We start from the raw sequence: 70,831 nt of genomic DNA, 5'->3' as shown, positions 1-70,831 counted from the left end.
AACATTCTATACGTAACAGTTGGCGAGAGTGATAACTAAATGACTGTTGACGTTTCTAATATCAAAGCTTCAATTTTAAAGTCTGAAGTTTGACTAGAATTTTACTTTGTGTGAAAAAAAAAAAAGAATTGATAATTTTTACATTGAGAGGTATCATTTGTATCCTTAGCATTTCCCTTAGGTAACCTAAAATAAAGAAAATGGATCTAACATAATAACAAACTTCAAAGTAGAGTCCCAAAGTGAATGAGTTCTTTAAGGTAAACTAAAATTATTTAATCAAATGAATTTAAAGAAAATTGATTATAATTGTATACCAGAGCTCATTACTATCGGCCCACTCATTAAAAAGTTAAGTTGGCAGAAGCCCTTAGTGATTTTTATCGGCAACAATTGGCAGCAAAAGCGTTTAACCTTGACGCAACTGTGGCATGCGTAGAAGCTAATCGTCTTTCACAGCATTGCCAAAACTTGTTAAATCTCTATTAAAATCATTCTTTTGCAACAAATTTTCAATTAGTTATTGATTAATACACTCAAATTTGACAACGTGATAACCTCAAAAATGGCTACATTTAATTTTCCCCTAATTTTCTCCCTAAGGAATTGAAAGCCTGATTTACACCTAAAAATTTTCGAAAATTTACACAGGAGAGTGGACTGATAGCAATGAGCTGGACTTTATAAGGTTTCTGCTCCGAATAATCACTTATAATACCTTGTAGTAACGCTCAAGCGTGGCCTAAATCCGCGCATATTTCTAAGGAAAAGAAAAACAGAAAAATAAAGCATTAAACCATATTTAGCTAAAATTCGGAAGAGAAACCTTATACAATTATAATCGAATTTTATTAAATTCATTTGATTAAATAATTGTATGGCGGTTTCTCGTCCTCTAATCACTTATAATAACTTGTAGATGTTTTAAGCTGCGTTGCGATTTTTTTGCTTAGACAATCATCAAAAAATAGAACTATTTAGAGATGTGTCGAAGAATACATAATAATAATCTACATTTAATCTATTTTCTCCTGAAATTAATGGAAACAACACATCGACCATTGAGTATAAAAATAACAGAGAAACCACCCAATGCTAATTTTTGTAACCAAACGAACGACTTGAACACCAGTGGGCGCCACAAAAAAAACGCTAGCGCCACCTATGTTTCAAGATGGTCGTCACACACCATCTAGTGGTCAAGATTTTATAACGAGAAGCTAATCTTATTTTGTGATGACGTCATTTCTTTGAAGGAGAATTGTTTATTGTTTTATACTTTTTTGTGGTTGTGTTCTACCAAAATTTAGCGTTATAACAACAAAACAGATTTTACAACACGGTTTTTAATTTTTTTTTAATTGTTGTGATGGACGATTTTTTAAAAAATGATTTGAATTTATAATTTTTTTTTGGTACAGATTTTTTTAAAATGAGATAAGACGTTTTCATTTATCAGTCACTGAATTTGGGCCCCACCTTTGCCAATTTTATACAATATAATTTAATAAATTAATTTAATAAATGAACTGGTGTAATAAATTAATAATGTGTAGAAAATTAGAAGCTAGAAATTAGAAAAAAATATTTTATTTTAACATTAAAAATTGAAATATGTAGAACATTTGAAAAACTTAAATACATTTAAAAATTAGTTGAGGAAGTAGCGTTCTGAAAAATTAAAAAGCGTTTAAAAGAATGATATAATATAATAAACATATTTACCATTCCGGGCCAGAACCAAAAAGCAAAAGCAATTTTAATTGCAACAACTGTTTCTTTTTTAAAGGAATTTTTACAATCAGCTTCAGGTTTTCTGTTATCAATAGACACCTTGGAGTCGGCGGCCGTTGTATTTCAAAATTGGCGCTTTCCATTTTTTTAAATAAGCGTTCACGTCGACCTGGACGATTTCGACGACGTCGAGACATTTTATCAAATACACGTGACGATTAGACGAAAATACAGAACAAAACAACCAGCTAGACATTAATCTCCTAATTTATTACTCACACTTTAAACTATATTTGTGAGAACTAGTGAAGTAGGCAGTTTTGTTTATAAAAAAATTAATAGAGCTGAATTTATTAGATGTAGGGGAGAAGTGACAAAATAAAGTTTATTGTTTTATGGTTTGATTTTACTGTTTGTTGCTGGCATCTGGTAGTTGGAACGTACAAGTTCCAAATTGTAAAAGGTTGGCTGAAAATAATTTCATATTGTTAAAGCTTAATGTACACCGCGTAAAATCTAATCAGCGAAGGTTAAATCCGCGAACGGCGAAGTCCGATTGTAGTGATTTACCTTCACTTTTTTTGTAGATCACTTAGTCGTTTCATATTGTCAGTGTTCTTTTCAAATGTTTTAATTAAATATGTAATATGTTAAATATCAAATAAACTTTTTCAATTTTATAGCTATCTTGATTAAGAATTCTTTTAGTGTATTACTTAATTAACTTACAATTAGTTGCCAAATTTCTAACGGTGATTACAAATAAAATTTTTACCTCGAATTTCTTATTTCGACGTCTAAGCGGCAACATCCGCAACCTCAGTTTAGAAAATATTTTGTTATTACTTTGTCTCAGATGAATTTTTCGCGGGAAACTTACTGGTGGAGATTATCTTGTGTATTACTGAATAGATCTAACCTTAAGCTAAAGTTTGATATCAAATATTCATTGAGAAAAATTGTTTACACTGTATTAGGAATTATGATTTATCAAATACTCAACACATGTTAATATGCCTACTTTAAAATAATAATATGGGGTAAAAATGAAAACCACAATTTCATCAAAAAAATTCTGCCCCCGGTCCTGTTGCGTAAAATTATATATAAACGGTCAATTCAGGAGCAATTTTAATTCAGTTCGAACTTGTAAGACTGAATTCTACTTTTATTGTCTCTCCGTATTTTCTATAGCTGGTGGAAAAACCGCTAGAATTTACGAGAAGGCGTGCGGAGTGGAAAAACTTCGCCCCTTTTTTTTAAAGTCATAATGTCCTACTCAAGGTGCAATTATATACGTTGCAACAATATTAAACGGCGAAGTGGGAAAAAGTTTTATCATTTTCCAATTAACGATCAAGATCGATGTGCGCAATGGATAAAAGCTTGTGGAAATCTCAAGTTATTAGGTAAATTTTGAACAAATCAACTAACATTTTTAGTAACGTTGACTTATTAATAGGAATTATTCTGGATCTACTTAAAGAAATGTCCATCTGCGAATGCCACTTTACGCAATCATCTTTTGTAAATGCAATCTATCATCGACTAATTAAATCAGCGATACCCGTACATCATTGCAAGAATGTAACCCAAGACCAAGACGGAACCTCAGAAGAACTTACAGCAAGAAAAAGAAATTTCGAGGAACTGAGCCCATCAAAAATTGGCTCCGTTTTTGGAAGTTTCTCGAAGAAAAGAAAATGTAGTCCCACAGAGAGTGAAGAATCGTTTTCGAAAACTGCATCAGTTGTCAGGAAATTAGCATTTTCTCCCGAAAAGACGAGCAAATCCAAGAATGAAGAAATGAACTCGAAAATACGCGTATACTCAGCACAGCAATCGGTAAACAAATCTTCACCCACTCTGCGTGATCATCCATCTAAGTTTATTGATATCGGTCAGAAGCAAGATTTTCCATGTACTCCCGTTTTTGAAATGCATTCTCCCATAAAGAAAATAGAAGATCTTACGCCAAGAAAAAGAAAACTAAAAAAACAGTTGTTTGCGTCACGTCAGTCTGTGAGGAGATTAAGGAAATCCACAAAAGATACAATTAGAATTCATGGAAGAAACCAGAATATTCAAACATTTTTACGAATGCAGTCAAAATATAAAAAGAGACAAGCGTGGTCCAAAGAAGAAAGACGTTTAGCCATAAGTATATTTTTTAAATCGCCCAGCTGTTACAAATTTTTGAGAAATAGTTTGAACTTTGTTTTGCCTGGGCTTTCAACAATTCGAAGATGGATAAATATTATCGGTTTAAAACCGGGGTTCGGCTCAAAATTTTTGACAACATTTAAATTAAAAATAAAATCAATGAGTGCAAAAGAGAGGCAATGTGTGTTGCTTTTTGATGAAGTTTCCATAAAAAAGCATTTAGACTATAATGAAAAGTTTGATATAATCGAGGGTTTTCATGATTTTGGTGATTTTGGTAGGTCCAAAGAATATGGTAATCATGTGCTAACTTTTATGGCTCGAGGATTGTATGACAATTGGAAAATGCCACTCGCCTATTTTGTTTCTAACGGTCCAATACATGCAACCAATTTAAAACAAATCTTACTTCAATGTTTGGATCAATTTAAAAATGTAGAGTTAAATGTTAAAGTCTGTGTATGTGATCAAGGAGGTAACAATAGGGGTTTGTATAACCTTTTAAACGTAACTTCAGAAAATCCATATTTTATTTACAATGAATGCAAAATTTTAGCAATTTTTGATATTCCGCATTTATTTAAAAAAAGAAATGTTTTATTGGCACGGGATATTATTTGTGACAAAAAAGTAATTTCATGGAAAGACATTGTGGCTACGTACAATATTTGCAAAAATAAAATATCAAATCCAATCACAAAAATAACAGAAAAACATATTGCTCCAAACAATTTTTAAAAAATGAATGTTTCTTTGGCAACACAAATTTTCAGTCAAAAATTTTACGCTGCAATGTCCACATGCATTGAAACAAAAGAAATTAATTCTTCGACATGTAATAACACAGCAGAGTTTTTATTAAAAATTAACAATCTATTTGACAACCTTAATTCTAAATTAAAATATCACAAAAATCCCAATAAATGTGCCATCTCCGATGATAATCCTCAAATCGAAAAGAATTTATTAGACTCCGTGGAATGGATAAAATCTTGGGCAGTCCAAAAATATAAACCCTTTTGTTTCAATGGTCTTGTGCAAACAATTAATGCCATTTTAAATTTGTGGAGAGATAATAAAGAAAATTTTCCGTATTTGTTAACGAATCGATTAAATCAAGATCCGATAGAAAATCTTTTTTCCCAAATTCGTCAAAGAAGAGGTTACGATCCTAATCCGTCTGTTAGACATTTTAAATAAGCATTGCAAGGCATTATATCTGCTGCGTTAGAAAAATCGACCGAGTTATCAAATTGCGAAATAGATGAAGATCACTACATTTCTACCTCAATTGATAATGATTTATTAAAAATGGAAAATCAAAATTTAAGTACTCCTACTAAAGAGACTTTCTCCGAGATGTCATCCACATCTCCTTTAATGCCTCCTGTTGAAGTAACCGTCAGTGAAACAATTTTGACCAATCCTACATTAGAAACTAACTCGGTAAATTATTTTACAGGTTACGTTTGTTGCAAGACAATCAAAAAATTCAAATGTACCAATTGTAAAAGTTCGTTACTACGAGATGATGGTGAAGACATTGTTCCAATTGAAATTTTAACATTAAAACGCGATTATTCTGAGAGACCTCACATTGAATATTTGAAAAGACCAAAAGATGAAACTTTTGAAATAGTCTTTACTTGCTTAAAAATATTTCAAGGGACTTTCTTTGAAAGACCTCACCTTTCTTCCATCAAAAATACCATATTATCTGTTATTTATGATCATCAAAAAGTAGCGCAATGGTTATTGCTATACGAAGGTTGTTCAACGCATAGACAATATTTAATCGACAATTTAATTAGAACTAAATTATTTAATGTTAATAAACTGCTGAACGTAAATGTAAAAAATGTCAAACAGAGCAAACGAAAACTGAAAACTCTTTCGCATACATAACAGCAATTTTTTAAAAAGACTTTTATGTGCTATATCTTAACTAATAGCTAATAATATGTTTATTATTATATGTTATGTTTATTATTATATGTTTGAATAGAATATATTCTTTTTTTTGACATTTTCACTTTTATGGGAACTTCTCAATTGTCAATTGTCAATTTATTAATTAGGTAAATTATATTATGTCTGTATAGCGCAATTTGTATTTTCTTGTAGGTACTTCATAGTTTGAAAAATAAAAACCTACGTATTCCGAAATTGTTTTACTTCTTGCGAATATTCGTTTGTTGAAACGATATATTCTACGAAATTCAATCCAAACTGTTTATCTGACCTGAACCTATCTCAACCCAACATGATATCATATTACCACTATCACCAACCTGTAAAGAAACTTCGTTCGTAGCAAGGAACTGTAATTTTGATGGTAGTGTGGAACTCTTAAAGAAAGGTGGCACCACTTCCTTACCACATCATCGCCGACTTCATCTTATACCAAGCCTGTTCAATTTTGATTTCTCCCCTTTGCAAAAAGTTCCCTCAAGGTCATCGCCGTACATACGCCAGCGACCCCAACGACGAAAAAACGTATCAAATTCTGGTGATAATTCTTTCATTTTGGTGACATTTCCGTCACTTTGAAAGTTGAAGTGATGATAGGTTAGGTATGTCGGGTAAATTCATCAAAAATTACGGCATCTGGAATGCAAGGAAAGCGATTTCTCCGAACTTCCATAAAGAAAACAGATCATTCTCTTCGCGGAAACGGCTACTAATCAGAAATATATAATTAAAAATCAAAAAATGCCAGAACTGTGTTTCAAGAAATTGTCGAGAGTGGCGCTAGCGTACGCACGCTTCACGTACTCATGGCCTACTTCGCGGGAATAGATCTCGGAAGCTATTGAACAGGCTTGGTATAAGATGGAGTCGGCGATGACCACATACTGGCGGTTACAAAATTCCCATAAGCGTGGTTCCTCTGTTATTTTAATACTCAAGGCATCGACATAATGTCAAATTATTTTGGTAAACCAAAAAATTAATGTTTTTTCATTTAGAAAGTGCACAAATGTGAACAAAGTTCTAAAATTGTTTTTTGACAATCCTACTGACAGATCATAAAACAGGTTGCTACACAAACAACAAAAAATATCAACGTCATTCGTGTTTAAAATGTTAAAGAGACAGAAGATATTGTTGTCTGTCTCTTTGTAACCAATAGCGCTACCTTACAAAAGACAAATTTTCTATCTAGTGACCTTAAAATTTTTTTTAGGTTAACAGAATCAGGGACGGCTATATGAAGCGCAGCGGAGTTGGTTGTGCTCCAAGTATATCCTGTATAGATGATACAGAGGCTGCCTTTGATTTCAAGCCAAGTTGCAAAAAGTTTCATTATTTTAGTAAAAAGACTCGTGGAGCTGAGATAAGCCCAAAAAACAGCCAGCAAAATTCATAAACGATATCCAGAAACCAAAATCATAATGATACTACTACTACGAACGGAACCAACAAAATAGGTCAATTTTGGCATAAAATTATTCCGTTTTATGGACTTAATTCTGTACGATAGTCCTCCATTTTGAAATAAATAGAATCAACAATGTTACTTAGTTCTCCAGGGTTCAGTATAAACCGATTGCTGCCGCCGGGCTTTTCTACTTGGAACTAGTAGTTTGGGGTGAAATTTCATAATCACATTGCCCTCTTGCGAATTAAATCGTCAAGGGTTTTGCAAACTACTATGTGTTTTGTTGGAGAGGCTGGTGATTGAAAAGTTAGATTGTTATGGAGTTTTGAGAAAGGGAATTTTTAACTCTTAGTCCATTGGAGAATGACCTTGGTAATTTGTTTCCATTTATGGAGAGTGCTGTAGGGCACCTGCAACGAATATACTTAGGGTATATTTCCGCCTTGAGCACAGCTCTTTGTATCGCGACTCTCTCATTTGATACGACGAGTCTCTCCAGTTTAGGAATGCGGATGGCTGTTTCCTTAGTTTCGCTTATTTCCCCCCCCCCCCCCCCCCCCTTTTCTTTGAACAAACCTAGTTGGAAACCTTGGTTGAGAGACATTTTGAACGTTTGGCGTGCTAACTTCATAGCCTTGGCCACTTTGATAAGTTCTCCAAGACCTGAACCAAAAACTTGGTTTGATGGTGAGGACTGCTACAACCCGTCCTATAGATTTTGAAGAATCAATAAGTAATTTTGACAGAGGTCAGTTAGTAAACGACATGAGTCTACATGGTTCATGGTACTCATGGTTTCCCTGAAAAACGATTACCTTTTACAACTGGTTATGGAAACCTGCAAAGACCAAATTCTGGCGTATTTTGTTGACGGATGACAGCAATAAGTTGTTCGCAGATGACAACAGGAAGTTCTGAACCAACTTCTGGGGCTTTGACGACTGATCAATTTGCTTAAGTGGTTATTTTGGACATAAATGTCTTCCTAGGACCATAGGACCAGCGTTTTACTGAAGATTGATGTAGTTGGGATTCTTAAAGCTGGTCCTCTCCAAGAATGTTCAGGATTTCCGGCCCCAGCGACTCGACAGTTTTATTTCCAATCGAGAAACTGAGGTTTAGAGGTTCACCACGTGGATAGTGTGCGGTTTTTGGGGTTTGTACTCTGCAACCTTTGCAAGAGCTTTACCCGTATGTGACTGGGACAAGCCACGCGAACCCCTTAAATTCCACGATGTAGACGTTCTGGATAGCTCCGTTCTTCCTACCTCAATTCCCGGTTTTCGAGCAGTTTGCAAAATTCCTACGGGCAACATGCTCGTCCTCTGAATCTGAGAAAACTCTGTACTGTTTATGTTTGCCTATTTGTGCTTCTAAAGCTACAAAAAAAACCGAATTAATACCTGAAAACGGTGTCAAACACACTTGCCGTTTGGACGCGCAAAACGTAATGAAGTATGGCTGTCGCCTAGAGATATAATTGAGCTAGGGTTGGCAACAGAATGTGGCGGTATATTTGATTTTTTTTCCTTAGAAATATGCGCGGATTTGGGCCACGCTAGAGCGTTACTACAAGTTATTATAAGTGATTAGAGGACTAAAAACCGCCATACAATTAAACAAAATGAACTGACATTGACAACAAACTTCAAAGTACAGTTCTATGAATTGATAATTGAAAAGTACACTCTGATTTTACAGAAACCAAATGTAACTTGATTTTTATGTTTTAAGAATGGATTATAACAAACTTTTAGCATACCAACTTGAAATTCCCCATTTCAATTAGAACGAAATTGCACATTTACCTGATTGCCTGATGATTTGTCGGTCGATTTCATAGCATGCAACTGTTGTTTTAGTTCTTGCATTTCTTTCTTTAATTGAATCTCCTGGAAAGAAACCAGTGATTACTTTCGTTAATACGATAAAATAAATAGAAATAAATAGAAAATCTATTAACTATGATTATTGGAAAACTCACTTTTAAAGTCGGAGATTTCTTTTTCCGTTTGAGCTGGAGTTTTGGATTCTCTGTAGTCATTTTGGAAGATGTGAGTGGCTCATTCTTATTCTCTTTCCTTTGATGTTTGAATGGCCGGGGAGTCGTTGGTTGTGCAGTTCTATTTCCATCCTATTATAACATATTGTTATTAAAGTGATACTGAGAGAATAACTAACTATGAAATAAAAACAATGAAAACTTACTTTTGTTTGACCTTCTAATTGATTAATTTGTTCTTTCGGCTGTATAATTTCTTCTTTGTCGACTTCCATATTAGTCAACTTGGGACTCCTACAACATTGTTTGATTTAGTGTAGCAACAATACTGGAAACAATGTTATCTAAATTAATCAGTTAAGCAGGTTTTTGATAGCAACAGTTGATATCATAAACTTTTTTAACGGACTGCATTCTTTACACAGTTTCGTAAAACAAAGATTATGACACAAAGCAAACTAAACATTAAAAATAGTTTGATAAAAATATTAGTACTTTTATTATAGAGAACAGTTTTGTCGAAATATTACAAAAATCAGAAATAACCTTGTAATGACTACCTAAACTTTTAATCGCGTATACTTTGGTGACGTACAGTAAAAATTAAGACAGTTTTGAATTCAGCGTTTGCTTTACAAATAAACAAGACACTGATTAAAAACTGTTCAAGAGATCATTTTGAGAAAATTTTTAATAAACTTTTTTGAGACAAAATCAAAATTTTTTATCGTTTGAGTTGGAGTTTTTTTTTTACAAAATTTTTTCTCTAAACCGGATTCTTAAGTAAAAAACCACGAAAAAATTAATAGTGAAAAATCACATCTTTTACTCTATCTTACAAGAGAAAGGCCTGACATTGAAAACTTAAAATCGTGTGATATTTTTCATGCAATCTGCTTTGAATTTTATTAGACACGTGTCACGACTTTTTTGTAGTAGGGCTTTTATTTTTGAAAGAAAAATTTTGAAAATTGGAAATTTTACACTGTACAGGTTAATACGATTTGTGCTGTTTGCAATTTTTCAATTGTCAACCCACAGCGGCCCGATGGAAATCGTTCTGCCTTTCGATCCCAGTTTTTTGTTGTTTCTTACATTTTAAGTTTTCGCGAATCGAAGTAAATATGTATGAATGCATTACGTAAGTAGTTAATTAAGATGCAAGTATAGAAAATCATTTTTTATAACATTCAAATTTGCGAATGTTTTAAAAACCAAAAACGCCATTCTGAGGATTTTTAAATGTGACTTTACGACATTTTATCTACGATTATTCTCAATTTCCAATTTTAAAAAAGATGAGAAATCATATCAAATCAAATGTTTAAAATTTGTGCTTTAAGCATAGCATTATTTGCATAATTATTGATCATAGATAATAGCTATTTGTGCGAAATGGTAGTTTGCATAACTCGTCTATTTTTCTATTTTTCTACAATTGCAAAATTAAAAGACAATTTAAAATGACAGTTCTGACAATTATTTTAAATTTAACACCTCACTGGACAGAATTTCCGCACTGTTTTGAGTTTCTACGCAGATTCAACGGTTATAACTTGAAAAATCTGCATGAATATAAGTAAAAATTAATAAAAGTCGATATATTATTTATAAATGGAGATACAAAACGATTGTTTTGAGACATACTTTTACGCACTCTTTTGATCACTTGGTTCCAAAAGAATGTCATTTCGAAATTAAAATGACAATGAAAATGTAAACGTTATATGTATAACAAAATAACACTTATAACTCACACTTGTTGTACAAGGTGTTTATAAATGTTTCTAGCATCAAGGGTGGCTATGAAATGTCAAAGAAATTTGCCGCTCATTAAAAGTGTGAGTTTAGATTTTTCAACTGACATTTGTAGTTAACCTCAATTTTGATGAATTATGCTCTATGAGCAAAGTAAGTTTTGAGAAGAAAACTATTCTACAGGGTGTTAGGTAACGTTACGGCCATAGACTAATGGGTAATTAAGGAAGGCAAACCGTCTCGGAATCCGCAATTAATTTTATTTTTTTCGTTTTAGTTAAAAAGCTACAAGGTTTTAAAGTTGACCAATAGAATGGCTTCAAATAATTTTTCAATTTTTCAGAAATCCAAGCAGCTTTCGGACCAAACGAATAATTTGTCACTTTCCCGTCACATTTGAAGTTTTAAATCAGTAGCGTCAATAAAAGAAAAAAACAATAACCCAATTTTATTCAAAAAACTGACAATAAAGCAACACAACAATAGATGTTCAAAATGGCTACCCTCTTGTTGAACACATAATTGTAAACGACGCAACAATGTTTCCTTTATTGTACCCAACACATTTTTGTTTTGACAAACTTGATTTGTGATGTCCACAAAAATAAAACAAGTACGCCACTGATAAAAAATAAGAACTGTCAATTTGACATCAAACAAAAAATTTTCTTCAGGAACTCTGATTCAAATTTAAGGTTACATATGCAAATTGTTCCCTGATTGGTCACATTCAAAGCCTTCCAGCTCTTAAACGGTTCAAGAAAACCCGAAAAAAACTTCAAAACATTACTTTTTACGGCTGCCTCCATCACCCCTTTTTCTATGGCGGTAACGTTACCTAACACCCTGTAGTTCTAATTTGAAACCTAAAAATCAAAAATTTTGACACAAAACCATGACTGAAAGGCCGTTGACATAAGTAACACTATACAGTATGTATTGAGTTCACAAAAGGGAAAAAAAGTTTATTTTCCATTTTACAAAAAAATGACAAAGAAATAACATTTTTTGCTTATTTCAAAACAGATAACATTATTAGTTTGTACTCTTAAAATTAATGTTTTCATTATTTTTCTTTATAAAATTTTGTAATTAAATAACAATATTTAAATAACAGCAGGCTGTGGATTCACAATCTCAAATAGTGCGTTAATGTGTAAGTATTAAAAAACTGGATAAGAAATGCAGTTGCGTCCTTAACAGTAATTGAGAAAATTCGAAACAGTCTTAAAGAATCACGGGTTAGAATTGAACTATGTGCTAAAACAGGTTAATGGGTCAATCAAATAGTGGAAATTGGTTTGAGTTAAGGAACAAATTTCATTCCTTTGACATTTTTTGCAAAATTAAAAATAAAAAAGTTCTTCGTTATGTTCTGTTTTTTTCGATTTTAAGAACACAACTTGATAATATTAAAGTTTTAATTAAAGATAATAACGTTTTTTTTCCTCTTGTGAACTCAATCCGGGGACATACTGTACATAATTTTCAAGATATTTATATTCACTATGACAACAAAGCGGCAAAGTAGTGCACGACAGGAATTCCAGAGCCACCCTTGATGCTAAAAACATTTATAAACACCTTGTATTTAACTTGCAACTATGCCAATTACGTTATAAAATCTTTTTTCGGATTTGTTACCATTGTTTTTAGGTGAAGATTTTTTTTACAAAAAAATCGACAATCAAATTTGAGATTTTTCAGACCAATTTCTAAAGTGAAAAAAGCCCGAGAAAAAGAAGGTAAAAACCGTATCTTTTCCTCTATCTTAGTTTCGGAAATATTGATCTTAAACATTTCGAAATTAAAAAGTCCGAAATTTTAACCGGGCACGAGTTATTTGTCGTAGTACATAGATTTTTAGCACAAATTTGGAATCTGCGAAAAATTCTGCGTAAAATGAGTCCCAATAACTGTACATAAGCAAGATATTAAGCAAATTAAGTTTTCAGAGGGTTTTTTTCTAGTATTTTTTTTTAACAAATTTTATCAGTGTAAAAGTGACATTTAATACCCATGAGTTCTACATTAATTAAAAGAGCAGCTAAAAATCTATTAACTGTTTAAATCTCAGATTTGGTCAAATAATTTACGAGTGGCGGTCAAAAAACGAAAATAGTATATTTTGTTACCACATTTTGAACGATTTGTCTCACAAACTGTAGTCGCGTCGTGCAACCTTCATTAAATTTATCTGTTTCATAGTAAAAATGAAAACAAGAAACATTACCATAACCCTTGTCTTATCTAAATTCTTTGAGATAAACAAAGATAAAGAAGACAATAGCGGTAATAAAACTAATTTAACGATTACATAAAAATTCACATGATTTTGATCAAAGTCAAAACGAAATGGTAAGTAGAAATTGCCTCCTCAAGAAATCTGTTAATCTTTGAACTTTGTCCACAATATTGTTTCTTCAGGAAGACAAGATCTTCTCCGCCATTCGATTCGGGAAACTATCAGATGTCTTCTTCTGTCTCCGCAATGGTATCGACCCGAACACGTATATCAGAAGAAATCTCGACTATAAAGAAGTTTCAATGACACTCCTAGGGTGGGCGACAGAGTACAATCGCCCTCAGATCGTCACGACGTTGCTTCAACACAAAGCTGACGTCCACCAGAAGTACTGTACGATGACCCCATTAGAACACGCCACTCATAAAATGATGGAAGAGTACCAACTTAGAGACGAAGGGTATGTCTCTGGAAGCTACTACCATGAAGACCGCTCCAGAGATAAAGATAAAAATCTCGAAATAATAAAAACACTAGTCGATCGAGGTGCTGAAGTGAACGACGAAAGAGTTGCTTCAAACCTCATTGAAGCCAACAATGTCAAAGCTCTAGAGTTTCTTCTACAGAACGGAATGAATATTAATAAGACGTACGACGGAAAGACTGCTCTTATCTTCGCTGTGGAAAAACGCGACTTTGAAATGGTGAAGTGGCTGCTAGCCCACGGGGCGAAGTTTTCCATTCCGAGTGCTCTATGCAGCGCCATCGAAGTTGGGAGCTTCAAAATCGTGCAACTCTTCCTGAAGAGCACAGTTGACGTGAACTTTGAGTTCAAGAATGGGAGTTTGTTGACGAGGGCCATCTCCTCTGGTAACCTCGACATCGTCAAAGAACTGATCAAGCACGGAGCTCACATTAACTTCTCTCTGGTACAAAGTGTGACCATGGGAGATCTAGATATTGTTGGTTGTCTTCTAGAGAACGGAGCTGATCCTAACCGAGAAGACGATGATGGTAACCTTCCGGTAACCACAGCAATTCAAGAGAGTCATCTGGAGATCCTAAAGAAACTGGTGGAGCACGGTGCCGCTACCAATCTCAACGACTTAACTCTAGCGGTCCGACTCAAAGAAAAAGAAATCTCAAAGTTTTTGATGTCTACTTCGATAACTTCCGATGACTACTCTTCCTTTCTTTTCGACTGCATTAACCACAAGAATGTTGACGGTGTTGACTTTGTTTTGGGTTTGGAGACCAATTTGGAAATTTGTGATTCTGATGGGTTTACTCCATTGACTAAAAGCGTGCAATTGGATCATTTTGTCATGGTAAAAAAATTGGTCGAAAAAGGGGCAAAAATTGACCAGGTTGATAGAAATGGAAATTGCGCGTTGGTTCTTGCAGCGACAAAATTGAACTTTCAGATTGTTGATCTTCTAGTTTCTTGTGGGTGTTGTATAAACGGAAAGTTGGAAGAAGTGGCAGATAAAAGTGAAGATTTTGCTTATTATTTGAAAAGCTTGAAGGCAAAAAGCAAAAGGGATTGTGAGTGCGTAATATGTTTAAACTGATATTTGCCACCACTTTTTTCCACCCCATTTTACCTACCCCAGGTGGATTTTTATCAGATAAATCAAATATTAGAAGTAAATTTTAGTTAAGGCGTTGTCAATTTTGTACATCCTCAAGACAATAAAAAAAATACATTTAATCTATTTCCAACTTTTTGAAGGTACCGTCGGTTCCAAACCCCGCATCGTTTCTCCCCGTTTTTGCTCTCTTTGTTTCGTCCACATTCTGAGCGTCTTCCCAATCAAAAAATTCACTATTGCTAAGTAGCCGCTTCTTTACTTCCTCTAAAACCGCAAAAATATAATTATTCCTTAAATTTCTTCCTTAAATTACCATGTAAAATGGAAACCTTCGGCACATAACCACCATAATCTTCCGGCAGACACTCTAAGGGCACAAATTTTTCCACCTCGCCAAAACCGTTGTGTAAATGTAACTACAAAAAAAAAAGCAAAATTGGCATTAAGTGGCATCAAGAAATAGTACCATATCTAGAAGCTCCATTTTCATGAACGGTCTTATCAACGCCAAGAGTTTATCCATGAACGGTACCATGTTGAGCAAATGGATTCCTTTCAGTCTGATGGGCATCGCTTCTTCTAAATAAAAGATAAAATTTTTCAGCACGGTAGGTCCTGCCATTGTTATTTTCGCAAAGTGTCCAAAAAGACTCTCTTTTAAGTCAGCTACGATAAGGTGCCCTGGAGAAGTACCATTTTGATGGAGTTCCAACATGCAGATCATGTCCAAGTATTTAAGGTGACCCACAAAATCAAAATTCTCGGGGTTGTTATCCATTAGTTTGATAAAAATAATCGTGTAGCCCTCAGGGGTCTTTTTTGGAAGAATTGTAGCTAAACTGGTGCAAAAATGAAGATACAATCTTAGATTATGGTACGCTACCTTGTATCAATGGTCCTCTTCATGGATAACGAAGGATTTCGTTCTTTGAACAAGTCAGGATGTAAACTCTTCATTGTGAAGAAAGTGTCGATTGCGTTCTTCGCAGCTTCGTTGCGGTAGTAGCAACTTTGAAGAAAGATGATTGCTTGGAGCTCTAAGAGTGTTGAAAGACATTAGATTTTCTTGAATTGAGGTGATTCTTACCGTTGATTTCAGGTAAATGTGGTTGTTTTTTTGCCCAAACTAAGAGAGCTTCAACGTCTTCTTTTTTTAAGTTTTTGTCTTTGTTGTATTCATGAACAGACGTCATTTTTAGGTAGGAAAAGACTGTTGCCAAGTTTAGGTGTAATGAGACGGCAGGGTACGAGATAAACTAAGATAAGATTGCAAGCTTAAGACGGTCTAAGTGCATTTTTTTAATCAATAGTAATACAATGTTTGAATCTTAGAAAAATTTAAGTACTTACATACTTCCGTTAAAATCAGTGGATAGAAAAACGAAGCACAGATGATTGGATTGTACTTTTGAAAGTAATTTAAATTTTAGATCATCCGTTATGTTCCATCACACAAAAAAAATTTTTTTTTTCTATTGTTTGTTGAAACGCTTTATGAATTACGTTCCAATGATATAATAGAAAATTTTATTTCGACTTTTGCGCTGTTCGTTCTGACCAGAAAGCCGTTCGGACTATCTAAGCCCTTCCAATCGACCAGTACAAGTTTGCACAGAGAGACGCGACGTCAATTGCAAGATTCAGTAGAATTCAATTTATTCTTACTAGCTTTTAACAGTGGCACACCAATATTTCAAAATTGTAAAATTTTTTACTCTGAGTTTGAAAAACTTGTTCGCGATACGCAATCTTTTACATGACCTGCTATTCTGCTAATTTCATTTTCTATTGTTTTTATGTCAACTTTATCATTTTTATTATTACAAAATATCGATGCAGCTGAGATGGCGCGGTTAAGTACGAGTACGATGCGATAAGATAAGATTGCATTCTTATTAAGTGTGTCTAGAACAAGTTTTTTAATTTATTTATGTTTTGAAACGTTTAAAAAAAATTGAAAAAAGTATTAAAGCCAAAAATCCTAAGACGAGCTTCAAATAAAAAAATTGAAAAATTTAAAGAAAACCCGATACTCCAAAACATGTACCTATAAACTACAAATAATTCAAAAATGCAAAAAAATAGACTTCTCTAATATTAACTTTTACAGAAAATAGAGTTCTTTATAGACTTTTGCGTATTCTGTTTTACCCCAGAAAGTGTTTGAACTGCCCATGCCCCGCCTTCCAATCTACCAAATACGTAAGTTTGCACAGAAAGACGCGACGTCAAGTGCAAGATTCAGTATGCCTCAGTTTACTCTTCTTTATTCATTTGCATCATGTATAAAAAGTTGTTTTAACTCGTTATTAATGAACCATGAATAATTAAACAGGCATTTATGCTATTATATTAAAAGACTTGCTATCATTAAGTCAGAAGATCAAAAGAAAATTTTTGGTAATTCTGAAGTTAACAATTCCCTCAAACACAACACGAACTGCAAGAAAATTTAACAAAAAAGGTATCCTAGTACGAATTCTACTTTGATTAAAACAATTTTTGTCTATAATCGCTTTATGAAGTTTTTTATACACAATCGCAATCGTTTTGTACGACATTTGTTAGATCTCACACATATTCGCGCCGATTTTCCAAATTTCAACGGTTAAATCAGCGTAAAAACTCCAAAACAGTGCGGAAGTTCTGTGAAACGAAGTATTTATCGACAAATTTTGCATTTTGCTGCGATTTGCTAGTTTGTAATTAACAATTTTTTTTTCAGATGATCCTCTTTGGGTTCTGTGTCTGCTTTATTTCGATTTTTTCCAAAACACCGCCATGAAAATGTTAATAGGAATCATGTCCTTATTCATAGCGTTGTTGTCCCTTTTTGAAAGCGTTCTCTTCTTGCAAAAGTTTGATTTTTAGTACTTTTCTTTGTTTTCTTTATGTAAAAATCAACAGAAATTATTTTTTTTTTCATATCTATTAGACTCATGGAACAATTTCGACAATCCCAATGTTTCTAACAGTGTTACCATGACGCAATTAATAAACTTGGCTCTGTTTTATATGACTTGCTATATGACGGGACGTTTACGAGTAGAATTTTATTTATTACTTGATTTTACAAGAGGGATTGATGATGGATTTAACGATGACGAAACGTTGTTTTATCAGAAAGCTGTTAGCTGAAAACTACGAACTGCCGTTCAGAGACACATCTATCTATATTCGTATGTGTTGTAATTTTATAGTTTGTTTTAATGTTTTTTTAGCCCTGCCATAGAGGTCTTCGGGAAACTGAACCCCATGATTGTCAGCATGGCTGACGTTATTTTTGGCATCAGTATCATAATTTTTTTGCTACACTGTCCGTTCTAAAAGCGTTTGTATTACCTAGCTTCGACTTCCAATTTACTAGTACATGATTGCACAGAAAAACGCGACGTCAAGTGCAGTAGTCAGTTTATTTTTTTTACTTATAGACTTTTCAAGACGCGCTTCAATATTTTGAAATTGCAAAACTTTCTAATTTGACTGTGAAGAACCAAAGCCTTCAGAATGTCTCTAAAGTGGCACAGAAAATAAAAAAACTAGAAACTTGTTTCCACTAGTTAATATTTGACTATAATTGAACCCAATTTGATCCTTAAAGCATTGTAGGAACAAATAGACGACCTATTGAACAGATAATTATGCTATTTTATTCATAACCTTGTTATTATGTTCGAAGAACAAATGAAACTTTCTAGTAATACTGAAGGCAACAGTTTTTATCGTTCCCCAGAATGAAACGCCTCAAACACATCGCAACACAAACTGCAGAAACATTTAACAAAAAAGGTATCGTTTTACGAATTCTGCTTTGATCAAAACATTTTTTTCTACACTCGCTTTACAAAGTTGTTATTTCAATTGTCATTTTAACTTGAAAATGACGTTTTTTAGACACAATCGCATTGTTTCGTTAGATTTCAGGCCTATTCGTGCCGAGTTCTCAAATTCCAATCGTTGAATCTACATGAAAACTCCTAAACAGTGGGGAAATTCTGTTAAGTAAATTATTTTTCTTCAAATTTTGCATTTTGCTGCGAGTTTAGAAAAAATCTTGTTTCCTACTCTTGCTAAATGGATGTCACGTCGAGTTCGTAATTAGCAAAGTTTTTTCCAGATGATCCGCTTTGGGTTCTTCGTTTTCTTTATCTCGATTTTTTCCAAAACACTGCTATGAAGATGTTAATAGTAGTCACGTCGTTGACTATAGCATTATTGTCGCTTTTTCAAAGTGTCCTCTTTTTGCAAAAGTTTGATCTTTGGTACTTTATCAAGTATTTTCCATCTTTCGGCGGTTTTCTATTTGTAAGTACCAACAGAGTTTAATTCTGTACATATATTTTCTTAGATGCTTAGTACCATTTCGACTGTTTCTAAAAGTATACAAAGACGCCGTTAATAAGCTTGAATTTTGGGATATGAGCATGGCCAGTGTAGCCACGAAAAGAAAAATTCGTCTTGAAGCCCTTCATTTGAATATTTTTGCTGTAGTAAATACAGCTTTGGCTTTATTTGGGGCAATTATGTTCATGAATCCTATGGACGGTGACAGCGGTATATTTTATCCTTTAGCCATCATGGAGACGTTTTTTCCAAAAGGAAAGAAAATTTTGTTTTTGATTTTTAGATTAGGCTGTATTCCGATTGCTGTAATGGCACCGAGTCTATTTTACATGACCTGCTACGTGGCGGGACGTTTTCGATTTGAATTTTATTTACTACATGATTTTTTGAGAAGGATTGATGATGGGCTTAAAGGTGACAAAACGTTGTTTTATCAGAAAGAGTACCAAGAAGCTGTGGATCGAAAACTGCGAACTGCCATTCAGAGACACATCTATCTTCATTGGTATGTGTTGTAACTTCATAGTTCTTTTTCTTTTTTAATGACTTTTTAGTACGGTTTTAAAAGTCTTGCGAAAATTGAACCCCATGATTGTTCTATTCAGCATCACCGCAGTCATTTTTGGGATCTGTATCTTAATATTTTGCTACACTGTAAGTACTTTTTTTGTATCTAACTTTTTAATATTTTCCAAAAGTATCCAGATTCGTTGTCAAAAGAATACGTAAGAATCTTCTGTATAGTCCTAACAGCAATATTGAATTTTATTCACATTATATTGTCAGGGCAGATGATGGAAAATGTCGTAAGATTTTGATCTCTTTAGCTTCTTTATTTTGGTGGTTTCTACAGTCGAACGAGTTGTGTTCACTGCTGACAACGACAAATTGGTACGACTGGAGTGCAGAAAATAAAAAGAATTATTACATGTTTGTGATGAATGCCCAGAATACTCTTCAACTGAAATTTTCTGGTTCTATGACAATCAATTATAATCTGGGCGTTGCGGTGGGTATTTAAATTAACAAATCGTACTTACGAAGGGGGTTTTTAGATTCTGAATTGGATATATTCGATGATTTCTGTGTTGAGTCAAGTGCCAAAAACCAGAAACTAGTTCCAGATTAGCTATAGTCTTATCTTTTACATTATTACTTTTTAGCTTCTTTGCACTTATTGCACTATCGTTTTGAACATTATAGTCAAAATAATTTTATATTTTAAAAAACAATTAGGTGTCTTCAAAAATCTACAAAATGTATTAAATGAGAAATTTAATCTAATTCCAGTTTCTTTAAAGAATACCTTACACTCCAAATCCGCCAGCATTTCTTTCCGATTTGACCCTCTTTGCTTCGACCACGTTCTAAGCGTCTTCTTAATAAGAAAGCTCACTTTCGTTAAGTAACCGCGTCTTAGTCTTGGAATTAGCGTAAAGTTCTGCTTAAAATAAGCCAACATCTTTCTCACGCATTTTTCGCTCTGTTTTCGAAACTGTAACGTCTCTATCTGCAACTTTAATTGGACACAACTCGGTTATTTGTTACCGTACGTGGATTTTCGGCACGAATTTAGAATCTGCGTGAAATTCTGCGTAAATTAAGCACCAATGATTTCAATTTGCTCCAAACATACGCGAGATATCATCTGAATGACGTTTTTAGAGGGTCTTCTCGAAATCATTTTTTAACAAACGTGGTTGGTACGAAAATAACGTTTAATACTTTTGAGTTATACATCAATCGAAAGAGAAGCTTAAAATCTATCAACTGGATAAATCTTAGAATGGTAGTTAAAGTAGTATACGAGGGGAAATCGAAAAATCAAAAATCAACATTTTTTATCGTTTGAATCAGAATTTTTTTTTCGAAAAAACGACTTCTAATTTTTGAAAATTTTGAACTGGATTCTAAGCTAAAAAAATGCGAGAAAAACATGGTAGAAACCGCATCGTTCGCTCTGTCTTAATTTCGAAGATATTGAGCATTAAACATTTAAATTGAAAAGTCTCTATTCGAATCTTTAATTGGACACAACTCGATTATTTGTTAATAAAAAGAAATTTTATATGTTTATGATGAATTCCCAGAATACTCTTCAACTCACATTTTCTAATTCAATGACAATCAATTATGATTTAGGCATTGCGGTAGGTATTTAAATTAAGAAAATCGTTCTTACAAAACCGATTTTAGGTTCTAAAATGGATATATTCGACAATTTCTGTATTGAGCCAAGTGCCGCACACCAGGAATTAGTTCCGCAAAAGCTATATGTATACATTTCTGTGTAAAATTCTACTCCTACATGTTAATTCTCTTTTCTACTTTGCGTTAACAATACTTTCATTGTGAAACGCAAACGCGTTTCAACAATTGTTTTTATTATAGCACGCAAAACAGTAATTTTTTTTGAATCATAATCTCAATGATGATCATCATCATGATCACGAAAATGTGAATTTAGGAATAATGAATCAAAAGAAAAACAAACGTTGTAATACCTAATTTTGCAAAATTAAACAGAAAACGTCAGTAACTATTTGATTTGAAATTTTGTTAGATAAATGTCATTACCTCTTTTGTCACCAACCTAACTTGTCAAAAATCCCTAATCAAAAATAATTTCTTTCAAATGCAATTTTTAAAATTATTTACAATGCAAAGTAGAAAAAATAGTATATTACACTTATTTCATAAAACGACTTGTAGCACTCATTCTATTTGACCAATACAATACTCGCCTTATGAAATACGTGTAATAATGTACTATTTTATATCATAAAAATCATTTTTTCTTGTTTTTAGCCAGTTGCTTTGGCTTGCTGCAGCTCGTTTGCCTGTTCGTGAAGATTTGTACCACACCATCATTCTATTTTTTCTTTGGTCTTCCACTAGTTTCCGCTTTTTCTGCTCTTGTTTCCCAAACCCTCTTAACTTGTGTTTTGTCCATGCGCACCAAGCCAGCTGTTTTTTTTTCGATGTTCTTCTTTAACCCATGAACGCCCGCTACCAGATTTTTTTTTTTATAAATTTTATATGTGAGGTTTAATTTAGATACCTGAGTGATCCTACATAATAATTAAAAAAAATGTTTGTCTTCTATTTTTTCTAAATTGTCCTATATAAACCTTCTATGCTGGGTTGTATATTATATTTATAACAAAAAGGATTTTTTTTTCATAAATTTTCCCCTCACCCCTTATGTTAGATGCAACCCCTAGAGTCTGAACTTCATAGTTTCGCAACAATTCTTCGAAAATCAAAAGCGACGAAAATTATCTGGGACAGATTATATAAAATTCGTGTATAGATGATTGTTATCATTATTGTGATAACCACCCTGGACTACTTTTCATTTTCTAATTTGAATGGAATATTTATCTGGTAACCAGTCGTATTGTTCAATCCCTATCATAAATGGTAAGAATTTTTTTAATACATGATTGAGAGTGATTGGGAGCCTTAAAGGCTTATTTGGAAAAAATTGAGATTGAAAACCTGCTCATTTCATCAAATCGGTGATCATAAGTACTTCTTTTCAACACATTATGGTTTAATAAAAATTTAAGTTTAATAAATTTTAAACTTTCGAGTTACATTAGACATTTGGAATTTTTTTGATCGACCAGAGTTAATTTTTGCTTTATTTTTATCTCCAAATCTTAACCATGTATGTCAATTTCTAGGTTTCCAAGTATATTATATCGTCATCCCCCCTCCCCTATGAAGACTATCATCCCCTTTATAGTTTAGAATAAAATTGTTTGCATTGGTAAAGCAATATGCAAAAATTCGACAAGAAAAATATGCGCAGACATACTTCTCTAAACTTAACGAATCCGCCCAGTGTCCTATATATAGGACAGCATAATTTACGACCTATTATTACAATATAAAAAGCAGAAAATATGTACAAAATAAGGGACTTTGTTAAGAATGAACCTTACATATAATGAAGTATAAAGTTCCAATGTCTTTATGGTTAGTAGAAAATAATCATTTATTCGGTTATGTGACCGAGAAGTAGGTAGTAAATTATGTAACAATCCATAAGTCAAATTATATATTCAGTTTAATATTTTACAGCAAAAAAATTAAAGACGGTGAAGTGACAAATGCACTGAAAACCGAGATTTTTCAATTTTTTTTGCTAAAAACTGAAACAACCATTTGCTTGAAAAAAAATGTTAATAGAAAGTCAAAAAGCAGTAGTTTATGGTAAAATTAAAACTTACAAAAAAAACAATTCTAAAGTACTTAAAAAAAATGGTAAACTGGCTGTCCTATATATAGAACACTAGGCGGTAATGGGTTAATTGTTGCATCTCTTGTTCTTCTTAGACTGTTTCATTTCTGATTTTGTCTCTTTTCGTTATACCCTTTATTGCTCGTTGGTATTTTATTTCAGCTGTTTGCAACTTGCTACTCAATTGCAAATTTAAGATCCAACGTCATTTTTGTTTTCGTGCTGACTTCTTGTGGATGAACGTGTTCTTTGTCGTATGGTACACTTTTAGGGCAGTCTCAATTCTGTCGTTTATTTCTTTTTCATTAGTTTCTCTTTCTTGTATATTTTCTCCCAAGTATTTTATAGACTCTGTTTGTTCTATTCTGTTACCATTAATTTTGATACAAATGGTTTTTGGATCTTTTCCATTTGTCATCATTTTGTCTTTTTGTTTGTTAATCTTTAAGTTTCTCTTTTCTAGTACTGTCTTCCAAACGTCTAGATTATTTAGGAGTTTGCTCTAATTTATGCAAAAATAACAATATCATTGGCAAATGCGCTGTCAGAGATCTAACCTTTTAGATATTTTGGTATTCCACATTTAGCGTTTATATTCTTCCTTTTATTTCTTTTAGTTACGTTGTGTATTACCAGAGTTAAACGCATAAGACTTAAAACTTTTTCTTGCCGCAACCCAACTCTTGTTATAAATTCTTCAGACAGGGAATTTTCCTATCTTCTGTAATTTCTGGTGTTAACGTATAAGATTTCGATAGCTCTACATAATTTCTCATGTATTCCTCGTTTTTTCATGATAAACCAAACCAATTTCTTTGGCACGCTATCGAATGCATTCTCCAAATCGTGTATTGGGTTTTCCGCGAATTGCTGAACATTGGTAAATAACAGGAATTTGAATTTTATTTTTTCTTCGATTAAATGTGGATAATACTTTAAAAGGTTCTTAGTTCAAATACCATTCTTAAGATTCAATATTATTGAGGCATTACATAAAAAATCGAATAAAATTGTGACATTTCAAATTTCCTACTCGAAATTTCGGAGTTCGACATTTTGCTTATTTTTGTAACAAACTTGCGCTATTAGGGCTCATTTGACGCAGAATTTTGCGCAAATTCCAAATCCGAGCTCAAAATCTACGTGCGGCAACACGTATCCGAGTTAAGGCTTTTAATGTTTGATATCGTCGAAACTACATACAACAGATAAAAAGGAACGATTTGCGCTATTGTTTTTCTTGCGCTTCGACTCAATCGATGAAAATTTGTTAATTTTTTGTTTTTTGGTTGCCACTCGTAAACTGTTTGACCTACCGTTTTGAGATTTCGTCACTTAATAGATTTTAAGCTGCTGTTTCGATTAATGTACAATTCGAAGATATTAATCGATGTTTTCGCTTCGAAAAAAAAACATTGAAAATTACCCCAATAAGACCTCTTGAAAAAAGATTTTGATCATTGTCTCATTTATTCGTGAAGCAAACTCAAGTTATTTGCGCTCATTTAACGCAAAACTTCACGCTAAATCGAAAACTAATCATTTTTTCGCGTACGTCAACAAATAATAGAGTTATAGCGGTTTGAATTTTTGGGTCACCAGAGAGGTCCGAAAGTATCGGTGTTCAATCTCTGGGAAACTAGAACAGATGGAAAAAAACTGTTTATGCCATAATTTTTTCTGAATTTGTTAGCTAAGAATTCAATCTTAGATGGTCCAAAAGTGGAAAATTTGATTTCGTTGCAAAAATTTTCGCTTATTTTTGGAGCATGATTTTGCGCAGATTATAAATTCAAACGTACAGCAACAAATAATTAAGTCAAGGCCGTTTAAAATTTCGGAAGATGGTAATTTCTCAGGATTACACGGACCATAAAATTATTTTAGACAGGTATATTTGCAGTATAAAGAATATGTTATTTAGCACCGATCTGAGGTAATTTATTGGCAACTTTTAAGAATTTCATGCACATCTCGGTCGATATCTCTATAAAGAAACCGTTGTTCTTAAAAACCCACAATACAGGTTTCAAAACCGTTTGTTAAGGCTATGTCCTACCTCGGCCGAAGTGCATAGGAAATAGCGCAAAACGCCATTACTTTTTACGGCCGCAAATTAAGAGTTGGAGTTTTGATTTTTTTTGTACGTGTAGACAATATCGAAATGTACACGGGAAACTCTGTGATTTTCAAAAATTCTTTATAGATTTATTTAAAAAAAATAAAAACTGAAAAAACGCCATGTCGTTTTACGGGCACAGTTTTAGGAATTTTAGCTTGAACTACGACTTGATAGATAGAGAATTGTATTCTACACCCGGGAAACTCCTTGATTTTTTTCAATTATGAATAGTTATTTTAGAAAAAAATAAAATGTAATGTAAAAATGGTCCCCAATTTTCTAAAAGTCGGCAACCAACACTTCAAAATACAAATGATTTACAACCCCTCACAGCAGGGGTCTCTAATCCTAATGACGGTTCGAGGACTACGGCTCGACCGAGTCGGGATTGACCATTGGAACCCCAACCAGATACCTACTCACTACCGAGAGCTGAAGATCATGAATCCCATAACATTTTAATTTCATTCTTATCAAGATTATTATTACTAAATTTTCTTGCCAGGCTAAAGCTCGCCCAATTACCAACGAACGAAAATTCTAATTATCAAATAAAATACACTCAATTAAAAAAATAATAAATTTGCAACTCTATTCACTGACTGCATAAACGTTTTGTACAAAATGGAGTTTTGAAATGATAAAATTTGAATTTCATTTAATTGGCCACTTTTCTTACAAAAGTACTCCGCACAATTTTCGTGATTGCTAAAAATGTGTTGTGGGCCATTCAAAATATCTTTCTTCAAATTAGCTATCTTCTCTTGCAGTGGACAATCTTCATTTTTTCTAAATTTAAGGTTGAACTGCTAAAATCCTAACGGTAAATTTCAGTTTCGAAGCAACTATGCATCGGTCTCACTCGTCTCACTTCTGAGTAGGTAAAGTTTGGGGTATGGTCAAATCGAGGGTCAGATCATAAAATAGTAAATAAACCATAAATCTAACCGAGAAGAAATGCAGAATTAGCTTGAAAGTTCTTTGCACAAATATTTCACAAACAAAAAAGGAACACATTTTTTAAAACAAATGTTGTTTTTTTATAAATAAGTTTTGCTTACATAATAAGCAAAATTAGTTTCAGGTGTATGATCAAAAGGAATTTGAAATAGTAATAAAACTTATATAAACAAATAATATAATAAAAAAAAACAAAAAACACAAAAAAAACTACAAAACCAAAAAAAATCTACTAAAACAAAACAAAATACAAAGAAAAAAATAAAAATATACAGAAAAAAACATGAAATGTTTACTCAAACATAAAAACAAAAAGAAAAAACAAAAAATATGTGAAAAGCCCACTAAAGGCATTTCTTTACCATTTCGGGTAACATACATGACAGTCTTTTAGTTTGATTAACATTACATCACAAAATTCTTCATCCTATAAACACCCCTTTGGAGTCCAAACTATGAAAAAACAGTATCTTCTTCTCGTAACTAGCAATTGTCTTTGGACTTGATAAAAATACTGACGGTTTTTGTTTAGTGAAATCGTGTTTGCTCCAGTGATCAAACAAAATTTTATTTTTTTGCAACAATTGTTTCCTGCGGTGTCAAATTTTCGAGCCTATTGTCGCCTATCAGCCCATCTGGTGAGGCTGTCAAAAATGAATTGTTCTGACATATGAAGAGTCCACCCGGGAGAAATTTTGGTTAAGGTGGGGGTGAATCTTCACAGTGAATGTCCAGGTTCAGATTTTTTAGTTGTTCTGGACAACATCCTTTCTTCTTTTCTCCTAATAACTTATACGCGCAAGCCAAAGCTTTGGGTTCGTTTTCAATGCCACAAAACGTGTATTTGTTACGCGAAAATTTGATTTCTATTATTCCTGCTGCCACTTTCGCTCTACTTGTACTTGGTCGCAGTTTACAAATTCTACCAAAATTACTAGCCGTCAGTCTTTGTTCTCGCTTAGTTGTGGTCAATGAAATATTTAAAACTTTTTCCGGTGTTTTCCGCAAGTCATTTAAAAATTTGATCTTCTTTTCCTCAAAATTAAATCCTTTTAATACCCAAAAAGGTAGAATTATAGTTTTGACCACTTTTGTTACCAAATTTGGCATCAAGAATGGATCAAGAGTGGCGATGATTTTCTTGATTTTTAATTTGATAATGCACCCGCCTTCGCCCGGAAATCGAACTGCATTCATTGATAAAGTTAGTTGACCATAATTATGCTGTAAATCAACAAATCGCCACACAAAAGAAAATAATTACGTAGCAATAACCTTTATTGAGGGTTTTACACTGAGGGTCGTCTTTGTCTGAGGCGAAAGAAAAGGACAGACACCATTCCAAAATCGTTAAAATTTCAAAAGTTTAGCCAAAACTACAGCCGTCCTAATTAATAAATTGACTTTTTTCTTGCGCCAATCGGTTTGTTTTGAAAATGTGTAGCGTTGTTACTAAGTCAAATTTTAATAAAGAAAAATATAATTTTCTAAAATCAAAAAAAAATATTTAAAAAACCAAGATCTAAATCTCATAGGGTAGCGTCACTACAATTTTTTGTGCTCTTTCAAACACAAAAAACCGCACCTCAATAGCTCTTTTCGTTTTCGTGTAATTTTGTACGAACTTTTACATTGAAACGCCCTATCTTCAAATATGGATAGTTCAACCTTAATTGCGCAAACCACAGAGGTTCGAAACTTCAAAAAATTTCGTAAATTTGTGACCGTCCGCGGTGTTTTGGCAATTTCCCTAATCTTATTGCAATAATTACGCAAAATATGATTCCGACATTCAATTTTTTCTATAAAATATGCCGGACCATACAGCTTCCGTATTCTATTTTTTTTTTAAAACACTGCTGTCGCTATCGCCAATTATTCTTTTACATATATCTTAAATTGTGCTGCTTTAACGACTTTTCAAACCCTTCTAAAATTATGGCAGCTTCCATTATTCGACTTCTTACCCTTCTTATAAAGATAAACAAAGCTCCCCTCTTTTTTTTTTAAATTACCTAGTTAACTCCTTCGGATTGGCACATTTCTAAGAAGTAAAATTCTGGTTTGCTAATGTTATTTGCAATCAGTGTTTACAAATATTTAATACTTTTAAAATAAAAATTTCTGAAAGAAAATATTTTATCTTTCGTATAATTGAGATGCACTCTTGTTTTGAGACGTCAAATTTTGAGTTATCTATTGGATCTCAAAATCTATCCTTTGGATTTCAAAAATATGTACCTAAATAGTAATTCAGTAATCGCTATGCTTTTTCCAAATGTTAGCTTTGATCTTTATTGATTTATCAACTATAAATTCCAACTCAAATACAGGTGTCCCTGAACTCGCGCCCCTGAGAGAAAGGGCTTATGGAGGCAACAATTCTGATCCAAAATTTTGAAACCATATTTTTTTAACTCAAAAAATAACCGAGATAAGACAAAAAATCTGTAGCCAATCCATTGGTCAGTTAAACATTAGACTCTCGTTGCCTAGGAAATTGGGATGGCCATTTACTCCACTTCTCGAATAAGCTTTCGGGATTGGTTGTTAACTTTTTATCAGTTCTCGAATACTATTAAACTTAGTCAATTTTTGTTTTTAAATTTACCATCTGTATTGTTGTCGGCACCCTCCCTTGCTCTCTGGGGCGCGAGTTCTGGGACACTCTGTATAAGATACATTTCAATTTTCGAGATGCAAAAATAGTAAGGTAGTAAGGCTAAGTATTTTTTTTGATCCAAGATTTTTATTGTTTGTTAGTTTGTTGCAAATTAATCTCATATTTTCCAAAGCGATGAAAATAAAAAATAAGTAAATAAATTAATAAATAAATAAATAAATAAATAAATAAATAAATAACAACACATATATGTACTTACAAGTGGCACACTAATCTTGAAAGGAGGTAATTGGGTGGTCCCCCAGAATACAAAAAAAAATGTTGAAAAAATTGCAGATTCTCTATTTTTGCAGGAGGACCAAAAGAAAATTAGGAAAATGGCAACATTGCTGCACTGTTCCTCCAATAATTTAAATTTCTAGTATTCAAAGCCATAGTAACCTCGGTGTTGTATTGTTGGCGTTAGTCGGTCAGGTCGGTTCATGGACGAGTAATATAACTATGGTTTCATGTGAACGATGTCACACTGATAGAGATTGTTGATTACAAAATTTTATAAACAGTTTTCTGCCATTTCTAACAAGATTTTTTCGATTTTTTTTTGCACCATGCCTTTGCGTAAAATGTCCTTTAAGTAAAAATTTTTTCTGAACCTAAAATTACTGCCCAGAAATCGTTAATTTTGGCATTAAACTTTTCCTCTTTAATCCATAAAAAAGACATGATTTTTTTTAACATTTTTCTGGTGATCTATGGCATTGTTCGATGATACAGTATCACAGTGGTGCGCGACTTTCCGGACACCTGTATGTATCGAGAGATCAAATAAAAACTCACCCTCAGTTGGGTTTGTTTCTTTTGATTCTGTCATGTGAAGTGTCGGTTAATCACATTTTAAAGGCAATTTAATATAATACTTAGAATTCTTCTAGAACGATGGATTAGCTTTCTTGCTTTTAGGACTCTACCTGAAAACTGGTAATGACTATGGTTTCTTCGCAAACCTCACTCTAATTTCTCTACCTATCAAAGCACATTTACACATATTTGAAAACTAATTTTGTTTTCGAAAATAGTTTACATGAAATATTTTATTTTATTTGGAAGTGCTGAAAACACACATGCGCCAGATTTTTAAATTTGTTGCAATGGATTTTATTAATAACAGCGTAAACATTCAAGCAAAAGAAATAACAAGATGGGAAAACATCTTTATTTTATTCATTTCAATTTATTATCATTAATGATAATTTTCCAATACATTCAATTTTCGAGGGACATCGTATTTAGAAATAAGAAAAATCTATGAAACAAACTCCGAACCTAGGCAAACTTATCTGCCTGGTTTATTGCTGTACTGCCGTAGAAAATATGCTAATTTTACAGACGATTTTCACCCTTATGGATGATTGGCATGTGTCAAATGGTTTGTATGTTGGGTTGCATATTTTTCAAAACACGAATTTTAGTTGAGGGGTAGAACAGCCTTAATAGCAGAAATTGTCAATAAACCCTGCGATAAAATGCGGTCGATATTATTAAGTGACGTCACTTTTCAATTGTCAGTTCAGCAATGGAAACGACCAAATCACCAAGCTGAGCTCTGGTTTAGATTCGATCGTACATTTTAGTCAAAATATTTATTTTTGAAACAACAGTTAAGTAGGTATGTAAAAACTCCTAAAATAAAAAAATTAATCTAATTCCAGTTTCTTGAAAGTACCTTCCACTCCAAATCCGCCAGCATTTCTTCCCGATTTTGCCCTCTTCGTTTCGTCCACGTTCTGAGCATCTTCCCAATCAAAAAACTCACTATTGTTAAGTAGCCGCGTTTTCAGTTCATCTGAAACCAAAACCAATCATTTTACCTCCTAATTCTCTTTTAGATTACCATGCAAAGTAGAAATCGCCGGTTCAGAACCACCATAATCTTCAGGAAGACACTCCAAAGGTACAGACTTCCCCATGTCGTCAAGACAGTTATGTAAACATAACTACAAATAAAATAATTAAACAGTGTTTGATAGTATAGAAGCAGTACCATATCTAGAAGCTCCATTTTCAAAAATGGTCGTACCAACGCCAGAAGTTTATCTATGAATGGTACGATATTGAACAAATGGATTCCTTTGAGTCTAATCGGCATCCCTTCTTGTAAATAAACGAGAAAATTCTTCATAACGACAGGTCCTGCCATTGCTACTTTTGTAAAGTGCCCGAAAACAGCTCCTTTCAAATCGGCAACGATCACATGACCTGGAGAAGTACCGTTTTGGTGGAGTTCTAACATGCAGATCATATCTAAATATTTGAGGTGAGACACGAAATCGAAATTCTCAGGATTGTTGTCCACCAATTTGAGAAAGATGATCGTGTAGCCCTCAGGAGTCTTCTTGGAAAGAATTGTGCCTAAACTGGCTCAAAAATGAAGAGACAACACTTAGATTATGGTACGCTACCTGTTATCAATGGTCTTCTTCATGGATAGCGAAGGATTCCGTTCTTTGAATATGTTGGGATGTAAAGTCTTCATTGTGAAGAAAGTTTCGATTGCGTTCTTCGCCGCTTCGTTGCGGTAGTAGCAACTTTGAAGAAAGATGATTGCTTGGAGTTCTAAAAGATTGTTGAGGTATTAGATTTTCTTGAATTTGAGCTGATTCTTACCATTGATTTCTGGTAAATGAACTTGCTTTTTTGTCCAAGCGAGGAGTGCCTCCACGTCTTCTTTTTTTAAGTTTTTGTCTTTACTGTACTCATTTGCCGGGTTTTGGAACTTTATCATTTTTGTAACTAGAAATGAGTGATATAAAGTTAGACAATAAAACGGCAGTGTACTAGAGAAAATACGATAAGATTGCGTTCTTAAGATTGATTGTTGTTATCTACGGCAATCGAATAAGTAAAATTAGAAGCAGGAAGTTAAGAAAAACGGCCAAAAAATTTTTAGAGTGCAAACACAATAAAAAGAATCCGACTTGATATTCGGAATCAGAAGAAAAAATTACTACTTTCCACTTCTTCAAAACAATTATTTGCTAAAACATTTTTATACATTTGCATACATTTCTTCTTTAGATTTTCAGATATTCAGAGTAAGGCAGAGTTAAGAATTTTGCAATTTTTAAATATTGCTACACCAATAGAAAAGTCCATGAGTAAAGAAGAGTAAACTGAGTTATACTAAATCTTGCACTTGACGTCGCGTCTTTCTGTACAAAATTGTACTGGTCGATTAAAAGGCGGGATTTGGATACTTCGAACCGCTTTCTGGTCAGAACGGACAGCGCAAAAGTCGACGACATGCCGCTTTTTCTGTGTGCCGCTCGAAAGATACTGAATACGCCTAAAATGTTTGACAGGTTCTTTTCTACGTGACAACATCTCTAGCTCGCGATTTAGAAAAACAATTATTTAAGATTTTTAAATCTTATTTGATTTGAATTGAATAAGGTGCTCATCAATAAATTAAATAAATAGTTAATTATCTAAGTTTTCAATTTCGTTAATAGCAATCAAAGTAGAAAGTTTCGATGACATTAGAAGTAAGTATTATTTTATTGATGGCTTATTTTGAAATTAATTATTCAGTACTTTGTTATTACAAGACAATTAAAAAATCTCACTAATTTATTAACATAAATAAACACATTTTGAGGAAGAAGAAACACTAATTGGGCAGATGTTAATAATTTCCAAATCCGGCGTCTAAACATGTACAAGTAGCCCATTAATTAAAAGTTACGAAATTCCATCCAACAACTTTTAACCATTAAGTGACTTGTAATTTCAACGTTTACGTGAAACACTTGTCTTAAAAATACTCTCTCATTCATAACCTTGGCATAAATTTTCATTTTTTTATTGATTACTTAATAATTACTCAGAGAAAACCTGTTACTCCACGTTACACGCTTTTTATCACATTTCCGGTGTAATAAAAACCATCCAAAGTGTCAACCTACTAATTGATCGATTTACTGTACCTACCATTTTTTTTCTTAGTATCCAAAATAATATGCGTGGATTACGCGGCATTTTTATAAATAATGCATGAATGGATTCTGCGTTAAAAACAGTATTTATTGCCTTTGGGTTCATAATTAGTTGAAATTTCGGGTTTAATATAATGGGAGCGTGTTTTGTTTTTTTCAGTTTGTTTCGACACGCACAGTGAACAGGTCAGTTTGGTCGAAATATTTTATAAAGTGTGGTCAAAACTGAATTTATTGTCTAGTTGGCTCAACATCTGTCATCGAAAGAAATCTATCCATGTTTTATCTCAAGTTATGACACACGATTACAAAATGTCTGCCAACTAGATAACAAATTCTAATGTTTTATTATTATTATTGCTAATTTTTTATCTGTAAGTTCCACACACTTTTACTTTTAATAATCAATTTTGTGATATTAAAATTAGAAAAGATAAATCAAATAACTACATACTTGAATGTTTTAATTTTTTTATGACAGATAAAATTGTTGATTAGCCACTCAAAAATTGTATCTTTGAAGTGGACAAGTTGCAAGTTTACAATGTACTAAAATCTATAAAAAACTATAAGTGCAATTATAAATTGCAAGTTGCAAGTTTACAATGTACTAAAATCTATAAAAAACTATAAGTGCAATTATAAATTGATATGTTATCTTTGAACTTTCAAATAGGCAGTGCGTTTTCAATTTATTATTTTTTGACTGATAACTCAGAATTTTCAAACTTTGTAATACATCATTCTAAAAGCAAGTAAAAAAAAATCTATCCAAAGTACTATAAAAGTTGTCAGTAGAGTCAGTTTTAGCTAAAATTCAAAAACGTACGTTTTTTATGCAATTTTTTTATTTTCTATACAGGGGGCACCCAAATAAAGATTTTAAGCTCAATATCAGACATCACTTTAGATAAAAATTTTACAAAAAAATCGAAATTTAAATGGAGCAAAACCCCCTCGTATTAACTGTTATTCGAAACTTATGGCATTGAATTTAAGAAACATTGTTTCCTAAAAAAACTGCAGAAACTGTTTGAACAAAAAACGTTTACGCTCGCTCTGATCCTGATCGATCATACTTGTTTTAAAAACATTTTCAAAAATTGCCTTTTAAAAAATTATTACTCAATAACCTTATCTATAAAAAATATGCGTAATAAATAGGAGATTTCTTTTCAGACCATTGTTATTTGTCCAAGGGTCTAATTTTGGATTTGTTGGCTGGAAAAACGAATCATTTTATGCAGAACGCAATTCATTAAAAAAATCTCAAAAAATATTGTCCAGTACCTGACAATTTTCACAAAAATAAATAAAATTTAATAAAGTATTATCAGTCGTTTTACATTTGTTGTTTGACTGCCAACAGGCTATCGAGAGCATTTATTAACAAATTGTAAACGACATTTGTACTAAAGAAATCGAAAGTCATTTCTAAAGTATACTTTTCCAAGTTGAGACTCGTTATTATGGCCCTGCAATAACGATTACCGCAAACATTAGCAGTGGTTTCGAGGTTGTAAAGAACCCTGTCATAAATTAGTTCTTAGGTAGTCCGAGAGGTCTCAAACCAGGACCGGGCCGCAATTTTTTTTTCTTTTCTCCTTTCATTTTAAAATTTAGTAAATAAAATAAATCCCTGATTGGTATAATTTGTATATGAAAAAAAAAAACAAAACAAACAATTAATCGGAATCATAATAATGATTTCTTTAGCATCTGATGAAAGATTCTTTGAAATCTGTTAAAACAAAATGATTGAGTAACGAATATATATTAGAACATAATTACTTACTCAACCAAACTTGAAAGGGTGTTAAAGGAGTCTTGAAAAAGACTGTTTTAGTAAAATCACAACCAGAAAAACAAACAAACAAACAGAACGCAACCGAACACCTTACTGCTTAAGACTACCTGATTAACCCTTAAAACCTGCCCTTATTAGGATTTACCAACGGGTTGAGGGTATTATGGAATTATCTCTAAATTTTCCAACAAGACGAGAGGAGACAGTTTTTCTAAAACTATTTGAATAGAGTTTAAGCAAACTTTTGTACCTGGCAGACGTCATTCAATTATCATTTGTACAAGATCTTTTTTTCCAAATTTTTCACCAAATGTTGCTCTTGTGCTTGGCTACAGCAATTGAGATAAACTAACTCTTGTAATAGTACAGTTTCAGATACAGAAAATTGTTGGATCAAATCTTGGTGTTGACAAAAATTGTTTTATCAAAAATACAATTTACATATTTCCAAACACCAAATTTCGCAAAAAATGTTGACGCCTGTTTTGATAGCAATCCTACCATTATCAGAGCGATGATTAAACAGTTTAATCTAATTTAAAATTAATTTTATCCTTATCCAATGTACAGCATCATTACGCTAATTAGCAAACTTTTGTCAAATTATCATTGGACACATCAACAGCATTTAAATCATGACAAAAAAAGTTTTGATCGAATTGGCTTATGATAGGTATATATGGTTTACTATTACGAACAGAGTTGGCACCAAAAGTACTGTTGTGTCCGGTGCGGTCCTGGTCGAACCCTAGTGATGAGTTGCAACCACAATTTATGGTCTGCATTGTAGAGCCATTTAACTTTTACACAAAAACGTACCCTCATAAAAACGAGTCTCAACTTGGAAAAGTATACAATTGCTTTCCGATTCTAAATCTGTTTGCTCCATCAGGCTAAGAAGTTTTTTTTGAGCACCCCGCGTTTACTTTTGTTTTGTTTTTTATTTAGTTTTGCTTAAAAACAATCAAAATTATGAAACACTACAAAATATCATTAGAAAGGTAATTAAAAAAGTTTTACAACGAACTGTAAAAGTTGCCGGAAAAGTTAATTGTTGCAATGTATTTGAAAAATACTAATGAAAATTTCGAAAAACAAACAATTTTTAAAAACTTTTTGCATAGGTATAACTCTTAAATTGATAAAAAAATTAATGTAGCTGTTTTGAGTTACAGTCGACGCAGCTTAATAGGGACACATCGGAAAAACCGAAGATCAGCAAAAACTTAAAAATGTTGTTTATTTTTTAATTCACATTTTCACTAATAATTATATTCACCCGGCAACAGTACTTTTTTGCCTTAGATGTAAAAGAGGTTCAGTAATCGATTTTTTAGGATCAGCTTTAGTTTTTACAAAATACTTACTTTAATATCAAATTTCAGTCTAAACCAGCTATAAAAAGTTACTGTATTTCAAAAGTTGCGATTTACTATATTGTATTTCTCAAAAATTAAAAATTACAGAACATTCTGTCCCGATTATCCGATGTTTTGTTCCAATAAAGAGAAATTTTTTACAAATATTTGATTTTTTAGAAAATGTCCCAATAAAGCGGTTGTCCCAATTATTCGGATATCCAATTAAGCGGAGTCAGCTGTATATGCAAAATTGCATATAAAAATCACTAAAAAAATATTTTTCATACCTGATGGAGCAAAACTGTGACTTCATTTTTTTTCCGAAATTTGTTGACTACTGAAGCGCTTACAAACTTTTATGCAATTTTTTTCTGATTTTACAGCTTGAAGTTGTAGTGAAAAATTTTCCTTATAGACAACTAATTGTGTTTATTCTACGCGTTTACATTTTTCACTGCGTAAAACCTAAAATATCAAAATCAAACTAAAACTACAAAATATCAAAAATTTTGATCACACAGGAGAACTTTGAAGATTTTTAGAATTCAAAAATCTCGGAATTTTAAATAATTAAGTATTTTAACAGTACTATTTATAAATCTAGTTGGTTAACAAGACTAATAATAAAAAAACTTACAAAATAGAAAAGAACACATCGAAATGCAAGTTACACCTGGATTACCTTTATTTTGTTCTTCATTACCATTTGTTAGTTACTTTTAGACGAGCTTAGGTAATTATAAAACTGCAACGCTTACCTGGACTTTATACAGAGTGTTTTAAAATAGGTGCAAAACTAGGGCAAAAAACTAGGGTGAAATTAACTTTAAAAGAGTCATTAAGGAACTTCTAAAAAGTCTAACTTCTTTGGTTTTGGGACACTCTGTACAACCAAAAAATCTGACACACAAGTACTCGCACAATAACTAATAGTAAATACAATAATTTCTTAATCAATTTCCGGTTGAGCCACGTGCACAGTGAATCGTTTTACACCTTGATACTCGATATGTAATATAGTTTATAATTCTTTAAAAAATAATCAACCTTAATTAAGAAAAAAAAATAAGAAAAAACCAGAATGACATTTCGCTGCATTTAAACGACATTTTATAATCAAACAAGTTTAACTGATTGACGTTGAATGTAACAAACATAACACTAAAATCATACCTGTCGTTTAACAAACCTCAGAACTTTCACTAACATTTGGAGCAATTCTAATCACAATCATTTATAGAGAAAAATTCTTACTTTAGTCGCTTGGTTTTACCATACTACCATTTTAAAAACAAGTAGGTCATCAAAACGAATTTCAATTAAAATAATCAAAAAATAACTTACGGAAATCCGAAAAGAACACTTTACAACGTGTGTCAAACCCGTTTACCTTTTAATTCACCTTCATTACCATATCTTAGAGTCTAACACATAAGTTAGTTGTGCCAATTATAAAAACAAACACGTGCATTTCTAATTATAACGTTTCACAGCCAGGCCACAGCATAGAGAGATATTCAGTAGGGAAAGCATGCGTCGGCAACTTTCATGTTGAGCCACCAAATTAAGCGAAGTATTGGTGGTCCTTCGACTATTTGCTCCCAGATGGCAACCCTATATTTCAAAAATTGCGCCAATTGTACCAAGAATAGGTGGTCTTTTGATAATTCGCACATAGAGGCGCTCTCAGATTTAAAAACTGCGCTAATAACTTAAAAGAATTCAGGTCTCAAACAGCATTAAAAAACTAATAAACATTGTAATTCAAAATAATTCCTATTTTAAAAATACAACAATGTTAAACAACTAGTTGTGCAAAAAAAAACCTCAAAAAATCCGGTGAAAAATAGCTGAAAACTGTTAATAAAATTTTTAAATCAACAATGTCGATCATCAGTGTGAAGTTGTTCACATGAAACTATATTCACATTACACTTTGAATACTTGAAATTTAAATTATTATTATTGGAGGAACAGTTCAGCAATGTTGCCATTTTCCTAATATTATTTTGGTTCCACTGCAAAAACAGATTGTGATTTTTTTTATTTTTTTTGTGTGTCATTTTCCGGACACCTGTATTTAAATAATAACACTGGTCAACAGTGATTTTGTTGCCCTTGATGTAAAAATGATTTCGAATACTTCTATGCCAACAATTCACGAAACTATCGGGTCGATTTCAAGTCACTGCGTTAACGCAAATTTACAACCGTTGCCAAGGTATGAGCAATGTGATTGGCGTTGCTATGTTGCAAATGGGATTTGCAGTAACGCAGGTGACACTTGAAATCGACCCCTATGAATGGTTTTGGAAAATTGGCTTTAATTTTTTTCAATCTTGATTTTCATATTTTACTTAAAATCTGTAAAATTGAGAAAGAAATAGCAAGTATTACAAATTATTACAAATTGTTTCGTTTGAATGGTTAATTAATGTACATAGAAGTTGAAAAAGAAAAAAAAATATAAAACTTATGTTAAACTTTAATGAAACGCATTTTAATAAGCGCGTCTTTTATAGTTTTTATGCCTTTATTTACTAAAAATCTTGAAGCATTCCAACTTTTGTTGGTCACGTGGCGTGCACAAAGCGAATTTTAACATGATAATGAACAGTTTATTATAATTCGTGTTCTGAAGAGCCGACTCAAAGTCTAAATTATTAAAAATATAAAATACGCCAAAATCATAAGAACCAGAGCCAATTCAGTACTTTCAAGAATATATTCAAAAACTATGGTTTTGAAAACATAGAAATCCGCAGAGATATTCAGGGCAACAAAAAAAAAATTTTTTGTTGAGTTGTGTAATTCCTATAACATGTAATGATTTAGGAATACAAATAAAATATGTTGGAAATTTTTGTCACACCGTATGAAGACAGCGAATAAAATTAGTAAAAATAAAAAGAATAAGAGATGATAATACATTAGGGTATTATTGATAACTTTAAGTAAACATTTTATTTAAAAACGGCGCCATTGCGCCGCGTTATCTCGCGGCGAGAAGCTGAAGGACCTCCCATGCTACTCATGAAAACGGCTGTTTCCCCACAATATAACCAGTAATGTCACGGATTTTTAACTTCCATAAGAAAGCATTAGACGGCCTTGAGTACCAGATTCTGACCAATAGCGTTGAGTGAGGCGGGCTAGTCCTTGACAAACGCTTGGAACTGCTTGGCACAATCTAGTGGAAAAGTTAGTGATATTTGTCGCGATGACCGAGCCAAGCTGTCAATACAAAATTTCGAGACATTTGGAGGTTATATTGTGGTAGTGGTAAATCGAAAACGATGTTCGCGCTAATCAGCTGTTAATTCAAAATTTAAAGGTTTTAAAAAAGTAAACAAATTTGTTAAGTTATATACAGCAGTGTTTACAGAAAAGCTTTTTATTCATAAAGGATCTTTTATAAATTGATTATAAAGGGAAAATATAGTTTCAATTGAATCAATAATAACTTACAGGCAATTGGAGTATAGAGAGTATGTAATAAAATACTAAAATATAATAGCACACATGTGTATTTCTGATAATAATAAGGAAACTGCATATCTAATTCAAAATTTAAAAAAAAAGGTATAAAATGTAGACGCCTGATAACATTGTATGGTTCGGGGACTGAAATACCGTGTTTATGACTTAATTGGGGTACTCACTGCACAAAGAGGCGAAACCACAAGATAAAGGAATCTTCAACGGTGGTGGTTTCGTCTCTTTGTGCAGTGAGTACCCCAGTTAAGTCATAAACACGGTATTTCAGTCCCCAAACTATATTAATGCTTCCGTCGATGAGAAATGTTATTGCAGGCCATTTTAAACTACACGTCATATAAGCGCTGAGATAAAACGGTTGAGGCGAGCCGTCAGGCCGGCAGCCCTGTGACGCTAGCTGAGAGGTGGGCCATTTTAAATTTAGCGCCGAGAAAAAACCGTTGAGGCGGGCCCTCGCGCATAAGGACTGGTATCGCAAATTATGGGCCCGTGACATTACTGGTTATATTGTGGTTTCCCTATTGATTGTATTCCTATGATGTGGCCAGGCCAAGTATTGAACTCGTTCTTTTTATAGAGTTACATAAGAAGGAAATAAGAAATTATTATTGATATTAGTGTTTGATTTTGACTAACAAATTCTACTGGATCAACATGCAATATTTCAGTTGCACTCAAAATCGACGGTGTATTTTGGATTGTCTAAACTATTCACATACTCGAACCCGACTGTTGCCCCTAAATTTAGTTATCCACAACGCAAAATTATACAGGGTCACCTCGAATAAAATACAAATTTGAAAAAAGGTAATATTTTACAATCTGTTAAAAATATGCGGCCAAGTTTTGAGGTCCAAAACTTTACGGTTTCCGAGCAAAAATTTTATATTTTCTTCTGGAAAACAAAGTGCGCCACTGCATTGTTGTGATGTTTCAATGCCAATGTCAATCCAAATTATCGAAAGGTTGGGAATATAAACGCACGTTAACAAATGGCAATAAATTTCTTATCGAAGTTCTCGTTAGTTTAACAATAGTCGTGGAGAAAGGTATTTCTGTGTTCAAACTTAAATTAATTTTAATTGTAAATTTAAAGTGTTGTAATAAACCTAAAGTTATAAAAAGTGTTTTGTTTACGGGTGAAACTGAAGTTTACGCGTGATAACATTGTGGAGCAACATTTGATCATTTTTCGTAATAGTTTTAGGTAATTTTTTTCATTATGTCGTTGGTATTTCTCACCAAACCAATTTGGCCCTTTAAAAGTTTTCTTTCAAACTGCACCTAGAAAAAGAGAGATTTTCATCGACTTTTGCACTGTCTGTTTTGACCAGAAAGCGGTTAAACTATTTACCTTCTTCCAAATAACCAGTACAAGTTTTGCATAGAAAGACGCGACGTCAAGTGCAAAATTTAGTATGATTTAGTTTACCTTTCTTTACTCATGGACTTTTCCAGTATTTTAAAATTGCAAAACTTTTTACTCTGAGGCAAGTCTTATAGCACTGAATTTGACACCTCGTCTTCTAAAGACTGGAAAAGCAGTTTGAACAAAAAACGTTTACGTTTGCTCTTATCCTACTTGTTTAACTTTCACTTATTACTGGATTTAAAGTCAAAGCACATTTCAAAAATTGAGTATTGCAAAAAAAATAAATTTTTTGAAATAAATGAGTGCCTTATAGAGAACTGTATCAACTTGCTAGATTTAAAAAAAAAACATGCGGTTAAAATTAATTCGAATAATGTAAAAGAAAATTAAGAATCTTTGCGCATATTGAGAAATCTTGATAATCTTTAAGAACCGCGAAAAAATCACTCTAAAGTTGTAATTTACAGGTTTAAATAAGTACTTTAAACTAACCATTAAAGTACTAGGCCGCTTTTTTGTATTCTCTCTAATTAAAAATACCAAACAACCAATTGACCAGTTTTTATTAGTTTAAATTAATTCAAGAAAATCACTTAGCGCGTTGAAATGATAATAATAATAATAAATAAATTAATTAATTAGATTGACAGTGCCTTAGTTTGCAAAATGGCAGCACACTTCCTCGACGTTAAAGCCGAATATTCCAAAGACAAAGAGCTCAAAGAAAACGATGTGAAGATGCTCATGGACTGGGCCGAAAAACAACCTCATCTCCCGGCCATTAATGGTAACTTTCTTTTTTCTTCTTTTCGGTGTTAAATAAGAAGTTTTTAGAATTACAGGCGATCCTCTTTTTACAAAGTTGCTACTATCGCAACGAAGCGGCGAAAACGGCCCTGGACACGTACTTCACGGTGAAGACTCTGTGTCCCGAAACATTTGGGATGAGAAATCCTCTGGAATTACCAATGAAAGAAGCCGTAGACGTCACGTGAGCACCAAAATCAAACTCTTTTCCTCAACAGCAACTGTCTTGATTTGTAGTTTTATTACCACGCTCCCGAAATTGACTCCTGAAGGATACACCATCATCTTCCTGAGACTCCACGATTTGAGTCCCGATAAATACAACTTCCCGGATCAGATCCGGAATTTTGATGTGGTTTCCATGTTGCATTTGTACCAGAAAGGGACGTCTAAAGGGCACGTGATCGTTTTTGACATGCAAGGGACGGCTTTCGGGCATTTGGCCAAGGTGGGATTGCTCACGATGAAGAAGTTGATGTTTTATCTTCAGGATGCGATGCCGGTGCGGCTGAAGGGGTTGCATTTTTTTAATATTGTGTCGTTTATGGACAAGATTTTGGCGATTATGAGGCCGTTTATGAAGAAGGATCTTCTGGATGTGGTACGAGGAAAACAGGAGTGTATTGTGGAGTTTTGAGAGTTTTTTTGCAGATGTTTCTTCATAACACCGTGGAGGACTTGGTGAAGTATGTTCCAAGGGAGTGCCTGCCGCAGGATTATGGCGGAGCTGTGGAGCCCATTGCGATTTTGCACGGTAAAAAGTCACTTAAAGGGTAAAATTTTTTAACTGTTTAGAAAAATGTACAGTCCTGATAAATTAAATGATATGGCAACGAAAATCTGTAAATTTTGACTTGCACATTAACCGTTTTAATGTCTCAAACAAAATTTGCCAAATTTTCAATTTTAAAACAAACCAAAAATTCTTTATTTTTTGAAAACATTTCAACTTTATTAATTCTGCATTTCCTGGCAATGTTATCTTCGAGAACTATTATTAATTAAGTGTTTGAAGTTTCCAAATGATGGATCGAAATATTTTTTTTACAATACCAGAACAAATATCGTTTTCTCGCGCATTTTTACATATCGATTCGAATTTTTTTTTCTCTAAATCTAATTCAGTCGATATCTCGGTTAGCTTCAATTTTTGGTGCTTGTTTAACGCAGAATTTTACGTGGAATCCAAAACATACTCATTATTTAGGTCTACAAATAACCAAGTTAGAAGCGTTTAAAATTTTGCACCTCCGAAACCATGACAGACGAAAAGAAGTAATTTTTGCCGTCGTTTTTTTTTGCACTGTTTTACCAAAGAATCACGTTTTATTTATCCAAAATTCAAAAATGTAAAAAAATGACTTGAAAAATTTAATCTTTCGGTTTAGCAGTTTTTTTTCTAGTTTGGTCGATATCTTGCTTATTAGCGAAGGTAACTTAAAGTATTGGTGCTTATTTTACTCAAAAATTTACGTAAAAATACGGCATTCTTTATCATAGGTCCACAAATATCAAAGTTAGACGTGTTTAAAGATTGGTACAGAAAATTTTTGTTTCGAAACATAAAGTTCTTCATTTTTTCGTAACTATAACACATAAAAGTATACAGTTTTACCACGTTTTTTTGACCATTTTATAGATAAGAAATTGATCTTGTATACCCTAAAATTAAAATTCCAATTTTTTCGAAAAAAATTTTGTTTTTTTTCAGTGGAGAATTTAATTCAGTGGAGATCTCGGTTATCTGCGGTTCTTAAATTTTTAATGCTTATTTAACGCAGAATTTGACGTAGAATCAAAATCATACTCATTTTTTAGCATACATAGGTCTACAAATAACCGAGTTAGAAGCGAAATTTTTGCTTTGAAGCATATGAAGCTCCATATCTTTGAAACTATGACTGATCGAATGATACGACTTTTGCCAACATTTTTTCGCACTGTTGCACTTAAAAATAAGGTTTTATTTATCCAAAATTCAGAAATTAAAAAAAATAATAATTTAGAACGTTTAACCTTTAGAGTGAGGAGAGTTTGTTTTCTAATTCGATCGATATTTTGCTTATTAGTGTAGACAATTTAAACTATTGTGCTCATTTTCCGCAGAATTTTACGTAGAATTAAAAACATAGATTATTCTTTAAGATAGGTTTCCAAATAACCAAGTTAGAAGCATTTAAAATTTTGGATAGTAACCTTTTGTTCCAATGTAAAACTCCATATCTCCTAATCTATGACAGACGAAAGATGCGGTTTTGGCCTTCGTATTTTTACATATTTTTAGCTAAAAATTAAGTTTGAAATATCTACCACTCAAGAATTGTGAAAAAAAATTATTAGGAGAATTCAACTCACCATAGATTCGACCAATAAGAGACATTTATTTTTTCAAATAAACCAATCAGAGCAAACTTTTTTTGGAAATTTTCACTAGTGAAATTTTCAGCGGAAATACCACGCGAGAGTGACAATTGCTGTCAGTTGCTTGTCAGTTCGTTGAATTCTCATGACGAATATAACTCGGGGGCTCGAAATTGTGGGAAATTTTTCCTCCAGTACTCGTAGTTTGTTTTTCCGGACAATTGGCACTCGTTCGCTTCGCTCACTCCTGCAATTGATCGTCGAAAAAACTACTCGTCTGTCGGAAAAATTTCCGACAATTTCGAGCCCACTCGTTATATTACTTATGAAAATTTACCCTTATGATTGAGAACAGTTTTTTATTAACTCCGTTGATATCTTGTTTATTAGTGGAGCAAACTAAAACTATTGGCGCTCATTTTACGCAGAATTTTAGGTAGAATTCAAAACACACGTCATTTTTTAATACAGGTGTACAAATAACAAAGTTAAAAGCGTTTAAAGTTGGGAATACAATTTTTTTTCTAAAACATAAATAAAGCTTCATATCTCTGAAACTAAGTTATATGTTTAGAAAGATGCGGTTTTTGCTATTTATTTGTTTGCGTTTTGCTCCTTAAGAATCATGTTTTATATTATATCCAGGATTCTGAAATTAAAAAAAATATAAATTAAAAGATTTAACAATTGAGAAGATGTTTTTTTCTAATTTGATCAATATCTCGCTTATTAGCAAAGAAAACTGAAACTATTAGTTCTCATTTTACGCAGAATTTCGGGTAGAATTCAAAAACATGCCAATTTTTAATATGGGTTCACAAATAACCGAGTTAAAATCGATTAAAGCATGGGATAACAACATATAAAGTTTTTTACATATAAAATTAAAAAATCTAATTGTCTAATTTTCAGAAAAAATCAAATCCGAATTAAAAGAAAACCAACCTCTTTTCGAATGGGAAGAGTCCCAAAAGGTCGACGAAACCAAACGTCCCGGCAAACCGAAGAGCGCTAACGACGTCTTCGGGGTCGAAGGTACTTTCAAGAAATTAGAAATAGATTAAATAAAAATAATACTTAAGTATAATGTCGTTTTATTGAGTTTTGTGGTTACAACTTTCGTCATGGTCAGTTTCGGTGTAGCGATAAGACGTGCAACGTTAGTTAATTACCCGGTAAGTGATTTTTTGTCATTATATTGAAAAATGTGTGATTCACACGGCTGAGTAGGAAATTCCATGACTGTGCTAATTCAACAATTATTGTTATAAATCGACGCTAAAATATTATTTACGTAATAATTTATGTTGTTTTTGTGATTTAATTAGTTTTGTTATAAAAATATGAGTCTCTTTTGTTTTGTTCTTAGTGTAATCAAGTCGGCAAGTAAGTAACTAAGAACATCGGGTGGAGGAGGTTTTGATTTTTGAGTTTGGTTGGCATCCATGTCAAAGTTTGAGGTTAAGTTTAGTGTCTCATTCTTTCGCGCCTGCTAGACGCTGTATTTTTCCCATCGATCTACTAATTACAAATTAATTACTAATTACAGTGGCATCCGGTCGAAAAATCAATGTCATTCTGATTGCATACGAGATAATTACAGTTATGTTTTGATGAGATGGCAATTAACCTTGTAATAATATTCAACCATCAAACTTCAAACATTTCCGCTGTGTCCACAGATCAATCATGGACGCCGAAAAAGAGTACGCCAAAGATCCGCTCCTCAAACGCGAAGACATCAAAATTCTTTCCGAATGGATGGACAAGCAGCCCCACCTCCCCAAAGCCACCGAACACCAACTGATCTTGTTCCTCCAGAGTTGCTACTATCGTCTGGAGCCTGCCAAAACTGCCATCGACAACTTCTTCACTGTGCGCACTCTTTGTCCGGACATCTTTGGGACTCCCACGGTGGAGACCCTCAAGCAACAACTCTCAGTTGGGTAAGATTGCTGTCTTAAGACTTCCAAAACTCTAAAGTTCTTCAGGTCTATCAATGTGTTACCAAACAAGACTCCGGAAGGGTACACCGTCGTTTTGATGAAACTGATTGACACGAATCCGGACCATTACAACTCCGTGGCTCAAATTAACTTCGCAGATTTGACACTGATGCTAAACTTGCATCAAAATGGGACGAGTGAAGGGATTTTGACGGTTTTTGACATGAAAGGACTCACTTTTAGTCACTTGACGAGGTTTAACTTGGTCGCGATCAAAAAGCATCTTTTCTACGTCCAGGTTCGGACTCGATTTTATTGTTCTGTTTTGACTGGGAGTTTTAGGAAGCCGCCCCTGTACGGATCAAAGGAATCCATTATATTAATGTGGTACCTTTCATGGATAAGTTGATGGCGATGGTCAAGCCCTTCATGAAGAAAGAGCTCGTTCAACTGGTAAGACAACATCATTAGATCTGTCTTTCACTAATTCTTTCTTTTGGTAGTTGAACTTCCATCCCGACTCTATAGAATCGCTCTTCAAGTTTATCCCAAGGGAGATAATGCCGAAGGACTACGGTGGTAACGCTCCTCCTCTTGAAATTCTTCATGGTAAGTCTTCTTTTGGACTCCTGGTGTGTCAATTTGTGGTTGCAGAAACGAGCAAAAAGAATCTGCTTGAAAACATGGATTTCTTTAAGTGGATGGACTCTTTGAAAGTTGATGAAAGTCGAAGACCGGGAAAGCCGAAGAACGCGGGGGACTTCTTCGGGATGGACGGAACTTTCAAGAAGTTGGAAGTTGATTAAAGGGAAATGTGTTTTAGTTTATTGTAGTTTGGGGAATGTGAATATAATTTTGATATCATGTGAGGCATTTAATTTTTGACGTTGTTGTGGTATCACTGATTTGTGGTTTTGTAAACCATTGATGAAGCTCTACAAAAGTAGAAACGGGTAAATAGCATCCGGAGGTTTTAACTCTTTTCTTAATCTTTTATGTACGTTATATTACTTACAATCCTGTTGGCTCTTCAAATTATTTATATTCTAAAAATTTCTAAATTTTGAAAAATATTTTTATCGTATTTTTTTTGGGAATGAACACAATAAACTAGCCAAGAATTTTTTGTTAAATTTCAAGTCTCTAACTAACAAATTACTAAAATTATACAACTTTTGGACATTTTTGGTTCTTTTGAATAATGAAAATTGTAGCAACTTTGTCATTTTTCTCGTATATTTTTGAGAATTGGGCCAGTTAATAGACTAGTCGAGAGTCGTAATCTCTTCAAATTTCAACTTTTTAACTAAAAAATTGCCAAAATTATACTTTATGGGAAATTTTGGATATTCTTGGTTTTTCTGAGTAATGAAAATTTTGTGAAAATTGTCATTTCTGTCGTACATTTTTGAGATTTAGCACAATTAATAGACTAATCAAGTGTCGTAATCTCTTTAAATTTCATCTCTCTAACAAATTACCAAAATTATACGATTTTATGAAAAATTTTGTAAATTTTTAAATCTTCTGAGTTATAAAAATTTTATAAATTTTGTAATTTTTGTTCTTTATTTTTGAAAATTTGGCAGAATTAATAGGCTAGCCAAGAATTGTAATCTCTTCAAATTTCAAGTTTCTTACTAACAAATTACTAAAATTATACGACTTTTGCAAAATTTTGGTTCTTTTGAAAAATGAAAATTGTAGCAACTTTGTCATTTTTCTCGTATATTCTTGAGAATTGGGCCAGTTAATAGACTTGCCGACAGTCGTATGCTCTTCAAATTTCATCCTTTTAACTAAAAAATTGCTAAAATTATACTTTATGGGAAATTTTGGATATTCTTGGTTTTTCTGAGTAATGAAAATTTTATAAAATTTGTCATTTTTGTCGTATATTTTTGAAATTAGACACAATGAATAGACTAGCCAAGAGTTGTAATTTCTTTAAATTTCATCTCTTTAACAAATTACCAAAATTATACGATTTTATGGAGAATTCAACTCACCATAGATTCGACCAATAAGAGACATTTATTTTTTCAAATAAACCAATCAGAGCAAACTTTTTTTGGAAATTTTCACTAGTAAAATTTTCAGCGGAAATACCACTCGAAAATACCACGCGAGAGTGACAATTCCACGCGAGCTGTCAGTTGCTTGTCAGTTCGTTGAATTCTCATGACGAATATAACTCGGGAGCTCGAAATTGTGGGAAATTTTTCCTCCAGTACTCGTAGTTTGTTTCTCCGGACAATTGGCACTCGTTCGCTTCGCTCACTCGTGCAATTGATCGTCGAAAAAACTACTCGTCTGTCGGAAAAATTTCCGACAATTTCGAGCCCACTCGTTGTATTACTTATGAGAATTCAACTCACCATAGATTCGACCAATAAGAGACATTTATTTTTTCAAATAAACCAATCAGAGCAAACTTTTTTTGGAAATTTTCACTAGTGAAATTTTCAGCGGAAATACCACTCGAAAATACCACGCGAGAGTGACAATTCCACGCGAGCTGTCAGTTGTTTGTCAGTTCGTTGAATTCTCATGACGAATATAACTCGGGGGCTCGAAATTGTGGGAAATTTTTCCTCCAGTACTCGTAGTTTGTTTCTCCGGACAATTGGCACTCGTTCGCTTCGCTCACTCGTGCAATTGATCGTCGAAAAAACTACTCGTCTGTCGGAAAAATTTCCGACAATTTCGAGCCCACTCGTTATATTACTTATGAAAATTTTGTAAATTTTTAAATCTTCTGAGTTATAAAAATTTTATAAACTTTGTAATTTTTGTTCTTTATTTTTAAAAATTGACAGAATTAATAGGCTAGCCAAGAGTTGTAACTTCATCAGATTTCAAGTCTTTAACTAACAAATTACTAAAATTATACAACTTTTGGTTCTTTTGAATAATGAAAATTGTAGCAAGTTTGTAATTTTTCTCTTATATTTTTGAGAATTGGGCCAGTTAATAGACTAGCCGAGAGTCGTAATCTCTTCAAATTTCATCTTTTTAACTAAAAAATTGCCAAAATTATACTTTATAGGAAATTTTGGATATTCTTGGTTTTTCTGAGTAATGAAAATTTTGTAAAATTCGTCATTTGAATCGTATATTTTTAAGATTTAGCACAATTAATAGACTAACCAAGAGTCGTAATCTCTTCAAATTTTATCTTTCGAACAAATTACCAAAATTATGCGACTTTATAAAAAAAATTGAAAATTTTTGTTTCGTCTGAGTAATAAAATTGTATAAACTTCGTAATTATTTTTGTCGTATATTTTTCAAAATTGGCACAGGTAATAGGCTAGCCAAAGAGTTGTAACCTCTGCTAATTTCAAGTTTCTAACATATTACTAAAATTATACGACTTTATGGAAAATTTTGAAAATTTTCTGTTGTTCCTAGAAATAAAAATTGTATAAAAAAATATAAATCCATTCTATGCTGATGGAGCAAAACGGTCTTTGGATTTAGAATCAAGACGCAATTTTACTCCAGAAATGACTTTCCAGTGCTTCAGTACAAATTTCGTCCGAAATTTGTTGACTGGTAAAATTTTTAAAAATATTTGAACACAATATCGTTTTAGTTTTAAAAATATAATTATAAATATTTCCACAAATGATTTAACTACTGAACTGCTTGATGACCTACTATGGAAATTTTATTTAAATAATATAGGAGTATCATTTAATGGGAAAACTTGTACTTTGATCATTTCCTTTGATATAATTTTAATGCCATAATAAATAAAAGACATTAAACTATCATTAGTGAAGTAGTAAGTAGTTCAAATGAATAACTTTGTCATCTTGATCATTAGAATCAGAAATACGTAGAAGTATTACTAGACTAGACTAGATAGGTACCGACCGCAGAAAAGACGGAAATCTAAATATTCCTAAACTTGAAACATATTGAATGTTTTTGAATTTTGACATTGAAGAACCGTTTTTGACATAGTTCTCGTTACACAAAAATGATACAAAAGGTGTCACCACTAGAAGGTAAAAAGAAAAATTTTATTTTTCTAATTCAGTTATAAACTTTTGACTTTTTTAACCTTATTTTTGTCGCCAAATGCTGTTTCTCTCATAACTTTGCACATGAGAGCGCGAAAACTCCTAAGTTTCTGTTTCTGATTCAATTCTTTTAATGACAGATCTGCTGCGAATTGTCTATATTCTAAGCTACAAAATATATCAAAAACCCGTTCTAAAAACACTTCTGAAAATCTCACTTGTGTACTTTCTCGTCCTATCGATTTTCCAAATCGTTCTTTTATGTTCAACTCCGAGCAAGTTGGAGCTTCTTAGATATGGATCTACACTATTAAACAACATATGGGTAAACTCAACTAAATTAATTTTCAAAGTTTCAGTAAAATTTCAGTACATATTTGCCATTATCGTAAATTTGAAGAACACTCTGATCGACGACGTGATGGATTCGTTAGATCTCTGGGAGATAAACACCGCCGGTAAAGAAGTTGAACTCCAAATAAAAAAAGAAGCAAGATTCTGGACAGTTTACGTTGTTGGTTGTTTTATTTTGGCGTGCGTCTGGATAGTATTGATGGTTTATTCCAATGAAAGCGACATTGAAATGGTTATCAGTGGTACCATAGTGAAACCACCAAACTCACTATATTTAGGAATTTTATTAAAACTATACTTATTCGTTGGCCACACTGGCATTGCTCATATATTTCAATTCGTTTATATCACTCAAACTTTCAAGCTTACATGTTGAATGCTTTCATTGAAGTTGTAGAACCTACGCAATTGTGGAGCGAAGCTCAAAAAGCCATTGAAATAAGGTTACAATTTTTTATTAAAAGACAGTGCGAATTTCTCAGGTACGACTTTCTCGGTACATTACTTCTACTACCGTTTGAACAGTTTTAAGGTACAAACGTTGAAAACAATAAGTAGTTTAATAGTACCATTTGCTTTAGGAGCATGTAGTGTCTGTTTAAGCACAGCTTTGGCTTTCCTTGAGGTACAAACCACGTCCCCTTTTCTCTTTTTGCTACATTTTTCTCTTTCAGCTAACTTACGAGTTTCGCACGATTGCTCTTTTACGATTTGTTTCGTACGCACTTATTTCTGTGTCTTCTTGTTGCATTGTGGTTTCACTCGGACAAAGCATAGAAGATGAGGTGAGAATACTATAAAACTAACCAAATGAAGCAGTGTGCATTTTAGTCTGAAAAAACTTTTCTCAAGTTTATCGAATCGAACTGGTCTACTTGGAGCATTAAGAACAAGAAAATTTTATTGGTAATGTTCTCGTCGAGTTTGAGACCTCTAAGATTTGAATTTACGCAGGATATCGCCATAAATCACCGTCTTGGAATGAGGGTAAAACGATAATTTGGAGGTGAAAAAGTTGGAAAAAATATTTTTAGATCTGCAGAGTTGTCTATTCTGGTATCTCCGTGTTTTATCAAATTTTTAATACAAAATTGTAAAAATTTGTCTTATAAATATTTCAGAATCTACAGTTTTTTTATTCTTTTGAGAAGTTGGATGAAATGTAAAAAAAACTTTTTTTATTAAATTATATCAAAGAAATTGTTTAAGATACATATAATTTGGTTCAATAGTAGTGACATCACCTCAAGCGCGAACACTTAAAGTTCTTTTCCTACCTTGAAAAGCTGTTTTAAAAGTAGATTTTATGTATAACATGTATCGTGTGATTCATTAAATTTCCATTCTAGGTAGGCCGTGTATTTTGGACGTGCGTTGACTTCTTGTTCGATAACTAGCAAATCTCGCAAATATTAAGTCGAAACTACTGTAATGGTGTTAGTTACGACATGAATTTTTTTTCTCAAAGCCAACTGCGAATGGAAATTTAATGAATCACACAATATTAGGGTTAAAATATTTCTGCCAATTTTTAATTGCAAATAGTGCTTTTATTTGAAATATTTAAAAAACTTCGACCTACGCCTGTTGAGTCATTGTACATTGTTTTCTAAAAAACCTGTAAACGTAGAATATACCGTAAAATATATCAGAAAAACGCGAATTAAACTTCTTAACTGTTAATGTGTCAAATGTCAAATGGTGGTTTTTAATAAAGTTTTTGAGTTTTTGCAGCTGTACAAACCTTTACAGTGGTTGCTGCCATTGTCTGCTTCTATCTATTTTTGAGCAATGAGTTGGACAATTAGCAATACTATTGTATGCTGTAACCAACTTAGTTATATGCTATTGGCCACTTTAATTTCTCCGCTTTTTTTATTAGTTGCCGTACGACGTTTTGTTCCGTCTTGAAATACACGCCGATTTTATTTCGGAAATTGTATCTAAAATATAAACATTCTTTCTTTAATTCACAGTTACAACAAAATAAACTAAACTTAAGTGAACATACAATAAAAACGAATTTTTTTCACAAAACATAGAGTTAAGAAAATGGTTCAAAATTCGCGTTTTCTGGACGTCACACAGTGTTAAAAATCAATTGTCATTTATCTGTCATAAAATGATTTTGGAAATCGCAGTTAAACACGCTTCTTACAGGCGTATCGTATAAAAGTTGCATTAGTCGCCCTCGCAGGCCGTTCTCACATTTCTGGTAGATAAACATGAGATTAATTGCCATCCGAATAATGCGTATATATAGGAGAGAGGGGGGCATAGTGGGGTACCGGAGCATAGCGGGGTAACAATCCTGCTGCTCAAATCAAGCGTGTTTTGATTGGTTGTCAGTTGACAGTTAACCATGTGTGTTTTATAAAACAAAGTGTGAAAACCTATATGTTTTATAAAACAAAATGTGAAATTCAGTGTTTTCGTTAAAAAATTCGCGAAGTTGGGGAGCAAGTTTTTTTTCAAATCTAGTCATACAAATATAGTGGCTAAATATGATGAACTTGCTCATTTATGTGCAATATGCATTGATGCCTAAGTAATTTTAAAATGTTACTTTTTCTAAGTAGGTACACAGTTATTCAAAAATTTGATTTTCCCATAGGGTACCCCACTTTACCCCTAGGTGCGGGGCAAAGCGGGGCAAATCCCATTTTTCAAAATAATGCTCACATGTCGTAAGTTTTTTATTGTAATAAAAAAATGTACAACAAAAATCATCCGCAATACATTAGTCTATGATATTTAGTTAAAAAAAATTGTTAATTTCTATTATTTTAAGATGCGTGGCTAATTGATCGTTAAGTTCCCCACTATGCCCCCCTCTCCCCTACAGTTAATTCGAAAATTAAAGGAACGATTCTTACTATAAAATTTGTAATTTGTTTAGATAGCTGAAATCGGCTGACTTGTCAAAAATTTGACAATGGATTGTCAACATATTTTAGATATTTCGACCGTTTTTTACCAACATTTATTTGGCGATTTAAGGAGTAATTATCACTTCTGTGGTAAGTTATTCTAGGCAAAGTCTTCATTGTGGACATAATAAAATTTGTTCAGGTTTTTGAGAGTTTTGTCTCGTAAGACAAAAATTTCATGTTAATATATCTTCGTGGACTGAGACATTAATAGAGAGTTTGGCAAAAATAACATTTGTAATTGAATTCTTGGCATGGAAAGAACGGTTTCTTGAAGAGACGCTTGATCAGTATTTTCCCATACCTCTCTTCAAATCTTATATGTCGAGGCATGTACACTCCCAATTTCCCATTAGAAAAAGACTGAAAAATGTTTTCGTCTGAAAATCAGATATTTTGTCAAAAATTCTGAGGAACATAAAGATATCGTTTGAGAATCGTATTTTTTGCTGCTTATGTTCTTCAGTAAGTTCGCATTTCGTCACAGCGGCGTGGTTCTCAATGCCCTGTTTTTTCAATCGACGATGCGCAGTCAATGATTGCGCTAAAGTGTTAACCGATTGGCGATTTGCTGAATAGACCAGCCTTCGTCCCTCAGTGTTATAGCAACTATTTCGTCAGTTTAATTTTTGTTTATGCAACTAATAAACTATTCATACAATTTTTATATACAGTATGTCCCCGGATTGAGTTCACAAGAGGAAAAAAAACGTTATTTTTCATTTAACAAAAAAATGACAAAGTAATAATATTTTTTGCTTAATTTAAAATAAATAAATCTTTAATTAAAATTTTAATATTATCAAGCTGTGTTCCTAAAATCGAAAAAAACAAAAAATAACGAAGAACCTTTTTATTTTTAATTTCGCAAAAAAGTCAAAGGAATGAAATTTGTTCCTGAACTCAAACCAATTTCCACTATTTGATTGACCCATTACCTGTTTTAGCACACAGTTCAATTCTAACTCGTAATTCTTTAAGACTGTTTCGAATTTTCTCAATTATTGTTAAGGGGATATCAAACAAATTTCAGTATAGGGCAAATTCAATGTATTTTTCCAAACACGATTACTCGAAAACTATTTGAGTAAATTGCTTTCTGTTTTTTGCTTATGAATCTGTTCAACGTGCACTATGTTGAATGCTATATATAATTTTTGTAAAATGATTCTTTAATGACTTTTTGATTAATTAAATACATAAACTTGGCTGAAAGCAAAATAATTTTTAGCATTCCACATGCGTAGACTAATTTTACATAATGTCGACTAAACAGATTTTTTTTAAAGTTAATAGTTTTTGTGTAATCGTGTTTCGAAAATGTCTTTTAGAATTTCTTTTATCCTTGTTTAGCACAGATGTCTCACTTCTCGCAACCAGACAAAGTCCCGTCGATTCTCTGCATTCATAAATTAGTTTTGTGGTCGAAGGGATAATTTACAACCCACAATCTTCCATAAACTCATAAAATTAAAAGTTGACGGGAATCATGGTCCTATTTGTCTGTTTTAGAATCACTTGAGGGGATCCCGAACAAATTCTAGTATAAAGGAAATTCAATGTATTTTTCCAAACAGGATTACAGAAAAACTACTTGATGAAATTGCGTTATGCTTTTTGCATACGAAGCTGTTGAACGCGCACTATGTTCAATGATGTACAATATGTTGATAACATGATTCTTTATAGACTTTTCGATTAATTAATCACGAAAATTTGACATACGTGATTATAAGTTCTCGAATGCACTTTTTTTGTCAATTAGATAAACTTGTTTTATTAAGAGAAAAATGAATGTTTCAGTTTGCTTTAATGAATTTAATAGGAACTAGTTTAGTTATTTTTGGGAAAAAACCACATGGGGTGCGGTATGTTGTAACGTTTCTAAAATGAGAACAAGGTCATTTATTAAGATTTTTATGAATTAGGGGATAAACGCGAGACACCGCTGGTATGGGAGGCGATTTTGGAGTCCCATAAATGCCTGGGTACTTTTCCACCGTTGACACGACAACATCAGTGTTCAACCTAAAATGAATAATAGTCTAGTAAGTCTCCACAGTTCAAAACTTACTATTATCGCGTTTATCTTTTTTATCTTTTCTTCGGCTCCAATCCTAGGGGAAGTTGGATCAAGCCTTTGCCCCAAAAATTTCGTGTGTTCGCCAGGAAGGGGTTGGTGAGGCGCAGACCACCCCTGAGCGTTTTCGACTGTCCCTCTGGAAGGTGTTGGCACCCTTCCGGTGAATTTCAGAGCCCACGTTCCTTCTTGTATCGTCGCACCGAACCAAGGGCGACTCGGTGTGGTTTAAAGCCCCTTTATGTTGTCCAGTCCAGGAATTCGTCATGACTGGTTCCCGTACCTTTCTCTAAATCCCTACAACAACCATTTTAGTTTTCAAGATCAACCCTCTCGCGACTACTATGTTAGATAACAGTATCACTTACCAACTTACGTTTATTGCGGATGTCTGCCAACAATAACAAACAAACATAACCTGTCAATCACGACCCTTTGACAAGTGCGACATTGAGAACGCCCGCGATACTCGCGCAGAGGTCGGAATCTTCTTATCATCCCCGAAAACGCAGGTAGTGCCACCTACGATTCCTCGTGGCCTTTCAACTCTCTTTTCCGTTTTGGGCTTCGAAGGAAGCAGACGTAGTATCTTACCTTAAAGTACCGTATCTTTACCGTCTAAGCACTTCCTAGTACTATTTGAAGTCCCGTATTTGCGGTTAAGAACCCCAGAACCGCATTAGGTATCGTCCACCCTCAGAGAGGTAATATTTCACGTTTTTCTTGACGATAAACTAATTTAGAAAATTAGGGTCGCACGCACGCCTACGACTCTCGCAAAAACGACTACCAGATTCTCGCCGGTACGCCCGTAACACCTTGCCCGTCGCCTTGAGTCCCCGATCGACCTCGTGGAGTAACCGAGACTTTCTCGCCCGCTAATAACCATCCCGAGCGGCCACATCCAACCCGGACCAGACGACAAGAGGCACCTGGAGCGTTCCCGACGGCGATAAGTACCTTTTTTTGCGATATTATTGTTTAATTGCGTCACCGCCTGAGTCGTACTATCGACGTCACCGACAGCGTGTTATCTAGACTCTATCGAGAGTCTCGCTGGCCTGTAACCTGATTTTATTAACTTCCTCTTGAGTTCAATTCAATTAATCATCATTATTTTTAGTATTTAACTTTTTTATAGTCTTTCTGTAAACCAATCACAGCTGTGACACGGTAACAAACCTGTCATTTAAATTTAAGTAACCAACATCACCTAAAATTTCACCAATTGTTAAGTTCATATTTTTTATTAAAACCAAATTTTTTAAAAACCATTTATTTACTTCTGAGTAGCATTGAGCGACTTGGCTACTTTAAAAACCAAACTAAGTTCTTGGCGCCCATTCTCTCTGACCCACGACACCAGCTCACCAAAGGCTATAAGAGCACCGGTGCGGTGTCACCTACCGACCTTTTTTTGAAAGGTGTGACAATGTATACCTAGAAAGAAAGTTTTAATCCTATTGTGTCGGTGTTGGTTAAACTCAATGGGATTTTGCGTCCTGATTCTTGAATGACTGGGGATAAGATAACAGAAAATAAACATTTTTCTTGTGTTTTTAGAACTAGCCGCTTTATAATAATTATTTTTATCACATAAGCTTTTATCCTAAAATATTTGTTACAGCAGTTCTGTAGGGAGTTCAAATGTCCCAATGTAAATTATAGAATTTTATTTTATTATTTTAAATTAAATATTTACTTTACAAAAATTATATACAGGGTCCGGCAACACTTGTGTCCACCCCCAAAATCGTCTTTAATTTTAAAGATAAAATTTTGAAAATTTGCATACGCTCATAGTTGACAAAGCTCTAGAAGCTGACGTAAAAATTTGTTTTTTTTATCACGGTTTCTTTGGCGTCGCGACGCCTAAGAAGTATAATTTTTAGCGATTTTTGAGTTTTTGCGGAAATATACGCGAATTCAATTTTATTTCAACATAACTGTGGTACAAATATCTGAGTTTTTATTTTAAATCTAATGCAAATTGTGTTTAAAATTTGCGAAAAAAACGTTGCTTTATCAAGTTAGTTTTCAAAATTATGACAGTGCAGCGGCAATCTACGTTTACACCAAAATTTCACAAGTCACTTCACTCACTTTTATAAAGGTTAATTTTGATTACCACGGGCATGTTGCACTTTATGGACACCAGAAATCGTTAATTAACATCGACAAAGTGACAATTTCACCAAGTAAGACTTTTGTTACAATCTAAAGCGAGCCAAAGAATAGATGTCATTTGTGACACAAGATGTTGACAGATGGGTGTAAACGTAGTTCCCAATTTTGACATAATAAAATTGGAAACTAACTTGATAAAACAGCATTTTTTCCTCAAATTTTGAAGACAATTTGCATTGAATCTAAAATAATAACTCAGATATTTTTAACATATTTATATTGAAAAAAAAATAAATTAGGGGTTGATATCACAAACCCTCACAATTACCTAACAATTACATTTTTAAGGCGTCGCGACGCCAAAACTATCAGTGATAAAAAACAAATTTTTACGTCAGCTTCTAGAGCTTTGTCAACTGTGAGCGTATGCAAATTTTCAAAATTTTATCTTTAAAATTAAAGACGATTTTGGGGGTGGACACAAGTGTTGCCGGACCCTGTATAGCATTCAACATAGTGCACGTTGAACAGATTTATATGCAAAAAACAGAAAGCAATTTGCTCAAATAGTTTTCGTGTAATCGTGTTTGGAAAAATTACAATGAATTTGTTCTACACTGAAATTTGTTCGAGATCCCCTTAAGAAACGTTCTATATTCAGTCCCCAAGTTTTCAAATCTCAGATTTGACGATAATTATGAAAAAAATAAAGAATTCTCGGTTAAAAAAATTCAAAATGAACTTGGCAATTTAACGACTTAAGCCGCCGTATGTGAAAATCTGGTCAATAAAGTATAAAAAACATTAAATGTGTTTTTGGAACGATTTTTTGATGTCTTTTTATTCACTAAGAGCTTCACTTATGAAGGCATCTCTAGGAACATAGAGGTATCCATAATATCAATTTTACTCTGTTTATCCCTACCGCTTTTCAAATTTTAGTTAAATTCCGAAACAAATATTCAGCGGGCCAAATAGTGCCACTACAAATAAGAGCAAAAATTAAGTGTAATGCTCTACGTTTGCGAATAGCAATTGATTCCGCGATTTGTTACTATCGAAAGAACAATATGACAGAATCGGAAAGTATTGTGCATCTAAAAAATGATATCGATAACAGCGTCCAACACGTTTTTGGTAACCATAAAAGTTGTGCATCATACTTTTGTAAGAGAAAAGACCCATCAGAAGAAAACTTGATAGAACAGATGCAAAATTGTGGTGTTTTAAATGATATCCAAACGCATTACATCGCTTAAAATACAATGCAAGGAGTTTACTGAAAAAAATGACCAACAACCTTGCGGAATCTTACAATTCAATTGTGGCAAAATTCGTTGGGGGCAAACGCATAAATTATACTTCCCGAGGAGGATATCGCATGCGTTGTTTTGCTTCTGCGATTTCTTTTAATAGTAAAGGAAATTACTTGAATGCTATTAAGAATGGCAAATCAGAATTTTACACACAAAAATTTGTGAAACAAAAATTACAACTTCGTATGAAGAAAAAACAAACAAAAAAATATCGCTCTAATCAAAACCACGGAAAGCCAGATGCCGATTACGGGCCAAACGCCGATCAGCCAGATCTTTGTGAATCCAATCCTGAAGATTATAACAGGCGGAAAAAACTGTTTTTAGATCACCTCAGAAAGAGATCCCTAGAACGAGACTTTATAATGAAACATACAGAAGGCCAACGTAACAATTCATTATGGTTCGAAGAAAGAACAAAAAGGTTGACATCGTCAAATTTTGGACTTATTTGTAAATTGCGGCCAACAACAAGTAGAAGTAACACCGTAAATAGAATTCTAAAACCAAAATTTGCAGGTAACGTGGCTACAAGATATGGGAGTGAAAACGAATATAAAGCCATTGAACGATTGGAATTGGTGCTTCAGGAGGATCATCCTGGTCTGCGAATTAGACCGTGTGGACTAATAATTGACAAAATACACCCATTTCTGGGTGCATCACCGGATGGATTGATAGGCAGTAGCGCCATTGTGGAAGTGAAATGCCCATACGGTGCAAGACATTTAACTCCAGAGGAAGCAATTTTGAAGAAAAAAATAAATTTTTGCTCTATAATAGATGGCAAAATGACTTTAAATCGTAAACATAATTATTATTACCAAGTCCAGGGTCAGCTGTACATTACTGAACGTGAAGTTTGTTTTTTTACAATATTTACTCCCCGCGGCATTTTATTCGAAAGAATTTCCAAAGATACAAAATTTTGCTTTGAAATGCTTCCAAAGTTGGCATTGTTTTACGCTGAACATTTGCTACCAGCAACTATAAATCAAGAATTTTTGTTGGAAACAAATTCTCTTTTATAAACAAATTTAAAAATTATTTTTATTATTTTTTGTTATGATTGTAACAAGGCACTTTTTGGGATTTTTTTTATTTATTTATTAACTATTTATTATTTATTTTATTATTTATTAACTATGTAACATATAATTTTGTATTAAACATTTAATTTCTAAAAAAATACTTATTTATTTATTATTCTGCAATTTTACATGAAACAGGAGTGGATATGAGAACATTCGAAATATCAACACTGGTGTCAAAGCTTGTATCTCCGACCAGAATTGCGGTTTAAAAGAAATATTTATTTATGCTTTTATTACGGTCGGGTATGAATTCACTACCGGTCCTCACTAAAGGAGTTCCGCCAATAAATGTTGGGTGTTGAAGCAAGATGGTTATACAATACTTTTGACTGTCAAAATTTGGATTAAAATTTTCTACACGTCATTATTTGCAGCAGAATTTACCGTTACGATTTGTTAGACATCCCCTTAAGGATGCAATTGCATTTCTTTTCCAATTTTTTAATACACATTATTGGGTAAATTTTCCTTTAATCTTTAACGCACTATTTGATATTGTAAATCTACAGCCTGCTATTCTTTAAATACGATTAGAAAATTTAATAAATAAAAAATATGAAAAATTAATTTTAAGAGTACAAACTAATAATTTTGAAATTTTAATTGCAGATTTATCTGTTTTAAAATAAGCAAAAAATGTTATTTCTTTGTCATTTTTTTGTAAAATGGAAAAGAAACTTTTTTTCCTCTTGTGGACTTCATCCGGGGACATACTGTATATATATGATCAAAAACCTTATATGCAAGGTGTTTATAAATGTTTCTAGCATCAAGGGTGGCTATGAAATGTCAAATGAATTTGCCGCTCGTTACAAATGTGGGTTTAGATTTTTCAACTGACATTTGTAGTTAACCTCAATCATTTTGAACAAAGTTAGTTTTAAAAACAAACTGTTCAAGTTGTGGTTTAAATCCTGAAAATCTATAATTTTGACACAAAACCGTAACTAAAAACTCGTAGACGTAAGTGACATTTGAAAATAATTGTGAACATAGTTATATTCACTATGAAAACAACGAGGCAAAATAGCGCATGACAGGAATTCCAAAGCTCCCGTTGATGCTAGAAACATTTATAAACACTTTGTACATTTCTGTGTAAGGTATCATTACATGTCAATTCTATTCTACATAATTAAACTTCGCCCATTTTTTTTTGTCTCTAGCCAATTTCTTTGCCTCGCTCCAGTTCGTTTGCTTGTTCGTGAAGATTTGTAACACGCCATCATTCCATGTTTTCTTGGGTCTTCCTCTCGTTTTCGCTTTTACTGCTCTTGCTTCCCACACTCTCTCAACTTGTCGTGTTTCGTCCATGCGCACCAGGTGACCGAACCAAGCCAGTTGTTTTCTTTCAATGCTCTTCTTTAGTGGTTCCACTTCTTTCCGGACTGTCTCATTTCTGATTTTGTCTCTTCTCGTTATACCCTTTACTACCCGTAGGTATTTCATTTCCGCTGCTTGCAACTTGCTACTCAACAGCTCTCGCAGCCATAAGTTAGGATTGATTTGTATAGTAAACCCAGTTGACATACAAGGTGTTCAAAAAATAGCGGACTAACTATTCACTACGTGAATCTTCAGATAATAACTAGTAGCTAAATTAAGTTTTTTCAATTATTGAGTGCTTCGTTGGAAATCGAGAGCCACTTAAAGGGGCGCTAATTATGGCACAAATTTTTCCTTATAATGAACTCAAGGTGTACAAAATTCTACTAGAGTTCATGTTTTGGGTGACATTTACATACTTACAGTCTTTAAATGCCTTAAATGTTGATGCAAAACGTTATTTTGCACTTTTAAAATTAAGCTCAAAAGCGCAAAATTAATCTGGCAACATTTCACTTCAAGAATTCAGTAATTAATTGTTGCCTAGTGCCTGACAATGACCATTTTTTTAGAAAAGTCAAACATTTTTTAGGTGTCATAAACTAGAGGAGTTTATTTCTCTATTGATGTATAATTTTGCTGAATATACCGACACGTGAAGGAAACAGTCAAGAAGCAGTAAGGGGCAGTAAGGCTTGTGAATTTCCTAACTGGCAAATTCCCTCCAAGAATACTTTTCAACGAGTTTATCAACAGGTACGTGAGATGGGCCGATTGGAACCAAATTTATCAGGATCATGGAGGACCCAAGACTATTTGCACACCAAGAAGAGAACAAATGGTTCTTGATCTACTTTGTGACTTTTACTGGTCAGGTGTTATCAAATTTAATTGCAAACCATAGTAACCAATTACATGATTTATTAATAATTGTAACTACCAAAGTGTTGCTCTGGTTTCAAAATTATACTCCTAATAATTACCGAAAGAATTGAACACTGTTGCTGTTTTTCGCAATATTTAAAAGTTATTTTGCTCCCGTACAAAGCTATAAATAAAAATTTTAAACAGCATTTCCAATTCACAGCGTCTTAGAGTTTGACGTTCTTATCAGTTGGTCCGCTATTTTTTGAACACCCTGTATACCTAGTAAACATTTTATGGCTTAAGTCAAACCACCCTTAGAAATAAAACTGGGTGTTTTATTAAAAAAAACTAAGTAAAACTGCACCCGGCAAATGTCTAGGTAGAGGATTAACCGATGGTTGAATAGGCGTGCGTCTATTTTTATGGTTCCCAACCGCAAAGATTAGACTGCCCGGTCCTCTCATAATGTGGCCATAAAATTTACTAGGTGTATGTCAACTGGGTTTACTTTTTTTTACACTGTTTTGAAAATCGTCATTTTTGTTTTCTTGCTGACTTCTCTCTTGCGGATTAAAATTTCTTTCAGAGCACTCTCGATTCTGTCGTTAATTTCTTCCTCGTTAGTTCCTTTTTCTTGTAGGTTCACTCCCAAGTGCATATGTTTTTTGAGTCTTTACCAATTGCCATCAATTTCGTTTTTTGTGTGTTGATCTTCAGGTTTCTTTTCTCCAGTGCTGCCTTCCAAACATCTAAATTATTTTGGAGTTTACTTTCATTTTTTGCGAATATTACTATATCGTCTGCCAATACGCAGCCAGTAAATTAAGAATTTTTTACATATTTCTGTATTCCACATCCAACGTCTTTACTCTTCCTTTTATTTCTTTTAATACGTCGTCCATTATCAGAGTAAAAAGTGTAAGACTTAAAACTCCCCCTTGCCGTAGTTCATCTCTTGTTATAAATTCTTCCGACTTGGAATTTCCATTTCTTATGTAATTTTTGGTGTTAATGTATAAGCTTTCTATAGCCCTACATAATTTCTCTTATATTCCTCTTTTTTTCACACTCAACCAAACCGATTTCTCCAGATCGATGAAGGCTGCGTATATAGACTGTTTTCTTTTCTTCTCGATAGTGAAAATATGGTCTTGTACTCTTCTTCCTTTTCTGAATGCGCACTGTGATTCTTCCAGTTGTTTTTCTATACTTGTTTTTAGTCTATTATCTAATATACTTTCATAAATTTTGCTAACCACACTCAAAATTGTTATGCCTCTGTAATTATTGAAGTTTCTATTATCTCCTTTCTTGTAAATTGGTATTATAATTCCTCAAAGAAAATTTATTGGATCAATTCTTAGTGTTGACAAATTATCAAAATTACAATTTATTCCCAAACACCAAATTTTGTAAAAAAACTATGAGTTTAATCATCGCTCTGATGATAATAGCATTGCTATCGACGCGCGTCAGCATTTTTTGACAATTTTGATAATTATAATTCCTACTTCCCAATCTTTGGGTATTCTGCTTTCTTCTAGTATTCTATTAAATAGTATTGATAGAGTGTTTATACCTCTTGCTCCCAGATTTTTTAACATTTCTGCAGTTATTTGATCGTGGCCGGTTGTTTTACCTCTCTTTAGTAATTTTATTGCTGCTGTTATTTCTTCTGGAGATATATCTTCTATTAGTTTTTCCTCTTGCATATTTCGTTGTGGATTTTCGGTCAATTCTACTTGCTCAGGTATGTCGTTTACCTTCAGGATTTCTTCGTAATGTTTACTCCATCTGTTCATTATATGAGCTTCTTCAGTAAGTAGTCTACCTTCTTTGTCCTTTATTTGTTTCAGTCTCTTTTGCTCGCCTTTTCGTAAAGTCTTCAGTACTCTGTAAAACAGTTTCTGATTTCCATTGTTATCTTTTTTTATTTTCTGTCCAAATTCTATCCATGATTTCTCTTTTCCTTCTCGTACCGTCGCTTTTGCCTTGTCTCTTTGTTGTTTGTATTTGTTGAAATTGTTTGTCGTTCTGTTTTTCAGGTAATTTTTCCAAGTTTCATACAATTTTTAACAAATTAAATTATAATTGTCACCCAAATTTGTCAGAAACTAGCCCAATTTAATCTGCAACACTGTACCCATTCTTTTAATTTTGCGTTTTCAAAAATGAAATGAAACAAAAATGGTGATGGATCAAAATGGACTTCAGATTAAGAATCAGAAAGTAATTGTACGTAGAAAATCACTTCCCACTTCTACAATTAACTGGTGTAATCACAAATTAAATTTAAAAAAACCGATTACCAAATTCCATGTCTTATACTTAAGTACAAGACCATAGGAGAATCTTCTAATTAAAATACTTCACAAACAATTTGTAACTATTTATGCAAAGTGTGCAACAAAAATCCAGCAGAAAAATGTAATTTTAAGCCCTAAAAGTAACGCGATAACGCTGAAAACGGTTTGTTTGTTAACCAAATATATCACTTGGCGGTAGACAGCGCTGAAGTCAAATATGCAAGGGCAACATCCCTATAATGGAACTGGCGATGAGAATTTATAAGATCACTGGATGAATTAATGCATTTTTTTATCCTTCTAATAAATGAATTTATTTAGAATGTTTCGAACATGTTCAGTGATGAGTTTAAGTTAATAAAAGTTAATAATAATAAATAATAACAGAAATAAACATAAAAAAACATGTCCGACTGTCCGAAATAATGATTCTGTTGACGACCTACTTTAAAACATTTGTTTAAATAATAGATATAGAAGTATTAGTTGATAATAAAACTGATACTTGGATCATTTTCCCTAATATGATTTTAATCTTGGAATAACTGAAGGAAATCAAAATGTTAGTAATGTTATATACTTCTATTGGAGAACGCAGCAAAGTTGAAAATCTAAATATTCCAAAATCGTTTAGAAAAAAATTGGTAAGTACAAAAACATACTTAATGTCATATAATGTACAATTTATTATTCCTAGTAAAGTCGGCAAATTAAGAGTAAATAGACTAAAAATGGCACAAAAAGTTACACAACTAGAAGGTAAAGGAGAGAATTAGTTGTGCTTTTAGTTTCATAAATAACTAAATCATCGTTTTTATTGTGAGACAGATCCGCTGAGAATTATCTACATGCTAAGCTACAAAATCTACCAAAATCCAGTTCTAAAGGCACTTTTGAAAATCTCAATCGTGTACCACTTCGTTTTATTGATTTTCCAAATCGTTCATTTATGTTCAAACCCGAGCAAGTTGGAGCTTCTCAGAAGTGGATCTACATTTTTAACCAACATATATGTAAACACATCAAAACTTGTTCTCAAATGTTTCAGGAAAATTTCAGATCGGGTTGACCACTTTTATCCATTTATATAAGAACACTATGGTCGATGACGTGATGGCTTCGTTAGATCTCTGGAAGATAAACACCGCCGGTGAAAAAGTTGAACTCCAAATAAAAAAAGAAGCGAGATTCTGGGCAATTTACGTTGTCGGTATTTTAATTTTAGGATGTGTGTTAACAATAGTAATGGTTTATCCCTACGAAAACGACATGGAAATGGTTATCAGTGGTATCATGTTTAAACGAGAAAATTCACTATACTTTGGAGTTTTGTTCAAACTGTATTTATTGGTTGGCTTCAGTAGCATAAGCCATATACATCAATTCATATACATGACTCAAACTTTCAGATTTCAAGTTTACATGTTGAATGCGTTTATTGAAGTTGTAGAACCCACGCAATTGTGGGACGAAGCACAAAAAAGCATTGAAATAAGGTTACAAATTATCATTAAAAGACATTGCGAATTTCTCAGGTACGAATCTCTCTATACGCTGCTTTAAATACCGTTTGTACAGTTTTAAGGAACAAACATTGAAAGCAATAAGTGGTTTTATAATTCCTTTTTTATTTGTATTTGGTAGTGCTTGTTTAAGCTTAGCATTAGCTTTTCTTGAGGTACAAACCAAGTCAACTTATTACTCTGTTTTATTGATTTTCTTTCAGCTTACTTACACATTTCACCTGATTCTTCTTTTACGATGTATTGTTTACACTTTTATTACACTTTCTACCTTTTTCGTTATTATTTCCCTCGGACAAAACATCGAAGATGAGGTAAGAATATTATAAGTATAAAACTAACTAAATGAAGCAATGTACATTTCAGTCTGAAAAAATTTTTCTTAAGTTCATCGAATTAAACTGGTCTAGTTGGAGCATAAAAAATCAGAAAATGTTGTTGGTAATCTTGTCGTGTAGTTTAAAACCTCTAAGACTTAAAATTACAAACGATGTCGCCGTGAACCATCGACTAGGAATGAGGGTAAAATGATAAGTTGAATAAAAAAAGTTTTGATTGACGTTTTTAGTTCTGCAGAGTGGTGTATACTACAATTTCCGTGTTATATCAAGTGTTTAATACTTCAATGTAAAAATTTGTTTTGTTTTGTCAATAAGATCTGCCACGTCAAAGTTTCTCTTTAGTTCATATTTTCGAAAAATCTTTTTTTTTTTTTAAAGTGTTACTTTTCCTTGTTTTCCTCTTGGATTTTATCTCAGTACCAAACTTGCTTATGTCTACCTTTTTCATCTTTCTGAGCATGTCAGTATATTGTTTGACAGATAAAACATCAAGCCTGAAAGAGGAATCGTTCATAGAATAATAAATAAATAAATTCTATATTAAGGGGATCTCAAACAAATTTCAGTATAGAGCAAAGTCAATGTATTTTTTCAAATACGAATAGTCGAAAACTATTGAAGCAAATTGTTTTCTGTTTTTTGCATACGAATGTGTTCAACGTGCACTATGTTACATGCTATATAAATATTATTATAAATAAAAATTGGTACTGACATTTCACTATTTCTTGTTACCTAGACAACTTTAAAGCTTTAGTGTTTTAAAGACCCTTTTTTGCACGCTTTTGCGTATTTTAATTTAGGATTATGATGCAGGTATAATAAAAGCATATTTTTATCTTGAAGTATAAGTACAAAAATAAATAAAAATACAAATACAATTTTTAGAGTTTCTTAATTTGTTATCAAAAATTGTCGAAAAAACATTAAAAAAAAAGTTAATCTGTATACAAGATGATCCAACGTGACTTTTTCAAAAACTACAAATGATGGGAATTTGAAATTTTGGGTATAAAAATAAGCCTATACAACTAATCGAGCGAGAGTATCCAAATATTTTTGGATACACGCACAGTGAGGCGGCGGCGGAAAAAAACTCATTTTCCGAGAGTGACTTTTTTGATAGGATGCACTATGTATTTAACACTTTATGAGTTATAAAATTGCAGTATAATAAATTTAAATTTTTAGATTTTCTATGTCTAAAGTTGAGAAACCGTAAATCTGTCACTCAGGAATATGTTTTTAAAACTATTTAACAAAATTTATTTTTGATATAAGCCATCTAGCATATAATACATATATACAGGGTGTTCAAAAAATAGCGGACCAACTCATAAAAACATCAAACTCTAAGACACTATGAATTGGAAATGCTGTTTAAAATTTTTATTTGAAGCTTTGTACGGGAGCAAATAACTTTAAATATTGCGAAAAATGGCAACACTGTTCAGTTCTTTCGGGAATTATCAGGAGTACAGGGTCCGCCAATACTAGTGTCCCGGGCCAAAATCGCTATTAATTATGAAGCTATAAAAATATTTTTTTTTGTACACAAAGAGGAAACGGAGCGCTACAAACTGATGTGATCATCCTTTTCACGAAAAATGGGACAAGACAGGTTGACTTTTCCACTATTTTTTCCATTTTGATTTTTGAAAATCGTAGTTTTTTGCGTTTATTTCACATATGGTTAACACAAGAGTAAAACTGATCACATCGGTTTGTAGCGCTCCGTTTCCTCTTTATGTACAAAAAAAATTATTTTGATAGCTTCATAATTAATAGCGATTTTGGCCCGAGACACTAGTGTTGGCGGACCCTGTATAATTGTGTGACCGCAGTAACACTTTGGTAGTTACAATTATTAATAAATCATGTAATTGGTTACTATGGTTTGCAATTAGCTTTGATAACACCTGACCAGTAAAAGTCACAATAGAAGAACCATTTGTTCTCGACTGTTTCCTTCACATGTCGGTATATTCAGCAAAATTATACATCATTAGAGAAATAAATTTCTCTAGTTTGTGACACCCAAAAAATTTTTGACTTTTCTCAAAAAAATGGTTATTGTCAGCCACTAGGCAACAATTAATTACTGAATTCTTGAAATGAAAAGTTGCCACATTAATTTTGCGCTTTTGAGCTTAATTTTAAAAATGCAAAATAACGTTTTGTATCAACATTTAAGACATTTAAAAACTGTAAGTATGTAAATGTCACCCAAAACATGAACTCTAGTAGAATTTTGTAAACCTTAAGTTTATTATAACAAAAAATTTGTGCCATAATTAGCGCCCCTTCAAGTGGCAGTAGATTTCCAACGAAGCACTCAATAATTGAAAAAAGTTAATTTAGCTACTAGCTATTATCTGAAGATTCACGTATTAAATAGTTGGTCCGCCATTTTTTGAACACCCTGTACTATAAACATTAAGTTATAAAATATTTTTATTTATTTCACCATAAATCCCTATTCTTTCATGATTGTCGTACTTTTTTTGACCTACAAAAAAGCTCTGGTTTAATTCGTTTTTGAACTAATCAATTCCTGTTCTAAATATTACTATGTACAAATCGTCGAATTCGAATTTAGGATGAAAATTATGGGGAAAACAGTATCAGAGGAGCAAAGTTTGGAGTCTGCAAGTCCATTTCCTCAAAGTTTCATAAATTCGGCAGCGTGCTGATATGACATTATCACTTTTTATACAAGATCGTCTGATCAAATATCGGTATGAAGTCATTCGAAACGGTGCTAAAAATATTGGATGCTCGATATTTCCCAGCTACAAGAAAATTATATGCCGAAAAAAAAGTGCATATTTGTTGAAACCGAGTTTGAAACTAAATAGACAAAGATTATTGTTGACTTCTAAATGGAACTTTGATGTACCTTCTGGCTAAAATATATTTTCTCAAAAGTGTGAAAACAAAAATGATAAGAAGTGTTATGTAATGTATGTTCTTATTTACTTCACCTGTGCCGTTAAGAATGACTAAAGTTGTCATTCTACGTCTTTTTTTAAAAGCTTTTCGAAGCTTGAACCTATATGTTGCCTATCTGCATTTTTGACAGTCAAATATTATGTGGTAAAACGCCGGGTTTCATTATGATTTTACCACTTTTCATCGTTTTTAGAAACATATTATAATTTTCAATATCTTCTTCTCATTTCTTCACCCATTGGGTTCATTAGTAGCAAAGTCACCTCAAACGCGAACATTTAAAGTTCGTTTCCTACTTGGAAAAGCTGTTTTAAATTTTTTTTATTTATGAACCGATAAGAGAATGCTGTTGTAATGTCAAAAAGCAGCAAATAACAGAAAGAACAAGTTTTCTTTCAACAAGATGGGGCTACACCTCACAATTCACGAACAAAGGTTCGAAGAAAGATGGTTTGGAACTCACAGTCTCATTCGATGGCCAACCAGATTACCAGATTTAATTAAATTTAAAGATTTTTTCCTTTTGGAGATATTTGCAAGATGTTGTCTATATCACTCGTCCGAGAACAATAGAAGTTTTAGGAGAATTGTGACCGCTTGTAGAGAAATTTCACCTGTTACTCTTATGCAAAAAGCAATAGTCGAAACAAAACGACAGATCTTTTGAAAGAGGCGAAATAAACAAACAGTTAAGAAAAATTATACAAAATGCACGGCTGAAAACTGAAAACAAAGGAACAAACGCAATACTGATGAGGATGACAAAAGAAGCAACGAATCAGGGAAAGCAAAAAATCAAAATTATTGGAGAGTATATCAACGAATTGGGCAACTTGGAACGTAAAAACAAACGTAAAAGGAACCAAGAACAAATAAGCTGAAATAATCACAGAATTCGAAAAAGCGAACTTTGAGGTGCTATCACTTTTACAGAAATAAAAAAATTAAACACGGCCTGTACAGTGGAGTAAATCAAAAAGAGGTGTGTAGCATGCATCATAAACACATAAGTAAACATAAAAACTACGGAAGCGTAGAAGGAACAACATAGTTTTTTTAATATTGCTCTGTCTGAAAATAAAGTCGTACTGCCAGAAAAAAAACATCGAAATGTCAGAAAAAAAGTCGCATTGCTAAAAAAAAACAAAGTTTAAATACAACCAGTAATACAATGTTCATCTATAACATGATTAAGAAATGTAAAATTTCTATATTAGGACATTTATGATAAAAAATAGTAATAAAACAAGCTTTATTCTAAAACGA

The 70,831-nt window shown here is 32.9% G+C and overlaps 7 protein-coding genes and 2 long non-coding RNA genes across 21 annotated transcripts; 5 read left to right on the top strand and 4 right to left on the bottom strand.

Annotated features, from left to right (window-relative positions):
• Positions 1-11,183: 11,183 nt before the first annotated feature.
• LOC148176772 (transient receptor potential cation channel subfamily A member 1-like) lies at positions 11,184-14,855 on the top strand. Its single transcript, XM_088032810.1, has 2 exons — positions 11,184-11,192; positions 13,467-14,855. The coding sequence occupies exons 1-2, from the start codon at positions 11,184-11,186 to the stop codon at positions 14,853-14,855; spliced, it is 1,398 nt and encodes a 465-aa protein (XP_087888936.1).
• A 69-nt stretch (positions 14,856-14,924) lies between these two features.
• On the bottom strand, positions 14,925-16,313 carry LOC148176771 (alpha-tocopherol transfer protein-like). The gene is made up of 6 exons (XM_088032159.1): positions 16,227-16,313; positions 15,964-16,132; positions 15,760-15,913; positions 15,343-15,715; positions 15,190-15,292; positions 14,925-15,140 (listed from the first exon to the last, which is right to left on the bottom strand). Exons 2-6 carry the CDS (start codon positions 16,067-16,069, stop codon positions 14,992-14,994), a joined length of 885 nt encoding a protein of 294 aa, XP_087888285.1. The 5' UTR covers positions 16,070-16,132; positions 16,227-16,313; the 3' UTR covers positions 14,925-14,991.
• A 14,060-nt stretch (positions 16,314-30,373) lies between these two features.
• LOC148176770 (alpha-tocopherol transfer protein-like) lies at positions 30,374-37,843 on the bottom strand. 5 transcript variants are annotated; one of them, XM_088032146.1, is made up of 7 exons: positions 37,679-37,843; positions 31,839-31,964; positions 31,634-31,787; positions 31,216-31,588; positions 31,066-31,168; positions 30,898-31,017; positions 30,374-30,854 (listed from the first exon to the last, which is right to left on the bottom strand). In XM_088032146.1, the coding sequence occupies exons 2-7, from the start codon at positions 31,954-31,956 to the stop codon at positions 30,802-30,804; spliced, it is 921 nt and encodes a 306-aa protein (XP_087888272.1). In that variant the 5' UTR covers positions 31,957-31,964; positions 37,679-37,843; the 3' UTR covers positions 30,374-30,801. The 5 variants fall into 5 exon arrangements, with proteins under 5 accessions (XP_087888272.1, XP_087888273.1, XP_087888275.1 ...); XM_088032147.1 differs by having other exon boundaries at positions 37,725-37,843; XM_088032149.1 differs by lacking the exon at positions 37,679-37,843 and adding an exon at positions 37,508-37,621.
• LOC148176769 (alpha-tocopherol transfer protein-like) lies at positions 33,314-45,436 on the top strand. Of its 7 annotated transcripts, none has more exons than XM_088032154.1 (6): positions 33,314-33,352; positions 41,847-41,991; positions 42,039-42,195; positions 42,249-42,612; positions 42,663-42,765; positions 45,285-45,436. In XM_088032154.1, exons 2-6 carry the CDS (start codon positions 41,871-41,873, stop codon positions 45,434-45,436), a joined length of 897 nt encoding a protein of 298 aa, XP_087888280.1. In that variant the 5' UTR covers positions 33,314-33,352; positions 41,847-41,870. The 7 variants fall into 7 exon arrangements, with proteins under 7 accessions (XP_087888280.1, XP_087888283.1, XP_087888282.1 ...); XM_088032157.1 differs by having other exon boundaries at positions 33,343-33,352; positions 41,855-41,991; XM_088032156.1 differs by lacking the exon at positions 33,314-33,352 and adding an exon at positions 39,408-39,679.
• A 37-nt stretch (positions 45,437-45,473) lies between these two features.
• On the top strand, positions 45,474-47,182 carry LOC148176768 (alpha-tocopherol transfer protein-like). 3 transcript variants are annotated; one of them, XM_088032161.1, is made up of 6 exons: positions 45,474-45,547; positions 46,055-46,318; positions 46,364-46,616; positions 46,661-46,771; positions 46,822-46,927; positions 46,973-47,182. In XM_088032161.1, exons 2-6 carry the CDS (start codon positions 46,062-46,064, stop codon positions 47,122-47,124), a joined length of 879 nt encoding a protein of 292 aa, XP_087888287.1. In that variant the 5' UTR covers positions 45,474-45,547; positions 46,055-46,061; the 3' UTR covers positions 47,125-47,182. The 3 variants fall into 3 exon arrangements, with proteins under 3 accessions (XP_087888287.1, XP_087888286.1, XP_087888288.1); XM_088032160.1 differs by lacking the exon at positions 45,474-45,547 and adding an exon at positions 45,637-45,758; XM_088032162.1 differs by lacking the exon at positions 45,474-45,547 and adding an exon at positions 45,808-45,832.
• An 8,302-nt stretch (positions 47,183-55,484) lies between these two features.
• On the bottom strand, positions 55,485-56,410 carry LOC148176767 (uncharacterized). The gene is made up of 3 exons (XR_015769760.1): positions 56,082-56,410; positions 55,708-56,010; positions 55,485-55,661 (listed from the first exon to the last, which is right to left on the bottom strand). It is a non-coding gene; the product is annotated as an uncharacterized LOC148176767 (long non-coding RNA).
• LOC148176766 (uncharacterized) lies at positions 56,335-56,984 on the top strand. Its single transcript, XR_015769766.1, has 2 exons — positions 56,335-56,417; positions 56,465-56,984. It is a non-coding gene; the product is annotated as an uncharacterized LOC148176766 (long non-coding RNA).
• Positions 56,985-59,128: 2,144 nt separating this feature from the next.
• On the top strand, positions 59,129-60,187 carry LOC148176765 (uncharacterized). Its single transcript, XM_088032808.1, has one exon. The coding sequence runs from the start codon at positions 59,129-59,131 to the stop codon at positions 60,185-60,187; it is 1,059 nt and encodes a 352-aa protein (XP_087888934.1).
• A 1,185-nt stretch (positions 60,188-61,372) lies between these two features.
• LOC148176764 (uncharacterized) lies at positions 61,373-61,780 on the bottom strand. Its single transcript, XM_088032807.1, has one exon. The coding sequence runs from the start codon at positions 61,778-61,780 to the stop codon at positions 61,373-61,375; it is 408 nt and encodes a 135-aa protein (XP_087888933.1).
• Between the last annotated feature and the right edge of the window lie 9,051 nt (positions 61,781-70,831).

This window comes from Gnatocerus cornutus, chromosome 3 (genome assembly GCF_029298725.1).
Source record: "Gnatocerus cornutus isolate USDA-ARS CGAHR chromosome 3, icGnaCorn1.1, whole genome shotgun sequence".
NCBI lineage: Eukaryota > Metazoa > Arthropoda > Insecta > Coleoptera > Tenebrionidae > Gnatocerus > Gnatocerus cornutus.
This window is presented reverse-complemented; position numbering and strand designations above follow the sequence as displayed.

Excerpts from the sequence above, each read along its gene's own strand:
- LOC148176768 (XM_088032161.1), top strand. The coding sequence starts at position 46,062 with ATGGACGCCGAAAAAGAGTACGCCAAAGATCCGCTCCTCAAACGCGAA. Across the intron at positions 46,617-46,660 it reads AGCATCTTTTCTACGTCCAG|GAAGCCGCCCCTGTACGGAT; the intron begins GTTCGGACTCGA and ends TGGGAGTTTTAG. Across the intron at positions 46,928-46,972 it reads TCCTCTTGAAATTCTTCATG|AAACGAGCAAAAAGAATCTG; the intron begins GTAAGTCTTCTT and ends TTGTGGTTGCAG.
- LOC148176769 (XM_088032154.1), top strand. The coding sequence starts at position 41,871 with ATGGCAGCACACTTCCTCGACGTTAAAGCCGAATATTCCAAAGACAAA. Across the intron at positions 42,196-42,248 it reads AAAGAAGCCGTAGACGTCAC|TTTTATTACCACGCTCCCGA; the intron begins GTGAGCACCAAA and ends CTTGATTTGTAG. Across the intron at positions 42,766-45,284 it reads GCCCATTGCGATTTTGCACG|AAAAAATCAAATCCGAATTA; the intron begins GTAAAAAGTCAC and ends TCTAATTTTCAG.
- LOC148176770 (XM_088032146.1), bottom strand. The coding sequence starts at position 31,956 with ATGATAAAGTTCCAAAACCCGGCAAATGAGTACAGTAAAGACAAAAAC. Across the intron at positions 31,169-31,215 it reads AAATGGAGCTTCTAGATATG|TTATGTTTACATAACTGTCT; the intron begins GTACTGCTTCTA and ends TTTTATTTGTAG. Across the intron at positions 30,855-30,897 it reads TGGCGGATTTGGAGTGGAAG|GAGTTTTTACATACCTACTT; the intron begins GTACTTTCAAGA and ends TTTTTATTTTAG.
- LOC148176764 (XM_088032807.1), bottom strand. The coding sequence starts at position 61,780 with ATGTCAACTGGGTTTACTATACAAATCAATCCTAACTTATGGCTGCGA.
- LOC148176771 (XM_088032159.1), bottom strand. The coding sequence starts at position 16,069 with ATGACGTCTGTTCATGAATACAACAAAGACAAAAACTTAAAAAAAGAA. Across the intron at positions 15,914-15,963 it reads ACATTTACCTGAAATCAACG|AGCTCCAAGCAATCATCTTT; the intron begins GTAAGAATCACC and ends CAACACTCTTAG. Across the intron at positions 15,293-15,342 it reads AAATGGAGCTTCTAGATATG|TTACATTTACACAACGGTTT; the intron begins GTACTATTTCTT and ends TTTTTTTTGTAG.
- LOC148176765 (XM_088032808.1), top strand. The coding sequence starts at position 59,129 with ATGACCAACAACCTTGCGGAATCTTACAATTCAATTGTGGCAAAATTC.